Genomic DNA, 72,089 nt, shown 5'->3' with positions numbered 1-72,089 from the left:
GGAGTGAGAGCCAGTAAAGCTAGGTTATTGTTCTCTGCCAGAAATTGGCTGTATGACCTTTGAACATGTACTTTGTCCGTCTGGCTCTGATTTCTTCTAATGTGAGGAGATTTTAGTGATTTTAGATGACCCAATATAATATCATTTTTAGCCATAAACTTTTCTGTATCTATGAAAGTATTATCCTATAAAAATAATCTGTAAAATTAGTTTAGAAACGAGAAGGCTGAAAGGAGCTATGATTAAAGTCAATACAATCACAAATGACATGGATAAATTGAAAATGACATTGTTCTTAAATTCCTGGCATCTTATAAAGAATTCCTGGTATCTTATAAAGACCATGAGATATTCAGAAGCATTAGATGTAGGACCAATGAAAAGAGCAACTTTTATAAATGAAAGAGGCTTTTGGAACTGTCTCTCTCTAAGTTGTCTCAAAGTGATAACAGAAGACAAATATATAAATCTTCAGCTTCAAGAAGGTTTGAAGTCCAGGGGTCATAAATGAGTTTCATTGGTTAGCGTTTTTTTTTTTTTTTTTTTTTTCATATATAAGTTTCTTGTCAACATGAAAAAACAGGACTTTCTTTTGCAACTGTCAAAAATCTGGCAACACAGATCATCTATGAAAGCACGAAAATAATCATTTGAATCTAAGTAGAGCTTTTTTTTTTAAGGTGTTTAAATTTTCTAGTTTACTCCAGTCCCCACCTGACCTGCATCATCTGCCTTGCTTCAAGAGGCTTTGAGTTCGTAGCTATTGAATTTGATAAATCCCAATGACTGATCCTGACTTGATATAAAGGGAGTCTTCACCAGTTGAACTCAAATATGGTTCAACCCTCTATGTTGTGTGAAATTTGACTTTTTCAATATGTTTTAATCAGTTCAGTTTGGGGAGGTCTCTGCTATGAAGTACACTTCAGTTTCCTTGTATTGTCTTCCTGATAGTCATTATAATAGTCTTGCTGGTACACTGTGTCCTCCTGAAGGTCTTAAATGTTTGTTTGCAGCCATCCATTGTTTGTTAAGCAGTGTCACTATGACTAGGACAGCAACAAGGTCAATAATCATTTGACTAATCCACCACTGTGACTTGTGAATTCCATAGTGAGACCAAATGAGCGTATGATGGTAGTGACAGAGTGGTCACAATTCCCAAGGTTTTTGGTCAATCTCTCAAAATTGAGAGGGTGAACAAAAGGGAGAAATTGTTAAAAAAAAAAAAAAAAAAGAAAAGAAAGAAAGAAAGAAAGAAACAGGAAGGCATTGGCCTGACACTGTCTGCATACTTTGAGTTCCTATATAACAGCCTGTGACTGAATTTAGTACACAAGCAAATCAACACCTAAGTTAGGAGTATCATTTTTGAAACAGATAACTGAGTCTCAGCAACTGAGCTTCAGCCATTTCTAGACAGCCAGCTGATTAGACCATGCCCAAATAAGACATGTACCTACCTGTAATCAATCCAGTTATTTCTGTACTTTACCTCTGTGTTTAGGCTATAAAAGCTAATGCCCATGTTAAGCAGGGCTTACCTCTCTAAACTTTTGGTTCTAGGTGCTGTTCAATTCGTGAATCACTTTTTGCTCAAATAAACTCTATTAAATTTAAAAAAAAGTCCAGAAGGGGTCTTGAGTGTGTGAAAATTACCATTAATAGCTCTAAGTTGCTGTCATGAAAGGTAGAGAGATCCTTTCCCAAGGAGCTCTTGGTAGTCTGCCTCTGGGAGAAACTCAGAGATCTGTTTATCTATGTGCTATTTAGAGAGTAAGTTAGTTGAGGGTTTTCCCTTTCAACGGTTGGAAATAGGATGGTTAACTTTACATCCAGAACTAAACCCACCGTTAACTCAAATTAATCGATCAAAAACTCCATTATTCCACATTTTGGCTCATGATACCACCCATTCACTCAGGCTACAAACCTAAAAATCATTTCTGATTTTTAAATTTATTTTCTTCACTGTAGCCATGTTATCAACTTCTCTGAAATCTTCCCTGTGTTAGTCCCACTTTCCTCTATTCACATGGCCACTGCTTTAGCGAGGGTTTACACCTAAATTATTGTAATAACCAACCGGTAGATCTTATTTTTATGCATTCCTCTTACACTCAAAATTCACGTTGTAGCCAGAAAGATTTCTACAACACACATGAATCTGCTCTTGTCACCCTCCTTTTATAAACTTTCACTAGTGACACGCCACGTTGTCCACCAAGTACAAAATTCTCAACATAGCATTTCGTTCCATCTTACCTCGTCAACACTATCTCCTGCTACTCTTCGACACATACCCTATACTATAGCCACTCCGACACAACTCTCAAATCAAACCCTTCATGGATATGACTTTTTTTTTTTTCTGATCTCTTTGCTTAGAATGTTTCATCTTCCATGACTGCTCAGGAAACTTTGATTCATACTTGAAGCCTCTGCTCAGTGATCATCTTTTCTTTGATGTCTTTTCTGGTACCCTTCAACCACAAGTCAGATTTAATGATATCATTCCCTCCTCCTTGCTCCAATAGCAATTTGAAAGTTTATCTTTCTGCAGATTTAGTCTGATGGACATAATTAGTCATTTATATATCTTTTCCTGCCACACTATTGACTTCTGGAAGGCAAGATTAGGTCTCATAAATCATAGCGCTGCTATCCATCACCATGCTGGGCATGTTGTAGGTATGGAGCGAGACAGGTGCGATAGTTTGGGGCTTTTTCTAGAGCCGTAGAGAACATCAGTGTCAGTTTCATCCTAATTAAACAGTATCCTGAATGTCATCTGCACATTGTCACCCTCAATTGTTTTCCCTTTTCCTAAATCTTTAACTTCCTTAGCTTTGTATCACAGTTCACAATACTCACCTTACAATTGCCCACTCAACCTTGGCTGCGCATTGGAATCATTTGGGAAGCTTTAAAAATATTAAGGACTAGATTTCATGCTCAGGAATATTGCTGTCACTGGTCTAGGGACAGCTGGGTCATTGGTGTCATTCTAAGATGCAACCAAGGTTCAGGCTTCCTGTTCTAAGTCTTGAATTGGTACTTTCTTCCAGCTCCATGTGGCAAAGCCACTGACAAAACGTTATCCTCACTGTGTCACTGGCTGTATGTTCTAGGTTGGTCATATCAGTATTAGCCAGCATCCCACTGTGCAAGGGGAATCAGATGTGGGAGTTAAAACATTAAAACTTAAAAATGAGGCCAGGCACCATGGCTCATGCCTGTAATACCAGCACTTTGGGAGGCCGAGGTGGGTGGATCACTTGAGGTGAGGAGTTAAAGACCAGCCTGGCCAACATGGTGAAACCCCGTCTCTACTAAAAATACAATAATTAGCTGGGTATGGTGGTGCACACCTGTAATCCCAGCTACTAGGGAGGTTGAGGCAGGAGAATCGGTTGAACCCAGGAGGCAGAGGTTGCAGTAAGCCAAGATCACACCACTGCAGTCCAGCCTGGAGAAACAAACTTAAAAATAATTTCAGTTATTCACTATCCTTTGAGTATTCCTGTTATTTTTCTTGATTTATAAAATAAGCCTTGTCCATAGGAAAATTTAAGCATCTCTTTGTATTCTGCAGTTTTTCTATCTCTTGAACATTTTGGTTAAGGGATCTGAAAGCTATGGCTCCAGTGTCCTTTCTAGCTTTTTGCTCTACAGAATTGCTGTGTTCCATTGAAAACAAGCATCTTTCACTTAGCATCAAAATCGCACGCTAAGAGACTTTTTAGCATCCAGCTTGTACGCCAGGGTGAATCTGGAAATTGGCTCTCTACTGGAATATAATCAGCGTGATCCAGGGGTCTTTCCAGCTCCAGTCCAGCTGGAAACTCCTTTTAGGACAAGCATTGTGAGTATATGCCATATGTCAGGGAGTGAGGGCAGTCATATGGATGTGGAGGAAGAAAGATGAGTAGTAAGAAGGACTTTCTGGAGGAAGGGAACTCTTTCCAAGCCTAGCTGGCAAATAGGACTTAAAAAGGAGGTCATTTCTCCACATCTGGCCTCAAGCCTTTTTTATAGGGAAGAAAATATGTTGAAATTCTCCTCGAATTTTGTCCTTGAGTTGAACCGATGAAGTTCTCTTCCATAATAGATGCATCTGCATCCTTTGCCTTCAAAATTTCTTGAAGGAATAGAGGAGCTGTGAAAAAGAATAAATTCATAAGGGCATGGAAAACAAGAAGGGTTGCCACTAGTAGATAAGAAAATTTGAGGCATTGCTAATGTACAGAAAGCAGAAATGATCAGATTTATGGAGAGACAAAATTGGAGGCAACAGCTCACAACATATGGGGGAGTAGACTGTGGCCAAGTAGATGCAATTTAAGAAAAATTCGAAAGCTAGAGTCAATAAAATGAAAAGAACCTTAGGAGTACACACTGAGTATCTTCAGTTCATATTTGCATAATACCACATTTCTCTCTCATTTTTATTGGGGATACTTGATAAGGACCCAGAATTCTTCATCACTTGTCTACCTCTGACACAGGTGAAAACATATGTATTGTATATTCCTATAAAGAGAGAGGTTCTCAGTTTCTAAGCTGCACAGTTACTTGTAGACATTTAAAAAATATATAGATACCTGTGCTTCACTCAAAACTTCAGAATCTTTGAGATTCCAAACATCTGCCTTTTCAAAAATTTCTCAAGAAGATTCTGATGCACTGAGAGTCAAAGACCACTTTTATAAGACATTTTCTCCAGACTACAGTTTAGATTTGGGGTCATTAGGCCATACCAAGGTGGTATGGTATGTTTAACATGTGTTTCAGGACAATAGATAGAATGGAGAAATGCAAATAACTAAGTAGATAACATAAGAAAACTTCCCCGAGTTGAATAAAGATATTCTTTTCAGATCAAATGGCTCCCTGGCTACTAAGGAGGATGAATTAAGAAAGGGCCCATAGGTGGATACCTACTTCATAGTAAAATTTGAGGACATGAAGTATAAAGAGGACATTCTGAACACTTTAAGAGACAGCGCCCTTAGCTAGGCATGCTGGTGAACACCTGTAGTCTCAGCTACCTGGGAGACTAAGGCAGGAGGATCACATGAGCCCGGGAGGTCAAGGCTGCAGTGAGCCATGATTGTGCCACTGCACTGCAGCTTGGGCAACAGAGCGAAACCCTGTCTAAAAAAAAGGTTGGGGGGGGGTGGGTATCAACTTACCCTGGGTGTGGCTAAAATTGTGTACTTCAGAAGAAGAGATCTTGCAAAAGCTTCGTGTTTTTTACTTGTGACTATGCCTTAGTTTCCTTTCTACTATAAAGTGAGAAAACCAATAATTCAGAGAGTTAAATGAGTTACCACGTAGAAAATTATTATAATATGAACTGGCATGTAATAAGTGTTCATTAAATGTTTAATTTTATCATTATTATTCCACAATAAGTATGCCTTTTAAGGTTATTCAGTACTTTTCTTATGCAACATGTGGAAGATATTTCAGTAATTCCAGGAAGAGGGGTCCCAGTGGTAACATAATTGTGTTGTTACTGTTACAGCAATGCTTCTACAAGTGAGTTAGACACAGTGGGAGGCTGCGTTGGATGCTCTCCATGGTCCTGCCCAGTGCAGCCACTTTGGAGATTTTAAAGATGCTTCAAGTGTACTCACACAGACAGAATAATATAGTATTATACTATCATTTACTCTAAATATAATGAACTATTTTAGCTTTTAGTTCTGAACAGAAAATACAAATGTGAAAGCTGAAGGCAAGAATGTGACTTATTGTGGTACCCAGTTGACACCCATGGAAGCATCTGAGACCCCAGAGAAACCTGGCTTAGTTTCACGGAATGAGCCAGAGATCCTAGTCTATGGCACAGAGTCTGTAGCCAGATTGAGGCAGCACTGTGGGAGTTTGCGAACAATCCCAGGAACTTGGCAGCCTGAACATACTCAATGACCTTCTTGAAACTGACAGTTCACTCGAGCTACTCATCCTCCTCCATTCAGCCCTGCATCTCTCTTTCACTTGCAAAGCTGAAAAGGACAGCTTGAAAATTTATCATCTGCATCTAAGACCCTCTGTCTTGCATGCTTATGGTCCTCAACATGAATGGAGAAAATGACACAAATACTACTGTGCATCAAAAGAAGGTCATTGGAGAAACAGGGGCTGAAAAATTCTTTAGTCATTCATTTTTCCCAAATATTTTCAAAGGAGTCAGGTTTGATAAAACCAGGGATAGCAGTCAGGGGTCAGAGAAGCATTTGTGTTCTCACAGTGTCCCAGGGCTAAAGTATAGTTATCCTGAGTGATTCTGGAATACTTCAGAGCCAGAGCAGGTAGAGAAGCCAAAAGCCATTCAGCAGTGTCAGTGTCCAAAATGCAAGGTCAAGCGTTAGTTAGTGGGTTGCTGTATTCAGCATGAAGTTCAGAGGCAAGAAGATGGAAGTAAGTACGAACAATTGAGAATCATACTAGATTCTAATCTTCTCAAGAGCAAGATATGTATATTGTTTACCATTGCATTCCCTGACTCTCATGTAGTGCCTGGAAAATATCCGCACATTTGTATAATGACTGATATAGTGATCAAATAGTTTTTTTTTTTTTTTTTTGAGATAGGGTCTCTGTCACCCTGGCTGGAGTACAGTGGAGCAATCATGCAGTCATGGCTCACTGCAGCCTCAACCTCCTGAATTCAAGCAATTCTCCCACCTTAGCTTCCCAAGTAGCTGGGACTACAGATGTGCTCCATATACGCAGCTATTTTTTTTTCTTTTTTTTTTTTTTTGTAGACACAAGGTCTCACTATATTGCCCAGGCTGGCCTTGAACTCCTGAGCTCAAGTGATCCTCCTGCCCTGGCTTCCCAAAACACCGGGATTATAGGTGTGAGCCACTGTGCTTGGCACTCAAATAGTTTTAAAAGGGAAAAGATTGGGAGTTAAGAGAAACATTATCTATTGTTCATGACTTTTTAAATGTGCTCACTGGAGTTTATTCAGTGGTTGAGTTGACTGTGCTTCAAGTACTCAGAGTGAAGCACAAACGTTCAATTTTTCTTTAATCTCCTACTGATTTCCAGGTACCATGCAAGGCACGAGTGATGCAAAAATAAAAAAGACAAGGCCTTTTCCCTTGAGAGGGTCAAAACTTCACAAAATAAATGATGTTCTTGTTCTCCATTTAATATGCAGGAGTTTTCTGGGTAAAGAGAAGGAGAAAATATTCCAAGGATATGGACTTTTATGTTCTAGGACCTAGATGCAAATTTTCTAAGATAGGTTCATGTAGTTAAAGTATAAAGTGTATGATAAGTGGTGGTGATATATTATGTTTGAAGGTACTCAGACTTGAGCCAATTAGTAAAAGGACCTTATCCTTCATCTTTAATCTTACCACATTATGTTGGGGTTGATGAATAGCCATGAAATAATTTTAGATGATCTTAGGGGTGTGTGTGTGTGTGTGTGTGTGTGTGTGTGTGTGTTCCGGACAAGATCTCACTGTCACTCAGGCTGGAGTACAGTGGCTCGATCTTGGCTCACTGCAACCTCTGCTTCTCAGGCCCAAGAGATTCTCCCATCTCAGCCTCTCAAGTAGCTAGAACCACAGGTATGAGCCACCATGCCCAGCTAATTTTTTAAAATATTCTTTGTATAGATGGGGTTTCACTATGTTGCCCAGGCTGGTCTTGAACTCCTGAGCTCAAAGCGATCCTCCCACCTCGGCTTCCCAAAGTGCCCCACTCTATCTTAGGCTTGGTAGCAATCACTCTGGGTACACATATGGAGAATGGAATGAAGAGGTAAGCACTGGGGAAAGAAAGACCAGTTATGGAATCATTCGTTGTCTCTGTAAGAAATGATGAAGTCCAGAACGAATTTCCAGAACTGGTAGTGGGTAGGAAATAAGAAGACACATTTGACAACAATCAGGAGTTGAAATCGAGAATCGGTGAGACATTGAGGATGACTATAAAGTTTGGAAATTAGGTGGTTGGTGATGCTTTCTATTCAAGATCAGAACACAGGAGGTCAGTTATTAAGGTAAGGAATTCATTTTGATATATTGGGCTTGAAGCACCAGTTGACTTCCAAATAGATTTGTCCTGTGCCAGTGGGCAGTGTGAGCCTGGAGCTCAATAGAGAGCAGCAGATGTTGGAGTTCTGCTTTTCCTAAGTGTGCAACTGCATGAAGGAGAAAAGCACTTTTGGGCTGTCTTCAGTCAGGTTTCGGGGAAGCTGAAGTTTGCTCCCCTCCATGAGTATCTTAGTTCTCAAAATTTACATCTGCTTTGTCAAATGAGGTCTGACTGCTAGACCCAAAGCACAAGTGCCCATTGTCATTGGCCAAGGACGAGTCAGGGTCTATTGTCTGTTTCATACCCTTCACCAAGGGGCGGTAGCCATTCATTCCCCAAATTTGCTCTCTCTCCTTCCACTCTTGCTTGCTCTATTGTGACTTCTTCCCCAGCTCCTACACTAAAACCTTCCAAGATCACCAAAGAACCAATTGTTAACTATAAGGGGAAGATACTGATCCTTTTCTTAGTTGACCTCTCTCCAGCATCTGAGTACTCCGTTTCTCACTTCATAACTTTCTTAATTGACATTTTTCCGTTGTTGTTGTTTTTTCTCTCTTAACTCTTGCTGCTTCCTTTTTAGTTCTCTTAGCCAAATCCTTATTCTCTGGAAATTTATTTTTATTGCTTTTAACACAGTGGAATTATTTTTCTGATATTAAAGTTGAAGGATAATTACTAAAAATTTAAAGCAATGCCCAGAATAGTGCAAAGTGGACTGAAAAAATTATCCTAATATTCAGCTCCTGTAGATAACTAACGCTAACATTTCATTTTTTAAAAAAAAGTTATTTTATTTTATTTTTTAAGTTCCTGGGTACATGTGCAGGACGTGCAGGTTTGTTACATAGGTAAGCATGTGCCATGGTGGTTTGCTGCACCCATCAACCCATCACTTAGGTCTTAAGCCCAGCATGCATTTAGCTCTTTTCCCTAAAGCTCTCCCAGCTCTTGCCCTCCCCTGACAGTCCCCAGTGAGTGTTGTTCCCCTCCCTCTGTTCATGTGTTCTCATTGTTCAGCTCCCACTTATAAGTGAGAATATCTGGTGTGTGGTTTTCTGGTCCTGCATTCGTTTGCTGAGGATAATTGGCTTCCAACTCCATCCATGTCCCTGCAAAGGACATGATCTCATTCCTTTTTATGGCTTCATAGTATTCCGTGGTGTACATACCACATTTTCTTTATCCAGTCTATCACTGATGGACATTTGGGTTGATTCCATGTCTTTGCTATTATAAATAGTGCTGCAGTAAACATACGCATGCATGTTTCTTTATAATAGAATGATTTATATTCCTTTGAGTAGATACCCAGTAATGGAATTCCTGGGTCAAATGGCATTTCTGCTTCTAAATCTTTGGGAAGTCGCCACACAGTCTTCCACAATGATTGAACTAATTTACATTCCCACCAACAATGTAAAAGCGCTGGTGAAGTTGCAGAGAAAAGGTTAACATTTTAATAGCCATCTTTTCTCCTCCCAGCCTCTCGCTCCAACGTGGACTCAAAACTGTGTCAAAACAATGATTTGTCCTTGATTTTTTTTGGAACTGCTCCCAATTTGGAGGCAACTCTACCAAACATGATTACCAAAGGAACTGTTATTTTGTATACATCTTGAAAGAAGATAACAAAATCCTCCTTCCACCGAACATCTGTTCACAATTAGCGGTCCCAGTAGTGGGCATCTTGTACAGAAATCTTAGCTAGCCCACAGAAGCAAATTAAGATCAAATATGCCTCGCTGAATGGCAGGGAATGGATTCTTTGCTATGTTGTAAATATAATATACGGATTAAGAAAATGGACTACTTGTACTAGATTGGTGATATTGGGGAAAAGCTCGGAAAGATGGGCAGTTTTATTTTACCTTCACAAAACACTTATTACAGTATAATTTATGTTGGATGAAGGATACTGTGTAAAGCACATTTGATTGGAATAAAAACTCAAGATGGCGCAACGTTGTAGGAAGATCCTGTCCTGCCGTAATGTTGACAAAGAGTGGCCAGGAACATGAGATAAAACACTGGACGGGTGTTCAAAGGGCATTCCTGATAAACTCTCTGTCATAGGCTATCAGGAAAATAAGTTCTTTATTTTTATTTTTATTTTTTAAGGCCGAGTCTCATTCTGTGGCCCAGGCTAGAGTGCAGTGGTGCAATCTCGGCTCACTGCAACCTCTGCCTCCTGGGCTCAAGCAATTCTCCTTCCTCAGCCTCCAGAGTAGCTGGGATTACAGGCTCACGCCACCACGCCTGGCTAATTTTCATATTTTTAGTAGAGACAGGTTTTCACCATGTTGGCCAGGTTCCTCTCGATCCTGAATGATCCACTTGCCTCGGCCTCCCAAAGTATTGGGATTAGAGGAGTGAGCCACCTCTCCCAGCTGGAAAATAAGTTCTTAATAAGGAGACTGATAGGTAGCTTATTGATTCTTTTAGGGAGTTGTATATTCAGAGGAATTCCAAGCTTGGAAAGTAATGACCTGGACTTGCTTCTTCTCAAGGCAGCTCCCCCTGGTCCCAAATACTTATAATAACAGGGAGTATACTGCTTAGCTGACATAATTTCCCTGATAGGAAAATCATCCCCAATTCCCTCCTCACAGAGGTAGTTCCTAACATAACTGGACAATGGAGATGTTTTCCTTAGGAAGACTTTAGGGTAGAAACATTTCAGAACAAGACACTTATTTTCCCATTATGAGATCTGCTGCCCCTATCCCTTAATTGTTACAAACCATCCCCCACCGTTCTAACAGACCAATAGACCTGTTCTAATAGACTGTTCTAACAGACCACCTGGTCATGATTTTGACCCCTGGGATATTTGGCAATGTCCGTAGCCGTTTTTGATTGTCATAACTGGGGAAAGGTGTTCCTGGTGTCTAGTAGGCAAAGGGTAGATGTAACCAAGCTCCCCACAACAAAGGATCATCTGGCTCAAAATGTCAGTAGTGTCAAGGTTGAGAAACCCTATAATAGAGTGTGTGCTCAGCGCCAGTGGCCAAGAAATAGTTGGTACATGGCTGTCATTTTTAAATGATAGTCTTTATTGTAGTTATGCCATTTCCCTGCATTTTTTTTTTTTTTGTATTCAGTTTTGGATTTTTCACATAATAATGGATAGTATGGATCTGTTAGATGTACTGGAGAAAAAAAGATGCATCACCCAGAGAGCTGGATCTTGACAGCACGTAGGAATTAGCTACTGTTTCCTACTGTGTTTCCTACTGTGTTTCCTGCTTGGGTTTGCAATGTTGTAGTTTTAAAATGTATGGTGCGGTGGCTCATGCCTGTAATCCCAGCACTTTGGGAGGCCGAGGTGGGTGGATCACCTGAGGCTAGGAGTTCAAGACCAGCCTGGCCAACATTGCAAAACCTCATCTCTACTAAAAATACAACAATTAGCTTGGTGTGGTGGTACATGCCTGTAGTCCCAGCTACTCTAGAGGCTGAGTCAGGAGAATTGCTTAAACCTGGGAAGTGGAGGTTGCAGTGAGCCCAGATTGTGTCACTGCACTCCAGCCTGGGCGACAGAGCGAGACTTAAAAAAAAAAATTACGGGAAAAAGTGACTATTTGTGTTTTCTAGGCAGTAAATGGTACAATATACTGAATGCTGGCTGCTTTATTTGACTAGTTCTTCCATCTTGGATTTTCTGGGAATTATCCTCATCTTAGAGAAACAAGCTCCCTCATCCCCCTCTCCCACTTAGTTACCACTTGGAACAATGTTTAGACGGTATGACAGTATTATCCAATTAACAGTTATTAAACCAGGGCTGGATTGGGCCAATCAGAGAGGATTCTTGAGGACTGGAAGTTAAGGCCAAAATACTCTAGTCTAGCCTGGTTGCTTGGTTGAACTAAAGAAATGCAAATTTGGCATATGACATTAGTGACCAGTTTTCTACCATATGGACTAGAAAACAGAAAAGATTAGGTAGACCGAGACTTAAGAATATCACCTGTATTCGGGGAAGAAGAGCAGAAAGACTGAGAGATTTGACAATAGGTGCGGCTGGCTCTGGCTGCAGTTCTATTCTGAGAGGCTGTGAGAATCCCCACTGTCTTCATGGAAAATGCCCCTTTTTGCATAAGATGATGATTTGATCTTAAACATAAAGTTGTACATTTGTGATCAGACAATAAAATACTGTAGCCTTATTTTTTATTAAACAATATAATTTAGCCAATTTTACAGGTCAATACATTTACATCTACACAGGCTGTATTTCATTTTTAATGAATATACTATAATTTATTTAACAAGTTCTCCTTACTGATGAGCATTAAAAGTTCCAACAAGCATTTCTACAACAAACATCCTTAAACATACTTTTAATATAAAATAGTTTAACAACTGTCTTCTTCCCATAAAGTCCTTAAAGTCAGATTGGTCAGATGGCTGGCTCAAAGGTATTTTCATTAAATATTGTTAAAATGTTGTCATACTTCCCTCCAGAACAATTATATTAGTTTACACTTTCATTAACAGTGATTAGGAGATATTTTGTTTTCAAAATGATTGTCAATATTAGGTTTTGTAAATATTTTCAGTATTTGTAATCTGATGGAAAAGCCTCATGTCACATTTAAAATTTTGAATTTATTTAATCATTAGTGAAAATAAATGTTACATATTTACTGGTGATTAGTATTTTTTATTTTGCGAGTTGCCTTTTTATGTGTTTTGACCAGTTTTGATTTGGGAGTTCATGTTTTATCATTGATTTGTAACCAATCTTTAGATATTAGGGACATTCACTCTCTATTATCTGTGTTGCAACCTTTATTCCCCACTTGATACTTTGTTTTCCTTCAACTTTTGACCTTGTACACATATACATGGGAAGAATGCAGGCATTTTTAAAACACTCGTGGTCAAATTTCTAAATTTTTATCTTTTTTTTTGGTTTCCTATTTATAAAAAGAAAGGCAATAACTTTTACCCTTATTTTATTTTGGGATTTAAATTTTTCATTTTTAGAATATTGATCCACCATGATTTATTTTGACTTGTGGAGTGTGTTATGATGCAGTTTTTCTCCCTTGATTTCTGACTTTTTGGATTTCCCACCTGCTACCATTTGTTCCTGAAGTTCTTTCAATTCTGTCTCCAGAATATCTTTGGAACACATTCCCTCATTCCACCTCCAACTTCCCCACCCTGGCCAAGAATTCATTATTTTTGGCCCACATTACTGCAACAGCTTCCTATCTGGTCTCCCTGCTTCCAATCTTAGAACTCTAAAATTCAGTCCCAGATGTTGCCAGAATGATTTTTCAAAAAGAAACCCCTGGGGAACTTCCAGGAAAGATTTTGATTTGAGCACAGTCATTTCATTTTTCTTTCCAAGATTTCCATGGAAAATACTAGCTTAAGTAGTTTGAACTACTCTACGATACTCAGAATGCCACTCTGGCCATATTTTAAACATTTCTCAAAAATTAAATAAAAATTCCACCAAGACTCCAGGCTTCAAAAAGACAGGAGATTTGGTAATGCCTTGTCTTGTGTCCTCTGACTTAAGACCCAAGGAATTACTGACCTTTTAAATAGCCCTCAAAGCAAGATGCATTTCTATAAGATTGATAATCTCCCCCCGACACACTGGAGCCTGTTGGGGAGCTAGGGGGAAGGGGAGAAAGAGCATTAGGACAAATTCCTAATGTATGCGGGGTTTAAAACCTAGATGACGAGTTGATAGGTGCAGCAAACCATCATGGCACATGTACGTACACCTATGTAGCAAACCTGGACATTCTGCACATGTATCCCAGAATTTAAAGTAAAAGAAAAGAAATAAATAAGATATAAAGAAATGGGCTTAGTATTCAAGAACTCCCTCACGTGTCCAAGTCTCCTTGCAGTTAGACATAGGCCACATGACTGGTTTTTGTCAATGGATTGTGAGCAGATGTGCAGTGTGACTTGTCCAAGGAGAAGCTCCAGGAGCGCACATATGGTTACTCCATGTCATTGTCTCCCTCTGCCACAAGCCTCATATGGTCCAGATACAAACACTGTATTTATCCTGCTCCCGTAATGAAGAAGATGTGGGCCAGAGTTGCAGTTAACTCAACTTGAAATAGGAGTAAGAAACAAATCATGGAGTTTTGGGGATCATTGCTTCTGCAGCATAACTCAACCAGACCTCCAGGAGTCTAAGGTGGAAACTGCTAGTTTCCGCCCCTTAAAAGCTGGGCTCTGAACTGGCATGGCTTACTTCTACCATACTCTAGAGATCAAAGAAGTTACAGCCTACCCCAAATTCAAAATAGTAGGAAGGCACAGATGGGGTGAGTGTCAGCAAGCCTGTGGTCATCTTTCATCTGCCACAATCTGCCCTCGGCCACAGATATATTCTTCTCTCTTGAAAAACACCTTTGCTATCTTCATCTTCCAAGACTACCAAAGTCTCACATCATCATGGCATTGGCTCAAATTCCAGGATATCATCATTAAAACCAGGTCTTGGCATGGATGCAGGTCTTTGGATGTGGTTCTTTGAGAATGGTTCCTCTTGATCTGAAGACTTGTGGATTAAAGAGCTAAGCTCTTTATTTCCCAAATACATCCAGCATGTCATACAAAGATGGACAGAATAATCACAGTGGAGGAATATGGGGTCCACAGTGATTCTGAAATCCTGTTAAACCATGTTGCTTGTCAAGGAACATGGGCCCTGTTTTACTCCCTGAAAATGATTTTCCATGGCTCTTGGTTCCATGCTCTGAGACCACTTTCTTGCATAAGATAGATCAGGTATGCAACTGAATAGCTGTATCTCCCTTTTTCCTTCCCAGAATAAGCTGGAGATCCATAGGCTTCTTTTTTATATGTATATATACTATTTTTCTCCCTTTCTGTATAAGTTGCTGGTACTTCCACCAATTTAATCATCATACAAAAATAAATAAATAAATAGCCAGTTGTGGTGGCTCATGCCTATAATTCCAGCACTTTGGGAGACCAAGGCAGGAGGATCACTTGAGCCCGGGAGTTCAAGATGAGCCTAGACAGGCTGGGCATGGTGGCTCACGCCTGTAATCCCAGCACTTTGGGAGGCCGAGGTGGGCAGATCACAAGGTCAGGAGATCGAGACCACAGTGAAACCCCGTCTCTACTAAAAATGCAAAACATTAGCCAGGCGCGGTGGCGGGCGCCTGTAGTCCCAGCTACTCAGGAGGCTGAGGCAGGAGAATGGCGTGAACCCGGGAGGCGGAGCTTGCAGTGAGCCGAGATCGCACCGCTGCACTCCAGCCTGGGTGACAGAGCGAGACTCTGTCTCAAAAAAAAAAAAAAAAAAAAAGATAAGCCTAGGCAACTTAGCAAGACCCCATCCTTACAAAAAATAAAATTAGCCAGGCATAGTGGTACATGCCTGTAGTCCCAGTTACTTGGGAGGCTGAGGCAGGAGGATTGCTTGAGCCTGGGAGATCGAGGCTGAAGTGAGTTTTGGCACACTACTGTAACTGTAGCCTGGGAAACAGAGCAAGATTCTGTCTCAAAAAAAATTTTTATTGCCGGGTTGCTCAACTCGTGCCTGTAATCCCAGCACTTTGGAAGGCAAAGGTGGGCAAATCGCTTGAGCTCAGGAGTTCAAGAACAGCCTGGGCAACGTGGTAAAACCCTGTCTCTACAGAAAACACAAAAATTAGCTGGGCGTGGTGGCATGTGCCTGTAGTCCCAGCTACTTGGGAGGCTGAGGTGGAAGGATCACTTGAGCCCAGAGGGTCAGGGCTGCAGTGAGCCCAGATCATGCCCCTGCACTCCAACCTAGGTTACGGAGAGAGACTCTGTCTCAAAAAAAAAAAAAAAATTATCATAAATACATGTGAGTTTTCTGCAAATCTTATTGGGTTTCACCCCATTAGACAAAAACAACACTCACAAATCTTTTTATGACAGTTCCCCTCTCCAGCTTCATTTTAGAGTCAGAATATTGTGAGACAACACCCTTAAGATGCTTAGAAACCTTTTTGTCTCTTTGAGAGGGTCCATGAGGCATGCCCATAAATCTTTCTGAGCTATTAACAAAGGGTCTCAGTATTATCCTTGAGACGATCTGTACCCTGAGACTATTGCTTGTGTTGAGATCATTTTGCTGTCTTGAAAGTCTGGGAATGAGGAATGATTTTATTTTTAAACATATAAGTCTTTGTTCCTTTATATTTCCTCTAAATTCTTACTGAAAGCTAAAGAATTCCTTCTTCTTCTTCTTTTTTTTTTTTTTTTTTAGCTCACTGTCTCTATTTGTACTTTTCTTACATGTAGCTAAATAAAACTAACTGGCACTTTCGACATTCTTCCTGGGAATCTCCTTAGCCAAATCTGTAAGTTCATCATGTATATTTTCTGCTTTCCACATTACCTCAGGCAAAAATGTTGCCAAACATTTTACCATTAAGGACACATATCCCTTTTTCTCCAGTCTTTAATAATAAATTCCTCACTGAACTTCAAGCCTTCACTAAAACTTCTTCAGGCTCCTAAATCTCTGGGCCTCAACTCAGTCCTAAAGACAATGTGACATGTCTTAGTTTATTTTTATTTCTCCTTCTAATGGCAATACCTGACTCCAAGTACCAAATTGTTTTCTGGTCTGTTATTGATGTATTCCACATCCCTCCAAATCTTAGAGGCTGAAAACAACAACCATTTTATTATGGTCATAGTTAGTTGAGTTAGCAAATAACTCAATCTGCAGCAATCCCAGAGGCCAACCAGATCTCTTTTTGACTGTGGGAAGAAGAGTTCATGAAGACCATCATTGGATTTGTAGCAAGAACAGTAAATGAATGGTCACTTTGTTAAGCCTCTGAGATATGAGAATGATGCTTAAAAACACACACACACACACACACACACACCCCTACAACATAAGCCTATTTTGATAAAAACACACCTCTTCTAAGTATCAATCCTATCTTTATTTAAAATTTTGGCATTTGTTCATTGTAGATTTCTCCATTAATTTTGATTTTTTTAAATATTGCATCAAAGGCCAGGCATGGTGGCTCACACCTGTGATCCCAGCACTGTGGGAGACTAAGCGGGAGGATTGCTTGTATCCAGGAGCTCCAGACCAGCCTGAGCAACATGGTGTTTTTAAGTGTTCAGCAGAGTATCTGAAACAAAGAAGACCATCAATTAGTCTGTAAGTTTCATGAATAAGTCACAAGTGAATATAGGTAAGAAAGCTGAGACACAGAGAGGTTAAGCAACTTGCTCAGAGTCACAGAGAGTTATCTGTGGTGCTGGGACTGGAATCAGGACTGCCTGATTTAAGCAAAGCTGTTAATCAGGCAGAAATTGCCCATTCATTCTCCTGAACTAAACTCACAGAAAGCTGACCTTTTATTCCACTTTAGCAATGACTGGTCATATGACAGCCACCTGCAAAAAAATAAAAAATTAGCCTGGCGTGGTGGTGTGCTCCTGTAGTCCCAGCTACTCAGGAAGCTGAAGTGGGAGGATGGCTTGAACCAGGGAGGTCAAGGCTGCAGTGAACCATGATCGCATCATTGCACTCACCCTGGGAGACAGAGTCAGACTGTGTCTCAAAAAAAAAAGTACATCAAAAGATGATTCATCTTGATTACTGAGTTTTTTTGAGGGTGGCCTTACATTTTACATGGATGTTGAGTGTTTTACTTGCTCCACCTTAATCTTGTCCCTGCCCTAAGGTGATGCAGATGAATACAATTTTGTTCTTGAAGGCCACATGATTACTGTATTATCTATTATAACCATAAGGCTTTGAATCCTGGGATGTCCTGGCAAAAATATGATAGTACCACCAGAAGCATAAGGTGATAGAATTTTACAGATAAAAAGGATTTTTGAGATAAAATATCCCAACCCTTTCTGTTAGAGACAAGGAGACAGAAGCACAAAGGGATAAAATAATTTGGCCAAAGTCATACAGCTGATAAATTATAGATCTTGTATCCAAACTCATTATATTTTGCTGGAAGTTTAGCATTCATTTCACCGCAATAAAAAAGCCAAATCTAGAATCCTTTTTTCACAAAAAGAAATCATCTCCTTGTTAAATTTCATTTGGGTATTCTGGGGAAAATGTTGAGAAATAATAAAAATCTGGATTTCTCTTTCTTATAACTCCAGAGCACGATTTTACTTCCATTTAGTCTATAAATTGGCATGGATTATGAGGTTGTGTGGTATTTAGCTTTATGATAATTACCTATTTGAATAGCTGATAAGAGTTAATTTATCCCGAAGACAACTAGAAATAAAAGAATAATTGGGTTATAAAATTAAAGCAATAACATCTGTAGTTTCTACTACATTGAACATATTTGATGTAGAGAATATTTCAATTAGGCTGAAAAACCTGTGGATGCTTTTTCTTCCTCATATTCTCTCTCAAAAGGAAAAAAAAGGCCTACTACCCTAAAAATAAATAAAACTAGGAAGGTTTTTCAGCTTTTGATATTTCACATTGAACTCAAGAGGTTGAGAAAATTATGCAACCTTGACCTTCGCTGCTCTCATATGACCAACCATTGCTAAAGTGGAATAAATGGTCAGCTTTCTGTGAGTTTAGTTCAGGAGAATGAATGGGCAATTTCTGCCTGATTAACAGCTTTACTTAAATCAGGCAGTCCTGATTCCAATCCCAGCACCACAGATAACTCTCTGTGACTCTGAGTAAGCTGCTTAACCTCTCTGTGTCTCAGCTTTCTTACCTATATTCACTCGTGACTTATTCAGGACACTTACAGATTAATTGATGGTCTTCTTTGTTTCAGATACTCTGCTGAACTCTTAGGAAAGTGGAAAAGATTCAGTACCTGATCTCAAATAGCTTGTGATGAAATATGGACACAAATATCCTCCTCACAATATAAAATGTGATAAGTCACATCTAAATGGCATAAAAGAGATCATAGATAAAAAGTCACAGAGTTGGCATCTCCACCTAGACTCAGTGGCACATCTCCACCTAGACTCAGACGCATCTCCTTAGGAGGGTGCGATGGGGACCGAGAAGTCAGCTCTGGAAGCAGGTAATTGGAGATAACTCAAAAACAATAATAAAACCAACTCGAAACCAGCCTGCCCTCTCGTCTTACTGTATGCTGGCATTTCTCAAAGAACTGAAGCTAGAACCATCATTTGATCTAGCAATCCCACTACTGGGTATGTACCCAAAGAAAAAGAAATTATTATATCAAAAAGATACCTGCATTCATGTGTTTAGCACTGCACTGTTCACACTGGCACAGAGATGGACTCAATCTAAGTGTCCATAAGTGGATAACTGGACAAAGGAAATGTGGTATACATATACAATGAAATGCTATTCATCCATAAAAATGAGTAAAATAATGTATTTTGCAGCATCGTGGATGGAACCGGTGGCCATTATCTTAAGTGAAACAACTCAGAATCAGTCATATACTTCCTGTTCCTACTTATAAGTGGGAGGGAAACGATGTGTACTCATGGATATGGACTGTGGAATAATAGACACTGGAAACTCAGATGGTGGGAGAGTGGGAGGGGTGAGGAATGAGAAATTACTTAATGGGTACAATGTACACTATTTTTTTTCTTTTTTGAGATAGATTTTGCTCTGTTGCCCAGGCTGGAGTGCAGTGGCGCTGTCTCTGCTCACTGCAACCTCTGCCTCCCAGGTTCAAGTGATTCTCTTGCCTCAGCCTCCCGAATAGCTGGGATTACAGATGCATGCCACCACTCCTGGCTAATTTTTTTGTACTTTTAGTAGAGACAGAGTTTTACCATGTTGGCCAGGCTGGTTTCGAACTCCTGACCTCAAATGTTCCACCCGCCTTGGCCTCCCAAAGTGCTAGGATTACAGGCATGAACTCCCACACCCGGCCACAATGTATACTATTTGGGTAATGGCAACACTACTGAAATAGTGTACAATAGTCTACAAGCCCAGATATCACCAGTAGGCAATATGTCCATGTAACAAAACTACACTTGTACCCCTTCAATTGATCCAAATAATTTCTTGAAAACGGATTCTAAATAACATTAATGATAAAATATTTCTCTTCACTGGGACTGACCATCCCTACCCTTCTGTTAGGGCACCATCTGGAGGGTTGAGAAAAACATTCACGCAAGAGGCAGAAGACAAGCCTGACTTTGAAGCATTGTGAAGATTTAGGGAAGAAATGTTGGAGAACTTTCAAGGCAAATAAAGCTATGGTTTAAAGTTGAGTGCAGCCCAAATTGTAGAAAAACATATATTCTACCTCATTGTTCTATTTATTTAAGTCTTGCTCTGTAAGAAATAGAATATTTATAAAACAAATAGTTAATATCTAGGAATTTATTGTTAGCTTTTAAACATATGCAAATTTATCTTTCTGGGTAATTACCTGGCTAGAGAAGAAATATGTGTAAGGTATAATGCCAATATAGTGAAATGTCTTCAAGAATTGCTATAATTACTTTGTCTTGGGAGAAAAACTAAAAATTGTAAGAAAGAAGAAAACTTTTAGGTTTGAAAGTGTCCTCTTGAGTGAAGGGGCAAGTCTAAAGCTTGTATTTAAGACATAGGCTTCTTTTGTTTTCTTTAAAAAGATGTTTAATTTTTAACTATTATCGGTATGTGACAGATGTATGTATTTATGGGGTGCATGTGATATTTTGAGATAGGTACACAATGTGTAATAATCATATTAGAGTAATTGGGGTATCCATCACCTCAAGCATTTATCACTTTTTAATGTTAGGAATATTCCAATTCCACTCTTTTAGTTATTTTAAAATATACAATAAATTATTAACTATAGTCACCCTATTGTGCTGTCAAATACCAGATCTTATTCATTCTACCTAACTTTATTTTAACATTCATTAACCATCCCCACTTTACCCTCCCCTCCTAACTACCCTTCCTAGCTTCAGGTCACCATCATTCTCTCTATCTCTATAGTTTCAATTGTTTTCATTTTTAGGAATGATAACATGTGAAATTTGTCTTTCTGTACCTGGCTTTTTTCACTTAACATAATGTCCTCCAGTTCCAGGCATGTTTTTGCAAATGACAGCTCTCATTCTTTTTAATGGCTGAATAATATTTCATTTGGGGTATGTTTTGTTTTCTTGTCACTACAATTTCCTTCATTAATCAAGATAAAAGTGTAGAGCCAATGAGAAATGGAATCCTACCCATGGAGCCTATTTCTTATTTAACATGTTTAACTCAAGAGTTAGCAAGACTGTTAGAAAGTTAGGAAGTAACTTTCGATTCTGATATATTGATTTGGGGCAGTTGGACCAAGGATGGATAACTAAATGGAGAATCAAGAGACGGTAGAAGGCAGAGCTGTGATCTCAGGGATTTTTTGTTAGGGGTGCACATTAAGCTTGTTTAGCTATTACTTCTATTACTTCAGTTCTAACCCTGATTTTTTGGTTTTCCTCTTGAAAAGCTCCTGGAGTCAGTAACCCAGCCATGGCGTAGCTGTGGCCCAAGAGGAATCAGTAGCTAACATCTTTTTTTTTCTGTCACCAGGCTGGAGTGCAGTGGCATGATCTTGGCTCACTGCAATCTCTGCCTCCCAGGTTCAAATGATTCTCCTGCCTCAGCCTCCTGAGTAGCTGGGAGTACAGGCGTGCGCTACACGCCCAGCTAATGCTTTTTTGCATTTTTAGTAGAGATGGGGTTTCACCATGTTGGCCAGGATGGTCTCGATCTCTTGACCTCATGATCTGCCTGCCTCGGCCTCCCAAAGTGCTGGGATTACAGGCATGAGCCACTGCGCCCAGCCGCTAACATCTGTCTAATGTCAGCTACCACCACCTCAATGGGGCACACCTTTGGCATTTAGACAAGAGTTGGGTGGAACTACAACTTTCTTCTTTAATCACCACCACCTTCCATCACCATTTCAAGAGCCTCAAAGTAATGAGCGCTTAATTCATCTGTCTGTGGAAGCGGGTTAGGAAGCATTGGGTAAGTCTCTTCGTACTCCCTTATTCCTTAAGCTAATTTAGGGACCAGCCCGGAATGGAGGTCAAGGAAGAATGGAATATCCTTAAAAGTGGCTCGGTGAGGCTGAAACATAGAATGAATAATCCTAGTGCAGTGGAGAACCAGGGTCCAGTGAGTAAGGAGGGAAGGATGTATGATGTAGGAGAAAGACAAGAGGAGCTCTGTTTGTTACTCCAGAGGCTTTTGTTGGAATGTGAAGATACTAGCGGTCTTTGGAAGATATACTCCAGGTGACGGTGGAGAATCTTAGGAATGTAAACATGTTGAAGACTTTCCCAACAGTGAGCTAGATTCAAAAAGCGGTGGGAGAGTTGACATTTTTGAAAAGTACAGTCGTTCCTCTGATAAGGTTTCATTGTGGTACTCCCTAAGCCAAGGTGGAGGGTTGGGTAACCTCTTCATGTCCCTCAGGAGTGCAAGGAAAGACGTCCTGTTGACAAAGATCGTGGCATCTTGGGAAAGACCATCACAATGGTTGGCATATCTGTCCCCATGTTTGTAGATATAATTAGGATGTGCTTAGATTTCAAGGATTGGATTGGATTACCTGTCAAGTAATCAAATGGTTTTACTTCATAAAAAATATGCTACCATTGGCCAGACACAGTGGCTCACACCTGTAATCCCAACACTTTGGGAGGCCAAGGCTGGAGGATAGCTTGAGGCCAGGAGTTTGAAACCAGCCTGGGTAACATAGCAAGACCTCACCTCTACAAAAAACAAAAAAATTAGCTGGGTGTGGCAGCACGTGCCTGAGGTCCCAGCTACTCAGGAACCTGAGGCAGGAGGGTCACTTGAGCCTGGGAGGTAGAGGTTGAGGCTGCAGTGATCCCTGATCATGCCACTGCACTCCAGCCTGGGCAACAGAGAAAGATCTTGTCTCGAAAAAAACCCTATCATTAAATTTCTTGCCGTTCAACTCTAAAGACTGAATTTATAATTTTCAAAGATATAGAATCCAATAGTTTTGCTGGACAAAAATGAAGCACTTCAATTTTCCAACCATTTCCAATATCAAAACTTCTCTGGCCTTCATGTCTTCCTTCAGAAACCCCTGTGTATCCCTACAAAGCTGCACGTATGGTTGTACTGGTGTGTTTGCTACATTGTGTGCCTTGCCATGTATTTTTTCTCCAGCACGAAATCAAACTGGCAAGACAGTTTTATGTGTTTTGCGATGAAGGATCTCCAGTGTGAGATTCATAACATTGTATTTATCTTCAGAGGAGCTATGTGTGGGCTAACTCCTGAGAGCATGGTACAGCCACCACTAGCATCTTGCCTTCTATGTATACAAAACTTTTGTAAAAGGATCCATAAACACACAAACTATCTCTGTACACAATGCTATCTCCCCCAGCTTTTCCTGCTCCCCAGAGTCTGTGCATAAAGGAGAATACTGCTTTAAAATGCAATAACTTTCTGTGACACTTTATCATTCTAATAGCCATAAAATTACCCACATACTATATCTTCTATTGTTCTACATGGTAGCTCGGGAAACAGATTCATATGCACATTGTTTTTCAGAAAGCAAAACGGACTAAAGGGCAGGGGTTTTCTTTTTTATTTCAGTGTGTTGTATTTTTATTTGGAACTTATCCTGTTTTCACTCTCTCCTTTTCTATCCCATATTGTCAAAATATAAGATGGTCAGTAGCTAGGACTGGAAAAAATTCAAATGAATTTATAGTGTGCAGAAAAGGGTTGACATCTTTTAAACACCTCCACAGAGAGTTAAAACTCTCTTGCTATTTTCCCTGTAAGGAGGTATTGAGGGTTCACACAGTCTACATCTTCATTTTTTCAGAGACAGGGTCTTACTCTGTCGCCCACGCTAGAGTGCAGTGGTGCCCATGCTGGAGTGCAGTGGTGTGATTACAGCTCACTGTAGCCTCAAACTCCTGGGCTCAAGGGATCCTCCTGCCTCAGCCTCCCGAGTAGCTGGGACTACATGTGCATGCCACCATGTCCAACTAATTTTTAAATTACAAAAAAATAAAAATCTTTTTAGAGATAGGGTCTCACTATGTTGCCCAGGCTGGTCTCTATCTCCTGACCTCAAGCAAGCCTCTGCCTTGGCCTCTCAAAGTGCTGAGATTATAGGCATGAGCCATGGTGCTGAGGTGCTGGACCTACATTCTTGTTTTTTTGTTGTTGTTTTTGAGGCAGGGTCTTGCTTTGTCGCTCAGCCTGCTGTGTTGTGATCACAGCTCACTACAGCCTAGACCTCCCAGGCTGAAGCAATCCTCCCCTTTCAGCCTCCCTAGTAGCTAGGACTACAGGTGTATGCCAATAAGCCCGGTTAGTTGATCTGATTAACCAGATCAACTCTGGTTAATCACTCCTAAAAGCCCTTAACGGGATCCCCATTGCCTGGGAAGCACATCTTGGGCTCATTCTTTTCAGTTTCAGCTCCCTTAACCACAAGCTATTTGGCCTAATAACTCACGACTTATTCTTGTAACACCCCACGCACTCACTTGCCCATATATCTTTGTACCCTCAGTTATTTCTGTGTGGGATACTCTTCAATCTAGTTCTTCAGAGCCAGACTATAAACTCCATAGGGGCAAGGATCATGGATCTCCAGTGTCTAGCCCAGTGTCTGACGTACAGTAACCATTCAATAAACATTTGTTTACTGACTGCCTCAGCCAGCTCAGAAGTTGTCTCTTTCAGGCCATGTGCAGTGGCTTATGTCTATAATACCAGCACTGTGGGAGGCCGAGGCAGGCAGATCACTGAGGCAAGGAGTTCAAGACCAGCCTGGCCAACGTGGTGAAACCCCATCTCTACTAAAAATACAAAAATTAGCGGGACATAGTGGCGTGTGCCTGTAGTCCCAGCTACTCGAGAGGCTGAGGCAAGAGAATCACTTGAACCCGGGAGGCAGAGGTTGCAGTGAGCCAAGATTGCGGCGCCTCTGCACTCCACCCTGGCGACAGGGCGAGACTCTGTCTCTCACATACACACACAAAAATTATCTCTTTCTGAATTACGTCTTTGCATGGTGCCTTTAGTGAGTGTCCAGGAGGGGCTTGAGGCAGTATATTCTTTTAATCTTTCTGTATTTGAAAATGCCTTTATTTTACCTTCACATGCGAGGACAATCTAGTCAGGTATGAAATTTCAGGTTGTTCTTATTTTCTCTCTGCACTGTGACGATATGATGTTACTCCATTGCCTTCTGGCATCGATTATTGTTGATGAGAAGTTTGCTGACAGTGTAATTGCCATTCCTTTGTGGATAATCTGCATTCTCTTTGTTAGCTTTTAATATTATCTATTTTTTCTTGATATACTAAAATTTCCATAGGATGTGTATGGATGTGCATTTGTTCTCCTTTATACACCTGCATTTGGTACATCTTTAAAAAATCTGGAACATTCTCAACCATTATCGTTTTAAATATTATTATTCTACCACTTGTGATATTCTCTTTTACATCTCCTATTGGACATATTTTGCAGTCTATCAATTTATTTTCCATGTCTCTTAATTGTTTAATGAAAAGCAATTTTTCTCTCTTTATGCAGCATTATGGTTAAATTCTCAGTATTATCTTCCAATTGACCAATTATTGCTAACAATATCCAGTTTAGTGTTGATATCATCTATTGATTTAAACACTTTTAATGACCATAGTTTTCGTTTCCAATATTTCTAAGTGACATTTTAAAATAGGCATTTTGTCTGGGTGCAGTAGCTCATGCCTGTAATCCCAGCACTTTGGGAGGCCAAGTAGGGAAGCTCATTTGAAGCCATGGGTTGGAGACCATCTTGGTCAACATAGTGAGACCTCATCTCTACAAAAAATTTAAAAAAAAAGTAGCCAGGCATACTGATGCACTATGACTGAATCCCAACTACTCAGGAGGCTGAGGTGGGAGGACTGCTTAAGCCCAGGAGTTTGAAGCTGCAGTGAGCTATGATCATGTCACTGCACTGCAGCCTGGGTGACAGCCTGTCTCCAAAAAAACAAAACAAAACAAAACAAAAACTCAAAAAACAACAACCAAAAACCATCCCCCCCATACACATACACATACACATATACATATACATACACATACACATACACATACACATACGCATACACATACACATACACATATGTTTTATTATTATTAGTGACTGGGCACAGTGGCTCACGCCTTCAATCCCAGCACTTTGGGAGCTCAAAGTGGGCACATCATTTGAGGCCAGGAGTTTGAGACTAGCCTGGCCAACATGGAGGAAACCCATCTCTGTTAAAAACACAAAAATTAAAGAGGTGTGGTGATGGGGACCTGTAATCCCAGCTAGCCAGGAGGCTGAGGTAGGAACATCACTTGAACCTGGGAGGCGGAGGTTGCAGTGAGCCAAGATGACACCACTGCACTCCAGCCTGGGTGACAGAGCGAGACTCCATCTAAAACAAACAAACAAACAAAATAAGTAATATTATCCCTTTATTTCTTTCGAGGATATAAAACATGTTTTAATGTTAACTTCAGATTATTATTTTCATTGTTATTTTCATTTATAATCACCTAATTGTTGATGATACATAATTCCTTACTTAACATTAGATCTTGCATATCTTATTATTTTGTACTCCAGGTTCATCTTCGGTGAAAACATTTTTTTCTCTCCTTTATCCTCTGTGCTCATTCCTCCCTATTGACAATTGTGCAGCTGGCCCTTCAGGGGCCCCCAGTCCAGAGCCCCATTTTCTCTTGTTGGGTGAAGGCTGCTGTTGGTGATGTTGAGTGAACACAGATGCAGCTACTGAGCCATCTATATTGGCTGCTTGGCTGTGTTTAGTGGGGCTCTGTGTCTGATCCCTTCTGCCTGTCTCACTACCCCTTTGATTAACTCTTAGCTTTCCCAGCTTTCTTTCAGAGGTGGGAAAAGCCCGTCTAATTCCTGGGCTCAAGCAGTAATTGAGGCTCTTGGCCCTTTCCCATTGTGGGGAATGTTTGATTTTTATTGTATTGTAGAAGCCAAACTCCTGGCCTCCTTTTGCCCAGTCCAGGAGCCCCATGGCCACCTTGGGTTACTGATGCACAGACCTGTTATCTGTGAATGTTTTGTGGCTGGCGTGACGCAAGACTGGAGGGAGGGACTTCGTGGTTAAAGGGGATGTTAATTTTCCCACTCATTCTCATAGCATGTGAATAAGGAAACCTGTTGCTCTAATTGCCACAGGAAGTTCTCTTTTATCACTATAAGAAAGTTACTATTGGCTGGGCGTGGTGGCTCACGCTTGTAATCCCACCACTTGGGAGGCTGAGGCGGTTAGATCACGAGGCCACGAGATCGAGACCATCCTGGATAACATGGTGAAACCCTGTTTCTACTAAAAATACAAAAAATTAGCCAGGCGTAGTGGTGGGCGCCTGTAGTCCCAGCTGCATGGGAGACTGAGGCAGGATAATCGCTTGAACCCAAGAGGTGGAGGTTGCAGTGAGCCAAGATCTTGCCACTGCCTGAGTGACACAGCGAGACTCCGTCTCAAAAAAAAAAAAAAAAAAAAAGAAAGATCCTTTTAGGGCAATGTGCCAAGTACATGAACACACCTTCCTAATTTTAATTTTTTATATTTTATATGAATGTGCATTTTTGCTCATGACTTTTTATCATTTATCTTTTATTGCCATGTGTTCAGAGTAGCAGTAGGGGCTTCAAAACATACACATCATAATATACCCCTTTTTGAGCAGAAGTCAATCTGATACTTTTTTTCCCATTTCTTTTTGTACTTTTATTGACATATCTAGTTATACATATTTTCATGGTACATGTGATATTTTGATACATGTGTATAATGTGTAAGGATCCAATCACGGTTTTGGGATTTCCATCAACTCAAACATTTATCTTTTCCTCTTGTTGGGAGCATTACAAATCTTCTTTTCTAGCTTTTTTGAAATATACAATAAATTATTGTTAACTATAATTTCCTTGGTGTACCATCAAATACTAGAACACATTCCTTTTATCTAATTTTTTTTTGCTTTTGTTTTTTTTTTTTTAGATGGAGTTTCACTCTTGTTGCCCAGGCTGGAGTGCAATGGTGCAATCTTGGCTTACTGCAACCCCCACCTCCTGGGTTCAAGCGATTCTCCTGCCTCAGCTTCCCAAGTAACTGAGATTACAGGCATGCACCACCAGGCCCAGTTAACTTTGTATTTTTAAGAGAGTAAGGGTTTCAATATGTTGGTCTGGCTGTTCTTGAACTCGTGACCTCAGGTGATCCACCAGCCTCGGCCTCCCGAAGTGCTGGGATTACAGGTGTAAGCCACCGCACTGGACCTATCTAATTGTATTTTGTACCCATTAACTAGTGTCTCTTCATTTCTCCCCTTCCCTTCCCAGCCTCTGGTAACCATTCTGCTCTCTACCTCCATAAAATCCACTTTTTTTGATCCCACATATGAGTAAGAACATGTGATATTCATCTTTCTGTGCCTGGCTTATTTCACTTAACATAATGACCTCCAGTTCTGTCCATGTTGCTGCAAATGACAGGATTTCATTCGTTTTTATGGCTGAGTAATATTCTATTGCGCATATATACCATATTTTCTTTATCCATTCATCCATTGATGGACATTTAGGTCGATTCCGTATCTTGGCTCTTGTGAATAGTGCTGCAATAAACAGGGGAGTACAGATATCTCTTTGAAATACTGATTTCTTTCCTTTGGATATATACCCAGCAGTGGGATTGCTGGATCATATGCTAGTCCTATTTTTAGTTTTTTCAAGGAATCTCCATCTCCACACTGTTTTTCATAGTGGCTATACTAATTTACATTCCCACCAACAGTGTTTTCTCTGCAGCCTCACCAGCATTTGTTATTTTTTGTCCTGATATGTTTTTAAGTCTGCTACCTCTCGTTGATTCTCTGGTGAACTGCCTGGAATCTCTCCAGGACAAAGCACCCATTGTCAGCTGTCACTGCACTGAGAAGGCATTGCTCGCAGCGAGCTTCCATCCAGGAATTTTCTTCAGCTGAAGGGAGCTGCCATGCTTAGGATCATGACCCTTCCTCAGAAGCTGCTGCATTCTAGTGACTGGCCAAGCAGGGGTACCAAGGGCTGACCTCTTTGTGTCAATTCAGGACAGTGATAAAGGGCCAGCCTGCATCTAGCGCTCTCCATGGAGAGGCCTCAGGCCTCTGTTTCAACTGCATTGCAGTTCAACCTCTTACTGTTATGAATCTTGCTTCACTTACTACCTCATAGGCATTAACTCCAAAAGCGCCTCCCATAAGCCTCCTGCTCACAAACTTCCATCTTAGCATCTGCATCCCGAGGAGATGAATTTAAGATACCACCCTATAGGTGGAGAACATCTAGATTTCCCTCAGGGCTTTCTCCAGCTGTTTCCCCATAGTAGATACTCAGAAACATCTGTGGGGCCGGGTATGGTGGCTCACGCTTGTAATTCCAGCACTTTGGGAGGCCAAGACAGGTGGATCGCTTGAGGTCAGGAGTTCGAGATCAGCCTGGCCAACATGGCGAAACCCCGTCTCTATTAAAAACACAAAAGTTAGCCGGGTGTAGTGGTGTGTGCTTGTAGTCCCAGCTACTCAGGAGGCTGAGGCAGGAGAACCACTTGAACCTGGGAGGCAGAGGTTGCAGTGAGCCGAGATTACACCACTGCACTCTAGCCTGGGTGACAGAACCAGACTCCTTCTCAAAAAAAAAAAAAAAAAAAAAAAAAAGAAGAAGAAGAAAGAAACATCTGTGGAATGAATACATGAATGAAAACAAAGCTGCCTGAATTTAACCTGCTCAGATTTCCCAAGCAACATAATTTTTTTTATTTTATTCTTTTTTACGAACAAAACTCGGACTTTCAAAGTCTGAGAAATTAATCTTGGGTCTAGGTAAGATAACACTCCCTCACTTTGAGAGTTTCTATTTTAATTGAACTTTAATGCTGCTTGGATGAACTTAGCATGGTTGTCGCTTCTGTGATGCATCTGAAGATGAATTACTTGAGCACACAGTATTAATGTGGAAGGTGGAGGCAGATAGCAGCATGATCAAGAAGAGAGCTTGGGCTGTAAATTGAAGTTTGGCATCAGAGAGGAATGGCAGTGTTGGAGAATGACAATAAAAGTAATTCCTTTCCAAACACACTGATGGTGAGACAGCATGGTAGCTTTCCCTCCCACAAAGCTGTCTTGAAACCTTTGCTGGGCACTCTTTTCTCAGGATTGACAATTAAGATCTCCCAGACAACTTTCATCTCAGAGGGCACAGTAAACTGAGCCTCCTCTCTGTAGGGAGGGCAGTGAGGTAGGTTGATGGGGAAGCTCACATTTGGAGAAACAGTATAATATGGTCAGGTGCAGTGTTTCATCAATGTGTGGTCAGGTTCTGGACAGTTCTGTATGGGAATATTTAAATGATACATTGCCATGTTTGCATTAATAATAATTAAAACATTAGCATATTCTGTGTCATTGAGATGACCACTATTGGTGCACACTGTGATTTACTTGCCCTGCATCGTGTTTCACATTCATCTTTTTTCAAAGCTCCATATTTTCAGGTATTCCCATCTCTTACACAGCCCATGTTCTGAGGGCAGATTCTGGTTTCTTAATGCAAATCATGACAATCTTTGTTCCTTTGTGTCTTCATCCATTTAGTGTTGCAACAGATTCCCTGAGACTCAGTAATTTATAAAGAAAAGAGGTTTATTTAGCTCATGGGTCTGCAGGCTGGGAAGTGCAAGAAGCATGGCATCAGCATCTGCTGGGTTCCTGGGGAGAGATCCAAAACACAGTGGTGAAGGGAAAGGGATGTGTGCAAAGAGGGGAAAACCTGAGGGGCACCCTGACTTTATAACAACCCAGGCTCGAGGGAACTAATCCATTCCCTTGAGAAATAATCCAGTCTTGAAAGAGCAAGAACTTACTACTTCAAATGGCACCAAGCTGTTTACAAGGGATCCACCCCCATAACCCAACCACCTCCCACTAGACCCACCTCCCAATCCTGCCACAATGGGGATCAAATTTGCACTTGAGTTTTGGTGAGACTAACAAACCGTAGCACCTTGCAAGTAACTGTTTCAGAAACCTAGAACCTAGGCTTAAATAAATGAGACTTCTCTAGTGACTGTTAAAGGTGTGGGGCAGACACAGGCTTGCTAGGATGACCTTTAGTTTTGTGGCTGAGAATTTTTTCCCTTTCTTACAGGATATAAAAATGAAAAACCAGTTGCCCTAGTTGCCTCTAGTGATGACGCAGGAAATTGTCTTGTTACCACGACGAAAGCTAAGGTGAGTCTGCATGCAGAGAAAAGCAGAGTGAACAGAACCTCAGAGAACTTGAGACAGAGCCCTGATTTTACTTACCCTGGATCCTACCTACCTCTGACCTAATGATTTATGAAATAATAAACATCCGTATTGTTTAAACATATTGTATCAAGATTTCCTCTTACTTACAGGTGAAAACATCTTATTTGGCAAATATCCCTATGCTCAAGTACTATCTATGCAAGTGGTTTATCATTATATTGGCATCAGGTAATTATTGGCACCAATTAAAGGCAGAATTTACCTTTAAAGATGTAGGTAAGCAGATCGGCCTGCCAGCAGATTGGCATTTTCAGTGCTAGATTGATAATAATGACTTCAGGTTAGAGTTGACTGGTTGACCACATAAGTTCATTTCCTTTCTGTACCAACACTCTCCATAAAATGATAATAAACAGAAAAAAAAGTCTAAATATTCAATGACAGGGAAATGGGAAGACAGTCTTCAGAAAAGATTTCATCACATTTCTGGAAGATGGATAAAATAGGGGGGATTGAAAACTGGCGAAGCAGAATCAAGGAAGTCACTGTGCAGAGTGTGTGCAGAAGGAGGTTCAGGTGAAAGGCAGTCAGTATACCCTTCGTGCATTGAAGGGCCTCAGCAACTTGAAGTAGCAGCTCCAAGAGAGGGTAAGATTCTGAGATGGAGCAGAAAACCCGGTGATATGGTTTGGCTGTGTCCCCATCCAAATCTCATCTTGAATTGTAGTTCCCATAATCCCCAGGTGTCATGGGAGGGACCCAGTGGGAGGTAATTGAACCATGGGGGCAGTTGCCCCCATGCTGCTGTTCTCATGATAGTGAGTGAGAGCTCATGAGATCTGATGGTGTTATAATGGGCTTTCCCCTCTTTGCTCGGCACTTCTCCTTCCTGCCATCATGTGAAGAAGGATGTGTTTGCTTCCCCTTCTGCCATGATTGTATGTTTCCTCAGGCCATCCAAGCCATGTGGAACTGTGAGTCAATTAAATCTCTTACCTTTATAAATTACCCAGTCTCAAGTAATCTTCATAGCAGCATGAGAACAGAGTAACACCAGGCGATTAATCAAAGTCTATATGCGAAACAGTCAAGCTCACTTTACCAGGAGGACATAATGCCTAGAAGCCAGGCTTCTATTCCCAGACTTTGAACAAAGGAGTACTCTCTTCCAGAGAAACTGGCAGCCTCCGGGGGAATGCTCTTTACCTTCTACCATTTAGAGACTATCTTAGTTTTTTCAGGCTACTATAACAAAATACCACAGATCGGGTAAATGGGAAACCACAGACATTTATTTCTCACAGCTCTGGAGGCTGGGAAGTCCAAGATCAATACGCCACAGATTTTGTTTCTGGCGAGGGCCCACTTCCTGGTTCACAGCGGATACATTATTGTTGTGTCCTTGTATGGTGCAGGGGGAAGGGACCTCTCCGGGACTTCTTTTATAATGGCACTAATCCCACTCATGTTGGATCCACCCTCAAGACCTAATCACCTCCCAATAATTCCACCTCCCAGTACCATCACATTGGTGATTAAGCTTCAACATACTAATTTTGGGAGAACACAAACATTTAAACCATAGCAGTGGTTTGCCAGGTAATGGTTCACTTGCTTCTTGAAACTGGTTTCACTTAGAGCAAATTGGCAAAATCAGCAAGGTCTGTCCAGGCTACAGCGCTCTTACCAGATTTACTAGTCTTGTTCTTGAGCACGAATAAACTTCTCCAAAGGGGGAACCTCCAACATGGAAGAGAGGTGTCAAAACAAACAGGCACAGAAAACAATTCTGGAGGAGGCAGATGTCGTGCCAGGAACAGAAGAGAAGTAAATGAAATCCTAAAATGCATTCTCAGAGAGACTGGAGATGCTGCAATATTAAAACAAGCTATATGTGAAACAGTCAAACTCACTTTACCCAGAGGACATAATGCCTAGAAGCTGGGCTTCTATTCCCAGACTTTGAAAAGAGGCGTATTAATCGCCTGGTGTATTAGTCTTTTCTCAGGCTGCTATGAAGATGTACTCAGGACTGGGTAATTTATAAAGGAAAGCTTGTTTCACTGTCCTATACACAGTGAAAATGTGTCCTAACCCTGTACTAGAAAATACCTTCTAGATAGTAAAGACATATTTGTCAGAATAGAGAATAATTCAATAGAAAACTTGGAAGATTAGACTTAAGAAATCTCTCAGAAGTAGAGCCAGAAGACAAGGAGGTGGTGGCTATGAGAAAGAACCCCAGAAAAATCAATGCAGGAACATCAACATCTGATGAAAAGACAAATAAATGATGGGGAAAGTTATCAAAGAAGTCATGGTGGAATTTTTCCAGAGTGGAAGGACCTAATATTGAGATTGAAAATGTACAACTAGAGCCCAGCATAATGAATACAAAATACAAGTCACTTTGCACACATTATCACCAAATGTCAGAAGGTCGGGGATAAAAAGAAACCTGAAAAGCAAAAAGAGAGAAAAATCCAAAATGAAAACTTTAAGTCAGCATCAGACAATTCACCTACAGCTCTCGATATTGAGAGGCTCTGACTTTATGAGGGAAAATCATACAAATTTAAAATTCTCTACATAAAGTATCAATAAACAGAATGGCAGAATAAAGACATTATCAGATACGTAGGCCCAGGAGGAACTCTCCAGGGAAACCAGAGGATTCGACGGAATACTAAATTTGTGGAAGAGGTTGAACAAAATAAAAAACATGTCCAAAGCAATTAGTTCCAAAAAATTTGAACTCCAGGCAAAAAGTCATACAGGAAAGAACATTTAATCATGGAAAGTAATAGCTGTGTGGTGAACTGCAGTTACACAGTCATAATAATGAAATCACCATTGATTTTCAATTTTTAGAATCAATGTACTGATAAAGCTCAGAAGATTTAATTAACATTACAGAACAAAATATAAATATTGTAAATTTGACATTGTGAAGGTAAAAATTCAGAAGACGCTGGAAAGTGGAAACAGGGATAGAACTGAAGAGGGTACTTACATTGTCATGTTAGAAAGTAGGGAGTGCAAAAATACAGTTTTAATGAAAGAAAAAATAAAGGCTTATTATTAATTGAAATCAACAAACAAAATGGCACAATTTTACATCTTCTGACTCTTATATTCATTTAGAATTCTGTTGGCAAGAATGAAAACAAAGATTGTCTTTTGCAATTGAAAGATATTTTTATGAAAGAAGATGTCAGCTTATGTTGTTACTAAATAAAGATTTTGATTTGATGTTACCAAACAGTAACATATGACTTCAATTTTGACAGGTGGATGCAAAAATAAGAGAGGTGGCCATAATAGATCAGGGATGCTTTTGAATAAAGCAAGGGCCAAATCACATCATAGTGCTCTGTATAAAAATAGGTTTTGCAGGCTGGGCACAGAGGCTCACGCCTGTAATCCTAGCACTTTGGGAGGCCAAGGTGGGTGGATCACGAGGTCAGGAGTTCGAGACCAGCCTGGCCAACATGGTGAAATCCCGTCTGTACTAAAAATAAGAATACAAAAAATTAGCTGGGCATGGTGGAGCATGCCTGTAGTCCCAGCTACTCAAGAGGCTGAGGCAGGAGAATCACTTGAACCCAGGAGGCAGAGGTTGCAGTGAGCTGAGATTGCGCCACTGCATTCCAGCCTGGTGACAGAGTGAGATACCATCTAAAAAAAAAAATGGTTTTGCAGTAATTTATGCTAGGAATAGTTCACTTGCTAAAATGAAAAGAACCCTGTCTATAGTAATTTATATCACACTCATTTAATGCATGTTGTTTTACCAGGATATTAAATATATTACCATCATATTAAATTAATGTTACACATTTAATTTAATTTGGTGACTTTCATGGTTTTGCTTACATTTAATTTGCATTTTTTTTTAGTTATATGATAGCTAAATGCACTTTAAAGTCTTATGGTGAAGCCAGGTGCAGTGGTTCATGCCTGTAATTTTAGCACTTTGGAAGGCTGAGATGGGAGGATTGCTGGAGCTTAGGAGTTCGAGACAAACCTGGGTAACAAAGCAAGACCCTGTCTCTATAACAAAAAAAAATGTAGGTGAGTGGGTTAGTGCGTGCCTGTAGTCCTGGCTGCTCAGAAGGCTGAGGTAGGAGGATGGCTTGAGCCCAGGAGGTCGAGGCTGCAGTGAGCCATGACTGTACCACTGCACTGCAGCCTGGTGACAGAGTAAGACCCTGCCTCAAAAAAAAAAAAAAAAAAAATCAGATGGAGAACTAAGGAGAGACCCAAGTGGACAGCACTGGTTGCTCATTTTCTCTCTACTTTCCCTGTTGCGGATCTAGCAGTAAGTTGGCTCAGCAGATTTGAGTAAGCTCAGTGGTCGGACAAGCCGAGACCAGAGCTGAACTGCTCCTCCCGACACTTCGACAAGCACCATTGTTGTGCAATGGCCTAGGTCCTTGCTACTCATAGTGTGATCTGTGATCTGTGGGCCAGCAGCCTTGGCATCCCCTGGAGAAGTTTTGTTTTGTTTTGTTTTTTTTTTTTGAGACGGAGTGTCGCTCTGTCTCCCAGGCTGGAGTGCAGTGGCCGGATCTCAGCTCACTGCAAGCTCCGCCTCCCAGGTTCACGCCATTCTCCTGCCTCAGCCTCCCGAGTAGCTGGGACTACAGGCGCCCGCCACCTCGCCCGGCTAGTTTTTTTGTATTTTTTAGTAGAGACGGGGTTTCATCGTGTTAGCCAGGATGGTCTCGATCTCCTGACCTCGTGATCCGCCCGTGTCGGCCTCCCAAAGTGCAGGGATTACAGGCCTGAGCCACCGCGCCTGGCCCCCCTGGAGAATTTTAAGAAATGCTGGCTCTTGGACCTCACCCCAGTCCTACTGAATCAGAATCTGCATCTTTAACAAGGTCCCCAAGTGATTTCCCATGCAAATTAAACTCTGAGAGACTGGCCCTCCTCTTTCACTATAACTGTGGACCCCACGCAGGGAAAAGCACCTGTCTTGATAGACTTCTCATTCATGGTACCTCCAGCCTGGCCCAGCTCAGACTATGCACTCCTCCGGGAATCGCATGTGTTCTGTCACTTCTCTACTTGTGTTTCTTGATAAACTCTCTCATGGCGAGTGTCCGCTGAGTCCCCTTTCTCCAATATGTGGTGGATGTTTGTTTTCTTCTGTCCAGATTCCTTATCGGTAAATCAGAAGAATCATATTGCTTTACTCCTAGAGCTCTTGTGAAACTTACACATAATCATCTCTCGAAAGCACTCAGCGTAGAGTAACATCTCAATAAACGCGCTTGTAATGATTGGCCGTTATCAAAGAGTCCCAAGTGAGAACATTCAGCAGGAAAAGCCTCAGATGTTAATGGTCTCCAGCCCCCGCTGTCATTAGCTTCATTTCCCTCGTCAATAGCTCATTACTTGATTGTCAAGTCACAGACGTGATGAGCTCCACACCATCACACCGAATAATAACAATTATCGCAGGTCTCATGTGTAAAGCATTGCAAAGCTGATATCTCTTTAATCCTGAGAGGGTTCTGTCTGTTGGAGATGGTGGTGGTAGGGAACAAGCCTGTGTTAGAGGGAAGATGGTCCTTCTTACCCTCATAGTACAGTACAGTTTGTCTCATGAGCATCTAAGCCATCTTGCCCTGTGTCCTGATGTTTTATAAAGCTCAAACAGCTCGTTTCCTTTTGTTTTTCCTCAACCCATTTATTTTTTTTTTTTAATTTTAAATTTTTTTTGCAGAGATGGGGTCTATGTTACCCAGGCTGGTCTCGAACTCCCAGCATCAAGTGATCTTCCTGCCTCGGCTTCCCAAAGCACTGGGATTATATATAGGCTTGAGCCACTGCACCTGGTCCTTTCCCCCATTTCTTAATGCACTGCCTTTCTCCTTAGAGACTCAGGCATGTAACCATATGAGCTGTAGCACAAATCTCATATGCTGCACTAGGAAAGACCCTTTTCCTGATGCCCCCCTCCCACCCACAAATTGAAGCATTGTAAATGAACAAAACCCTTTTCCCTTGGGACCATCTTCCTCAGATGGCCACTCACTTGGGTGGATCCATAGTTCCTCGAACGGACTTCCAGAAGCCCGTCTCTATCAAAACTGCAAACAGAACTTACCGTGCCTGGCATCCTGGGAGTGGCAGGGCTTAATGTCCATACAGGACCCATTTACACTTGAAACGACTAGTTCTATTGAATCTGGGAAAGAGAAGAGGTGGGAGGATATGAGTGTGATCTCTTAATCTTGAAAGACCATAACGTGAAAGAGAGACTCAACATATTCTGGATGGCTTTGGAAGGCGTTCCCAGGAAAAATGGACAGGGAAGTAATAAAAAGAAGGGAAACTACCACTGTGACCCTCTTACTTACCCTGTGGCAGGTAAAATACACAGACCCATGTCATCACATTTAGTTCTCTAAACAAGAATTTGTTTAACAGATGAGAAAACCGTGGCTTACACAGGCAGAGTGACCAAGCTGGAATCTAAACTCATTTGTTTTACTTTGAAATCCCCATCGTTTTCACTATGTTATATGGCTCCTTATTATGAAGGCATCTGATGAGTGGTAGTAAATTCCCTGTCATGGAAAGCATTCAAGCAGAGGTTGGAGGCTGGGAGATCTGCAGTGAGGTCAAGGGCACATGAGGATTGGAACCTGGGGTAGTTCCCAGAGCAATACCATAAAGCAGTGCTACCCAACCTTTTGGGCACCAGGGACCAGTTCCGTGGAAGACAATTTTTTTCATGGATCAAGTCATTGGGGGATGGTTTCAAGATGATTCAAGTGCATTACATTTATTGTGTGCTTTATTTCTATTATTATTACATTGTAATATATAATGAAATAATTACACAACTCACAAGAGTGTAGAATCAGCGGGATCCCTGAGCTTGTTTTCCTGCAGCTAGATGGTCCCATTTGGGGGTGATGAGAGACAGTGACAGATCATCAGGCATTAGAGTCTCATAAGGAGCGCACAACCTAGATCCCTTGTGTGTGCAGTTCACAATAGGGCTCACATTCATTTAAGAATCTAATGATGCCTCTGTTCTGACAGGAGGTGGATTTCAGGAGGTAATGTGAGCAATGGGGAATGGCTGTAAATACAGATGAAGCTTTGCTTGCTCACCAGCCACTCACCTCCTGCTGTGCAGACTGGTTCCTAACAGGCCACGGACCAGTCCTGGTACTGTGGCTCCAGGGATGGGGATCCCTTCCATAAAGCAAGTGGACTGGGAGGTTATCAATTCCCAACAAGGCAAGAGAATAAGGACAAACCGGCCGGGAGCAGTGGCTCAGGCCTGTAATCCCAGCACTTTGGGAGGCTGAGGCGGATGGATCCCTTGAGGTCAGGAGTTCAAGACTGGCCTGGCCAACATGGTAAAACTCCATCTCCACTAAAAATACAAAAAATTAGCTGGGCGTGGTGGTGGGCACCTGTAATCCCAGCTACTCAGGAGACTGAGGCAGGAGAATTGCTTGAACCTGGGAGTCAGAGGTTTCAGGGAGCCAAGATCATGCCATTGCACTCCAACCTGGGCAACAGGAGCGAAACTCTGTCTCCAAAATAAATAAATAAATAAAAAATAAACAAAAACAATAAACGAGCCAAAACATAAAGCTCAAAAAATGCAGGGGCACAGCAGGCTGATCCGTAGTGAGATGCATTGGAAAACAGGTGAAGGAAGAAGACCCAGAGCTGAAAACCGACAGTCCATAGGCCAAAACCTTCCCACAAACATGTTTTGTTCAGTTCTCAAAGCATTGATTCCTTTCTAGTTAGTTGCCAACATCTAAAAAGTGGTAGCTTTCACCTACAAATCCAGATTTCAAAACTTGTCTTAAAAAAACAGAAAGATGTGGCAGTCGTGAGTCGGCATTCTGCATGGAACAGCTGATTGGTGGCTGGGTCTACGGGAAGCGTACAGAGGCTCATGGTCAGAGGCTCCCGACACCTTAGACATCTTACATCAAGCCATCTTTCCTTGTTTGCATTATCTACCTGGACTCTAAAAATAACCAAAACAATTTATGTTTTCTGCTGCCATGTAGGAGCTTAGCTTAGAAAGAGCCAATTGCTTTTGAGGTGCATCTAACATTCCCTATAGGAGAATAGAACTGGAAGCTACAACACACAGAGAGTCTGAAAGACAGGTTGTTAGGATATTTGCACAGCTATAAAGCAATTACTAAATAGAATGTAGGAGCTTGTTCCCAACCGTGGGCTATGTTTGCACAATGGGTGAGTTTAAACAAGGAAGAAACCAAAATAAGTGAGAACTAGGGCCACAACTGCCTATTTTCCTAGCCACTGCTGCCTGAGAACTCCAACAATATTATCCTAATGAGAAGACATCGATAGTTATCGTTAAAATTGTACTTTAGATATTACTGATTTTAGGGGGAAGCATCAAGAGAGAAGAGAGAGAGAAAGAGGCAAACCGCATGAAATGTATTCTACAGCATGGGTTTAGTTATTTCCACCTAGTTGTTTTTGTAAAACTCTGATTTTAAAAAAGGCACTCCAGATTTTGATAAGATGAGTGGTAAAGTTTGGGTGTTTGTCCCCTCCAAATCTCCTGTTGAGATGTGATCCCCAGTGTTGGAGCTGGGGCCTAGTGGGAGGTCTTTTGGTCATGAGGTGAATCCCTCATGAATGTCTTGGTGTCGTCATCCTCGTGGCGATTTGTGAGTTCTTACTCTGAGTTCAGCGAGATCAGGTTATTTAAAAGAGTGTGGCACTTCCCACCTCTCATTTTTCCTTCCGCTCTTGCCATGTGACACACCAACTCCCCTTCCTTTCCACCATGAGTGGGAGAGGCCTGAGGCCTTCACCAGAAGCAGATGCTGGTGCCATGCTTCCTGCACAGCCTGCAGAACTGTGAGCCAAATACATTTCTTTTCTTTATAAATTACTCAGATTGGGGTATTTCTTTAGAGTAACACAAGAATGGACTAACATGGAAAATTGATATCAAGGAGTGGGGCCCTGCTATAAAGATACTTTAAATGTGGCAGCAGCTTTCGAATTGGGTAGTGGGTAGAGGTTGGAAGAGTTTGGAGGGCTAGAAGGAAACAGAAAGATAAAGGAAAGTTTGGAACTTCTTACAGACTTAAGGACTCAAGTAACTGTGACCAAAATGCTGAAAGGAATATGGACAGCGAAGGCCAGGGCAATGAGGTCTCAGATGGAAATGAGGAACTTATTGGGAACTGGAGCAAATGTCACCCTAGCAAAGAGCTTGGCTGCATTGTGTTCATGTCCTAGCGATCTGTGGAAGTTTGAACTTAAGAGTGATGACCTGAAGTATCTGGCAGAAGAATTTCTAAGCAGCAAAGTTTCCAAGGGATGGCCTGGCTGCTTCTAACAGCCTACGATCAGTGCCCAGACAGGCAAGCTGGAAGCATCTCTTCACTTCCAAAAACAGTAAGGGCTCTTCGCTTCCAAGCAATAAAAACGGACACCAGCAAACAAAAACTAAAAGGTTTATTGGAAGTATATTGAGGACTCATGGATGGATGGGAAGGCTGGAAAATGAGAAATAGAATTGTGGGTAAGCACCCAGGGATCCCTGTGGATAAAAATGTAAGCAGTTCTGAGGGGTCCAACATTCAGGGACTTCCACAAAGTTCCCCAAAGCGTGCCAAGCTGGAATAGATGAGTTCAAACATTTTGAGCTATTGTGTTCTCCTAATTCCAGAGAGGGAGTTTACCAATTAGCCTAGCTTAGGTCAAGGGAAACTGGATTGTACATGCACATGTAAGCTTTATGAAGTCAGAAGTGAGAAGACAATAACTATTATCAATCCATGTTTTCAACAGCAAGGTCAGTGTCTGAAACAAAGATGTTCAAGAGATTTTGTGGAATGAACCAATGAAGGAATGACAACACGTTTTCACCCTGTGACTAGGGTGAAATAAAGCATCTGGAAAAATAATCCCCCAAATTGAAAGCCTAAAGGAAATCAGGGTGATATTATCACAAGAGTATTGAATTGAATGGGCAACCAATAGAGGGGGGACATAGAGAAGTACTTTTGATTTCCCAGCAAGGTTTAGATGACAAATGTGGAAAACTTCAAACCTCTTCCAGTGTTTTTCACATTTCAACTTAGCAACAAGGAATCAAGGTCAAATGGCATCTAAATCCATCCTTGCTTTCTTGCCCACACAATGGTAGCCAGATTTGGGGTGCTATTGACTGTTAACCCAAGGACCCATATCTATCCGCCTGCTCTTGTTCTGATGAAAAAGGTCATATGCTGGTGGCAACTGTGCCCTGAGCGAGTTCCCTGAGATGCAAGCACATCTCCTCCAATAACATGCCATATGTACAAGAGGCTGTTCCAAGGAGAAGCAAATTTGCACATCCCACTCAAAGGGGGGATGGCAAGGATGGGTGTGAGAAGCCCCCAGATTTTCTGCTTCTCCTCTGAGGTGCTTTAGGAAGGAGCACATGTCTCATTTCAAAGGATCAAGGAAAGAACATCACCTGGGAAATGGGAAATGGTCAGGAAGGCTAGATTATGAAGCAGCTTCAGTGTTGATAATGAAGCAACGTAGCTTTCCTAAGGGGATCCAACTGCTCGTTGCTTTTACAGTGCAAGCCATTCATTTTGCCAGTTGGTCTTCACCATGGTAGCTCTTAAATGTCTTGTGAAGTCCTCGACACACTTCGTGTGTGAGTTTCATACCCTCAGTTGGAGCACAGGCTAGGACTGGCGTTTCAAACATTCCTTACAACAAAAGCAGGTCTAACGTTTCTGCTCTATGTTAGCTGTAAGTTGGAGCCCTCTGTAGTGTTTCTATTACCTGGGGTTGGAAGCATCAGTGCTGAATGTTTGGGATGAACCTGTCTGGAGAGGAAAGGGGAACAAAATGTCTAGAATAGACCTAGAGCAGAGGGTCAGAGGGCCCTTGGACCTAATCTGACTATATGCATTTTTTTCCATTCCACATAGAATTAACTTTATTTATTTATTTATTTTGAGACAGAGTCTCACTCTGTTGCCCAGGCTGGAGTGCAGTGGCGTGATCTCGGCTCCCTGCAACCTCCGCCTCCCAGGTTCAAGCAAGTCTCCTGCCTCAGCCTCCCAAGTAGGTGGGATTATAGGCATGTGACACCACGCCTGGCTAATTTTTTGTATTTTTAGTAGAGACGGGGTTTCATCGTGTTAGCCAAGATGGTCTCGATCTCCTGACCTCGTGATTTGTCCGCCTCGGCTTCCCAAAGTGCTGGGATTACAGGCGTGAGCCACCGCGCCCAGCCAGGATTAACTTTTTAAAATGTTATTTTTGGAGTCTTCAAAATTGGGAGGCTTTACATACAAATATGGATTTCCAATTTGTCTTGAAGCCGTGCAAAGTCTTGTGATACTAGGCTTTCCCATAAGACAGTAGAGCTGAGCTGAGCTGAGCAGTGGCTGCCCCTTTTGGGCAGGGCCTGAGCTGCCCAGTGTAGGCTCCACACAGCTTTGATCACAACGTAAAGTTTGTATTTGTGGGCAGCATCCTGTAGGCACATGAGTTTGCAACTCTGAGTCTACCTTTATTTCACATCGGGTATGCCTGAGGTCTTAAATCTCTAAAGATTTTTCTCTGCCCTTTTGGATGTGGCTAGAGACTATTATGGGATATGCATGGGAGGCCGTTAGTGACTTGGGGGCAGACTAGGAAGATGTAACATGGGGCTTGGTGTCTGCATGCTTTGGGGAAAATTAATCATAATTTGAGTTCATCTTGGTGACTCTTATTGTCTGCTCTCAAGTTTTTGAGCAGAGGTTTGGTTTGTAGATAGAGCCTAAATCACCTTATTATGTGATAGGTCAGATTGTAAAAGGCCTTGAATGCTACACTAAGGGTTTGTATATAGACAATAGGTTTGAAAACAGTAAAATATCCCAAGCTCTGCTGCCCTGCATGCAGTGCCGGGCTGTGCGATGCCAGTCCTTGTGTTGGGAGCCGGCTGCTCCCCACTGGAGCCCAACAGGGCCATGGAGAATGAATCACAACTCCAGGGATCAACCATCCACAGAAAGACCTTAAAAAAAAAAAGACCATTTTTTTTTTTTAAGTTTGTACTTTCCTAACATTTTGTAGAGACAGAAACCCACTCTGTCTCTCAGGCTGGAGTGCAGTGGGTCAATCATAGCTCACTGCAGCCATGAACTCCTGGGTTCAAGTGATCCTCCGGCCTCAGGCTCCAGAGTAGCTGGGACTACAGGTGTGTACCATCATGCCTGGCTAATTTTTTATTTCTTATTTTTTGTGTAGATGGGGTCTCTCTACGTTTCCCAGGTTGATCTCAAACTCCTGGCCTCATGCAATCCTCCTGCCACAGCCACCCAAATCACTGGGATTACAGGAGTGAGTCATCACACCTGGCCTCTTTCAGAAATTTTGACCCAGAGTCTTTTTTCTTTTGGGAACATGTGTCACAGATACTGGTATATGTGCACAGTGACGCATGTGTGACCTGTTTGTAGCAACAATTTTAGTACTGAAGACCGAAAACAAAATAAGCCCCTATTGATAGGGAAGCTGATCTAATCATGACACAGCCACACAACTGAATACTATATCGTTATGAAGAACTAAGATGTCTATGGGCTTATATGGAACGATCTTCAAAGTATATCTCAAGTATAATTTAAAAATTGCAAGGCTTTGGCTGGGCACGGTGGCTCACACCTATAATCCCAGCACTTTGGGAGGCCGACAAGGGCGGATCACTTGAGGTCAGGAGTTCGAGACCAGCCTAGACAATATGGTGAAACCCTGTCTCTACTAGAAATACAAAAATCAGCCGGGCATGGTGGCGGGTGCCTGTAATCCCAGTAACTCGGGAGGCTGAGGCAGGAGAATTGCTTGAACCCGGGAGGCGGAGATTGCAGTGAGCTGAAATCGTGCCACTGTACTCCACCCTGGGCGTTGCAGCGAGACTCTGTCTAAAAAAGAAAAAAAAAATTGCAAGGTGTTGATTAGCATTTTTACTGTGTTTCCATTTATTTAAAAAAACGTGCAGATGCTTATTTTTGTATAAGGTAAACACTCACTTTGTATATTTGTATCTTTAGGAGGTTCACAGCAAGTGCTAGGGCACTGGAGTTGAGAGACAGACTTTTTTTCATCGTACATCTTTATGTATTGTTTGCTTATTAGACCGTGTTGATACATGTTATTCTTTTTCGATGATAAGAATCGAGTTCTGTGCATGTAATTTTGAGCTTCATTTCTCCTGGAGGCTGCTAAGTTCTTTTTTCTACGAGCTGCAGTACAATTTTGAAGGAAGAATCCCTAGTCCTGTTTTCCTAGCAAGACAGAGCAGGTTGTCCTGGGCCCCTGATGAGAACTGGGATTCATTTCCTGGAACTCTGGGTGAGAACAGTGGCCAGGTGCTACGTGGGGCTTTGGGGAGCTGCTTCTCAATGGGCAGGAAGGATACAGGGCCAGAAAGCAATTCTGCATCTCACCTTGTATAATACTTTCAGCCTGACATGTCCCCTTTCACTACTTCACACACTGAATGCACATGGCGTTGTTTGTCCTTTCCTCTCTGGGGATCTTTCAAAAAATAAATAGCAGAGATAAAACTCTGTCTTGGAGGACTGCGTCCTCTCTTGCAGCTCCCAAAACACAGGTGATGATGGATCTCTTGCCTCAGTACTGAGGACATAGATGGGGTGAGTTAGGGCAAGGGGGACCCAGTTCGAGACCCACGAAGGGCTGTCAAGGGGGTCAGAGGAGATAAATTGTTCTGTCAAAAAGAGGGAAAAGGATTCTGGAAAAACGGAGGCAAGAGCACAAAAGCATCTTGGGAGCCTGATGCATTCATTCTGAGACCGGTGAGATGCTCAGTGTGGCTGGGATGTCAGTTAAAAATGAGAGAAGAAGGCCGGGCGCAGTGGCTCATGCCTGTAATCCCAGCACTTTGGGAAGCTAAGGCGGGCGGATCATGAAGTCAGGAGATCCACACCATCCTGACTAACACTGTAAAACCTTGTCTCTACTAAAAATACAAAAGAAAAAAAAATTAGCCGGGCGTGATGGCGGGTGCCTGTAGTCCCAGCTACTCAGGAGGCTGAGGCAGGAGAACGGTGTGAACCCGGGAGGCGGAGCTTGCACCGAGCCAAGATTGCACCACTGTACTCTAGCCTGGGTGACAGAGCAAGACTCCGTCTCAAAAAAAAAAGGAGAAGTAGAAGTTGATGAGACTGGAAAATTCTGTAAGGAGTTTAAAATTTATTTTGGAAAAAATTATTTTCCTAGGAGGTTTCTTAAAAATAAGAGAGTAATGACTCACTTTATTTGACAAAGGTAACTAGTAGTATAGAATAGGGTTACCGGAACAAATCCCTCCTGGCTAAAACGAGAAGAGAGACAGTTATCCTTCCTAGCCCAAGGTGATAAACCCTAAAAGAAGGCAGTGACAGTGGCAATATAAGGTTCAGGGCAGATCTAGAAGAGATTTGTGAAGTAAAATCAAATAGCTTGTTTTAGGGACTAAACAAAGAAGCAGAAGGAATGTCAACAATGACCGAGTGTCTGGCTTGGAGTGAATGGTGACTAGGTTGGGGAGGTAATTTTTTATTTTTATTTTTTTGTAAGGCAGAGTCTTGCTCTGTCACCCAGGCTGGAGTGCAGCGGTGTGATCATAGCTCACTGCAGCCTTGAACTCCTGGGCTTAAGTGATCCTCCTGCCTCAGCCTCCCAAGTAGCTGGGACTGCAGGTACACACTATCATGCCCGGCTAATTTTTTAACGTTTTGTACAAATGGGGTCTTGTTGCGTTCCTCAGGATAGTCTTGATCTTCTGGGCTCAAGCAATCCTCCTGCCTTGGCCTCCCAAAGTGCAGAATTGCTGGAGTGAGCCACTGTGTCCTGCCCCAGGTAGTAACTTTACCTCTTACAGCTGGAAGATAGTTTTTGACCTTGAAGTTTTTATCTTTCTGTTTCATCCGCAATCATAAGAGTTGTTTGTCAGCGAATGTCCTCTAATTGCATGAATTTACTTGACCAAATATTTATGAAGTCCTCACGCTGGGGCTAGCACAAGGGACTTCGTAAGGTGCAAACGTCACATTAATTTGTGGAGTAGAATATTTTAGATCTCTCTCTCTCTCCTCCAAGAGAACCATCAAAGGTGCTTCCTCCTATCTAAAGAACAATGAAAGCATCAACAAAAATGAAAAATAAATAACACTATTGTCTTTTGAAGATCAATTTCAAGTCCTGCCACTTCAGTAATTTTTCCTGTACACCAGTACAATGTTTTTCTCTACATAAACGGCAATAACTTGAGGGTTACTCAGGGAAGACAGTAAGGAGATGACTAAATTATGAACAAAATCATTAATCAAAGACTGCGCAAGACTAGCAAGTATCGTAGCTGCTGAGTGTGACAGTGTTTTTGTTTTGTTGTGAGCAGCTCAGACCCAAGGGGAATGGATGAGTCTCTGGAATTGCTTGGAGGGAAGAACAATGGAGGATCAATACTCATTGGCAGTCTGGCTCCTCTGGCCACGGCAAAGCCTGCTCAATGACACCCTGGCTAGGTCTCTTGGCCCTGTTGGGATGAGGCTGTTGTGCTGTCTTAGGGAGGGCAATCCTTCCTCTTGACAGTTTCCTGGAATTTGCTGGGCTTGGAGGCTGCCTTCCTTTGCCTCAAGCAGGATTTAACAAGCTGAGGAGGTTTTCGGTTCTGCTGCTTTTTCTGCAACTCTTTTCTTGTTCAGGTGCCAGCAGGCCCTCGTCCTTCTAGGATTCCAAGCTGTGGCTTCTCTGAAGGCTGATGTAATGGTTCTAAGCCTCAGAATAGAAGACCCACTTTCTTATGTTCACCTCACTGACTCCTCTTTTCCCTCTTAGCAGCCCTTCCAAATGTTCTACCAGCATCTTTAAATGTCTGTCCCCATGAGGATCTCTCCTGGGTTCTCCTTTGATCTCTATTTACTCTCTTCTTAGGCTACTCCATTAAATTGCATGCTTTCAGCTAATGAATCTATATGAAAAGACTCCAAAGCATTCATCTTTAGGTTCAACTTCTTGCTTGAATTCTGGTCCAGCATTCATTCATTTAGTCATTGATCGAGTCATTCAGAAAACATTTATTGCCCATCTTTGCTATGCCAGACCCTGCCCTAAGCAGTGGGCCTAGAAACAAGACAGACACAATCCCGGCCCTCATGAAATCTCCATTCTCGGTCTTCCAGTTATGTGTTAGACATTCAGACATACCTGTGTCTCAAACCTGCCCCAGTTCGGATATATTATCTGTGCCATCCAACCTGCTCCCTCAGCCTGGCAGACTTCTGTTAAGGGCCTCACAGTCTCTGGGGCCACCCAGTTACACGCATCTCCTCTCTGTCTTATCCCCAACACTCACTCCCCACTGTGTCTCGACCACCAAGGCTCTGTGCCATTCATGTTTGTTTCCAGGTCCCCTTAAAGGCAGGAAATGAAGAGTAGAGAGAAGACACAGCAAGTTTCAAAACCTCTTATTTTATTCCGGATGCAAGCAATGATTCTTCATTTTTCTTTTCTTTTTCTTAGAGTTGGAGATGAGGTCTGGAGATGTTTCCCAGGCTGGATTCGAACTTCTGGGCTCACTGTCTTAGACTCCAGAGTAGCTGGGACCAGAGGCACATGCCACCATGCCTGGCTGGTTAATCTCCAGGCTTACAGATTAAAAAAAAAAATAATAAATCAAGGGTGTTTGAAAAAAAAAAATACTACCCCGTCTGTGTGGTCATTTACATACCCCTATAGGCACTGGAGTTTATGATATCTAGAAAGATCAACAAACAAAAAGGCTCCTTTCTCACCTTTCTCACCTACCCCAAAGCCCAGATCAACAAAGAGTACAAAAAAAAAAAAAAAAGAAAGAAAAAGAAAAAACCTCAGCTGTGCAGACAAACACGGAAACTGAGGGTGGGGAAGAGAAGGAAGTTGTGGATTCTATTCTAGATGCAATTTTCAATATCCCATGCACAGTAACAGGCAGCTCCTTCCTACCATCAATTGGCAGCCATCAAGTGTTCCTAGGTGGTATTTGAATTTAAGTAAAATGACTCCTTGGGCAACCACCTGACGGCCAACAGCTTTTACAACATGTTTTCTGATATAAACTGTTTTACAAAGAGCTTGTATCTTTTTACTACCAAGCATTACATTCCGAAAAGAAGCTTAATAAGATTTTCAGCAGAGATTTTAAGAGTTTCCATCATAGGACCTAACAACAACTGCGATCTATTATTTTTAGTGCAAGAGTAAAGACCTGAGAGAAAGAGCATTTTCATTTTTACTTTATGGCCCCCCGAGTTGTGCTCAAGTTAAATGAAAGTTAAAAACTGGTACTGGGAAAAGAGCAAAGACTTTCGACTCCAACTTGGGTTTGAAATCCACTGTTACTTATGAGCTGTTGCACTTTGGGCAAGTTGCTTAAGCCACTTGTGTCTCAGTGTTCTCATCTATTAACAAAGGTAATTCTACTCTACAGAATTGATGCAGCAAAGATTTGTAGTATGGAGTCTCATACATAGCAGGGCATCCCAAATGCTTTAGGTTCTATGTAACTCAACTCAAACCAACTTAAGAAAAAATGAAAATTTCTTGGCCTGCCTAACTGAAAAGTTCAGGGTAATGTGGCTTCAGGCATAGCTGGATCCAGGAGCTCAAACAATGTCATCAGGATGCAATCACCCCCAACTATAGGCTTCATTCTTCATGGAGCCCAGTGGACTAGCTAGCTTATTTCTGGAGCAAGCAAAACAGAAAACTCTGAAAGAACATAGACTGAGATGTAGGAGGCCTGGATGATCCCTTTTTGGGCAGGAAAAAATAGGTTTGAACACCATAGCCCATGTGATGTGTCCTAGTGGGAGTGGCATTCAGGCCAGCGTAAGGACGCATTTCATCTTTGAGGACAGCAAAGATCACCTGGTGGCCATCAAGCAGTCCACCCAGAGGCAAAACTCCTTAGCTGAGGAATTCAGAAGTAATTGGACTTTTCTATTCTCTGAAGCAGGCATCTGGTACAGGCTTCTTTTCTAAAAATGTGTAAGAAACTAGAATTCCTATACATCTCTGCATAGCATGCTTGTCAAAACTCATTCTGCAACCCTTGCTGACATCAAGGCACTAAAATGTCTACAAATGTAATCACTTATCATGACCAACATGGATTATATGTTCCAAATTACCCTTAAGCTCTGTATTAGTCCATGCTCATGCTGCTAATAAAGACATACCTGAGACTGGGTAACTTATAAAGGCTAGAGGTTTAATGGACTCACAGTTCCATATGCTTGGGGAGGCCTCACAATCATGGCTGAAGGCGAAGGAGGAGCAAAGTCACATCTTACCTGGTGGCAGCCAAGAGAGCATGTGCATGGGAACTCCCCTTTATAAAACCATCAGGTCTTGTGAGACTTACTCACTACCATGAGAACGCATGGGAAAGACACGCCCCCATGATTCAATTACCTCCTACCCAATCCCTCCCATGACATGTGGGAATTATGGGAGCTACAATAAAAGATGAGATTTGGGTGGGGACATAGCCAAAGCCTATTAAGCTCCCCCTTTAAGGTCCATAAATACCCCTAAGTAAAAATCCACCATGGCACGCTCAGTCCTGTCTTCCTGGGGCACTTTGATGCCCTCTTCTGCAGGGTTCTTTCTTTTTAACAAAACTCTCCTTTTCAGACCTATACTGTTGTTGGGAAATTCTTCTTACTACCGGTGAGCCAACCACTTTCCATTGCCAGGGCTCTGACAACTCTCCTGGTAATCGTCATCAACGCCCCATAGAACAAGCAGGTCCAAGATTATAATTTCCATTTGACAGATTAGGAAACTGAGGCTCCATCTGAGTTTTCTCTTGCTGCTATAACACATTGCCATAAACTCAGTGGGTTGAAACAAAACAGGTTTACTACCTTGCAGTTCTAGAGGGCAGGAGTCTGGAATAAACCTTACTGGGCTAAAATCAAGGTGTCACAGGCCTGTGTTTCCACTGGAGGCTCTGGAAGTGGATCTGTTTCCATGCCATTTCCAGCTTCCAAAGGCCACCTGTATTCTTTGGCTGATGGCCCCCTTCCATTTTTTTTTTTTTTTTTGAGACAGAGTCTCGCTCTGACACCCAGGCTGGATTGCAGTGGTGTGATCTCAGCTCACTGCAACCTCCACCTCCTGGGCTCAAGCAATCCTCCCACCTTAGCCTCCCAAGTAGCTGGGACTACAGGCATATGCCACCATGCCTGTTTTGTTTGTTTGTTTGTTTGTTTTTGTATTTTTTTTTTATAAAGTTGGGGGTCTCACTATATTGCCCAGGCTGGTCTTGAACTCCTGAGCTTATGTGATCCTCCTGCCTGGGCCTCCCAAAAGTCTGGGATTATAGGTATAAGCCACCGTGACTGGCCTCCCCTTCCATCTTTAAAGCCAGAAGCATAGCATCGTCAACTTTCTCTCTGACTCTGACCCTCCTGCCTACTTCTTTCCTTCATAAGGACACTGGTGATTGTATTAGGTGCACCCTGATAAACCAGGATAATCTCCCATCTCACATGTGAAAAGTACCTTTTGCCGTGTAAAGTAATATGTTTACAGGTTCCAAAGAACATGGGCGTGTTCGTTCACTATGCAGCCAATCACAGGTTTATAAGGTAGAAGCCCTGCAACCACTCCTTAACAGCTCAGCGGGGATTTGAACTGAGGTTGATGGTTCGGAATTAAGAGCCTTCAGATAAGAATCCTGGCTCTCCTGCAGAGTTGCTGTGTAACCTCAGTTAGGCCTCTCTGACCTTCTCTCCTTTTCTGTAAAACGGAGGTATTGTTTTTTGTTTTTGTTTTTTTACAAACAGGGTGTTACTCTGTTGCCCAGGCTGGAGTGCAGTGGCACGATCATGGCTCACTGGAACCTTGAACTCCTGGCTTCAAGAAGTCCTCCGACCTCAGCATCTCCAGTAGCTGAGACAACAGGCGTGTGCCACAACGCCTGGCTAATTTTTAATTTTTTTGTAGAGTTGGGGGGTCTCACTATGTTGCCCAACCGTTCTCGAACTCCTGGCGTCAAGCGATTCTCCTGCCTCAGCCTCCCAAAGTGCTGGGGATATTGCTTTAATGATTCAGTGAGACACCGGCTTTAAGTGTCTAACACAGCGGCTGGCATGGAAAATGAGTGAGGACAGGCATTTCCGGTGTTTTTAACAGCCTTGAACTTGCCCTTTTGAACATTTGGCTCAGGATAAACAGGGGAAGAGCCAGTGGCATATTGGAGTAGAACGAGCTTTGGCCTTTGACTCAGCCATATGATCAGAAAGAACTTGAACTTTCTCTGAGTTTCAGTTTCTTCCTTCATAAATGAACGCAGGAGGCCCTTCTGTCACAGAATTGAGCAGAAAATGTCTGCCTCGTAGCTGGTACCCTCAAGAAACAGAAACTTTTTCTCTCACTGCCTTCCATTCTTCCTCCTTCCTAATTGATTTCCTTCACTTTTTCTTTTCTCCTTCTCTTCCTTTCTTCCTCCCTCCATCTGGCCCTTCTTTCCTTCCTTCCTCTCTACTTCCCCTCCTTTCCTCTCTCCCTCTCTTCCATTTCCCACATGTGAGCCCCCTATTTAAGAGCAATTGGCCAATCTCAGGGACTTCCAGTGTCTGCTCTTGGTCTCCCCTCTTATGTGTCACGGCAACCAGCACTTTGCATTCATCAGTTTCTTAGTCATGCAATCTAAATGCTAATGACCCCGCCCAACCTTCCCTTTTATCCCTCCCCACTAATGCAAGCCAGCACACCCTAGAATAACTGTACAGATGCAAACAGGACCCAAACTCCCCACCCCATTCCCTGTGTAGGAAGTGGACTCAAAACTGTGCCATCCTTGGAAACCTCTAATGGTCCAGAAAGGGGAGGGAGAGTCTTTTGTAAGAAGCCCCCAGAGCTCTTTCCTCCCTAGCAGGGCCCTATCTATTGAGCCGGCTGATGCCCACGCTGATGCCCTCATTCCCTTTCATGCACTGGTGGTTTTCAGTCTGATATTGAAAGTGCAATATGCTTGCCAGTAATGATGTCTTATTGGAGTGTAAAGATTTTCCCATTTTGCTGCTTTATCCTGAATTTAAAGTATTTTGAAATTCACTTACATCAGAGAGGACCAGAGGCCCGAGGTTTGCTGTAAATAAACTCATACCTTCTAAGGTGTTATCTATGAAATGGGAGATGGGATAGGTTACTGTTTTCGTGGCTCGTGCGCCAGCGAGGCAAAATTGGTCACAGAGCTTTTCCATCATGAGGACTGGGCAGCCTCTTTTCTTCCAAGTGTTGGTCATGGGTGTGAGGACACTCTGACCTTGTGTTGTGAATCTATTCAGTTGAAGTTTGTCCAACATGTGGAGGTGGGAGATCATTTAGCTCTTCAGTCTCTGCTTGGAAAATCTGAAAACCCTGAAGCTAAAGCAGAGACTAACAATATAAGGGTTTAAGCAGGGTTTGGTGGGGTGCCTGTTCTTAGTGAATATTTGTGAGTGGCTCCTGTGCACAAAGCACTCTGCCGAGGGCTTTTTGCCAGTTATCTTAATTAAACCTCTCAACAACCCTACGAGATTGTTGTAAGACCACCCAGACAGTTAGATGTTCTTGAAACTTTCTTGCCAGCTATTATCATGATATTCACAAAAAATAAATCAGGAAAACTTCTCATGTAAGTTGCAGTAGGTGTCTAGATTTACTGATGTGTTACAGTGAGCCAGTCATGACCAGAGATTCCCTGGACCCAAAGGCAGTGTTCTCTATAGTCATAGTTGTTAAGAGCCTGCACAGGCCGGGTGCGGTGGCACACACCTGTAATCCCAGGACTTTGGGAGGCCAAGGCGAGTGGATCACCGAGGTCAGGAGTTCGAGACCAGCCTGGCCAACAGGGTGAAATCCCATCTCCACTAAAAATTTAAAAAAATTAGCTGGGCATGGTGGCATGCACCTGTAGTCCCAGCAACTTGGAAGCCTGAGGCACGAGAATTGTTTGAACCCAGGAGCAGAGGTTGCAGTGACCTGAGATCACGCCATTGCACTCCAGCCTGGGTGACAAAGCGAGAGTCCATCTCATTAAAAAAAAAAAAGACCGCACACTGGGTTGCATCTTGGCACAGTTACTTCCTAGCTGTGTGACACTGGACCCGTCATTTAATCTCTCCGGGCCTTAGTCCCCCCATTTGTAAAATGTGGATAATAATGGTACCCTTCTCATAGGGTTGTGTGAGAATTACATGAGTTCTTGTATGTGAAGCACTTAGAAGAGTAGCCACCATGTGGTAAATGCTGTATAAATATCCACCAACTAAAACCTTTAAAAACGGCTTCACCTTCCCTGTGACGATGTTCTGAGCTGTCTCCCACAGGTCTGGGTCACTGGTTTGCTTCAGACGACAAGCACTAGAAAATGGAACTCAGGTTCAGAAGGATGGGAGGGTGCAAAAAGAAGAGAGATTCCTTAATGGGTAATGTACTTATTCTGAGAATGAATACGCTGAAAACTCTAATTTCACCACTACACAATATATCCATGTAGCAAAATTTCACTTCTACTACATACATTTGCACACACACACACAATCATGTTTAAACCTAATCCTTATTGTGGCAGTAGCAAGGGGTGGGGCTTTAGGAGGTGATTATTTCATGGAACTCCACCCTCATGGATGGGATTAGTGCTCTTTGTCTTTTTTTTTTTTTTTTTTTTTGAGACAGAGTCTCGCCCTGTCACCTAGGCTGGAGTACAATGGCGTGATCTCAGCTCACTACAACCTCCGCTCCCCTAGTTTAAATTATTCTCCTGCCTCAGCCTCCCGAGTAGCTGGGATTACAGGTGTGTGCCACCACTCCCAGCTTTTTTTTTTGTATTTTTAGTAGAGATGGAGTTTCACCATGTTGGCCAGGCTAGTCTTGAACTCCTGACCTTATGATCCGCCTGTCTCAACCTCCCAAAGTGTTGGGATTACAGGCGTGAGCCACCACACCTGGTGGGATTAGTGCTTTTATAAAAGAAGCCAGAGGGAGCCGGCTCACCCCTTCTATCTTGTTGGAATGTGTCAGGAAGGCACCATCTTTGAGGCAGAGAGAGAGAGACCTCACCAGACAACAGATCTGTTGGCATCCTCATCTTGGACTTCCCAGCCTCTACAGCCATGAGCAATAAATTTCTGTTGCTTATAAATTACCCAGTCTAGGGTATTTTGTTATAGAAGCCTGAACAGACTAAGACAGAAATCTACCCCTCAACATCATTTCATGGCTGTCTCATTATTCAGAACTTGAACCAAATGCCACTTCCTCACTTCCTCAGAGAGGCCTTCCCTAATGTCCTGGTCACCTCACACACTCATCACATTAAACTTCTGCCACTTTTAGGGAGTGGGAGAGATTAGATGGGTCAACCTGTCTGTTAATTATTTATTGATATATTCAGTGTGTACTAGGCAATGGGGATTCAATGATAGGTTCCCTTCTTCCCAAAGGAATTTATGTTTTGGAGTAGAGAGGCAGGAAATAAACAGATAAATGTAAACATCTGAATACAGTCATTTCTGGTTTAGTGGAATACTTTAAAAAGGAACCTTGTAACATATGAAAAAAAGCTCAACATCACTGATCATTAGAGAAATGTAAATCAAAACCACAATGAGATACCATCTCACACCAGTCAAAATAGCAATTGTTAAAAAGCCAAGAAACAACAGATGCTGGTGAGGTTATGGAGAAATAGCAATGCTTCTACACTGTTGGTGGGAATGTAAATTAGTTCAACCAATGTGGAAGACAGTGTGGCAATTCCTCAAAGGTCTAGAACCAGAAATATCATTTGAGTCAGCAATTCCATTACTGGGTATATACCCAAAGGAATATAAATTATCCTATTACAAAGATACAAGCACGCATATGCTCATTGCAGGACTATTCACAATAACAGAGACATGTAACCAACCCAAATGCCCATCAATGGTAGACTGGATAAAGAAAATGTGGTACGTATACACCATGGAATACTACGCAGCCGTAAAAAAGAATGAGATCATATCCTTTGCAGGGACATGGATGGAGCTGGGAGCTATTATCCTCAGCAAAGTAACACAGGAACAGAAAACCAAACACCACATGTTCTCACTTTTAAGTGAGAGCTGAACAATGAGAACACATGGACACAGGGAGGGGAACATCACACACTGAGGCCTGTCAGGGTTGCCAGAAGGAGAGCATTAGAAAAAATAGCTAACGCATGCTGGGCTTTACACCTAGGTGATGGGTTGATACATGCAGCAAACCACCAGAGCACACATTTACCTGTGTAACAAACCTGAGCATCCTGCATATGTACCCTGGAACTTAAAACAAAAATAAAAATTTGAGTTTAAAAAAAGAGGCTTGTACAACTATTAGTCCTTCTGGGAAATTTCTGGTCTTTTTTTTTTTTTTTTTTTTTTTTTTGAGGTGAAGTCTCACTCTTGTCCCCCAGGGTGGAGTGCAATGGTGGGATCTCAGCTCACTGCAACCTCCACCTCCCAGGTTCAAGCGATTCTCCTGCCTCAGCCTCCCCAGTAGCTGGGATTACAGGCACCTGCCACCATGCCTGGCTAATTTTTGTATTTTTAGTACAGACAGGGTTTCACCATGTTGGCCAGGCTTGTCTCAAACTCCTAACCTCAGATGATCTACCCGCCTCGGCCTCCCAAAGTGCTGGGATTACAGGTGTGAGCCATCGTGCCTGGCCTGGCTTATATGGCCTCAATATCTATTTCTAAAATCTCACTGGAGTGCATAAGTAGTATGTTATTCTTGAGTTGGTTTTTAAACGGGAGTCATTGGGCAGAATACTTTCTTTCTTGTCAGAAGTCTTGAGCTAATTTCATTTAGAAGGGGTGTTGGGCTGTCAGGCCATTTCTTGATCTAATAGTCAAGCACAGTGTTACTGGTGGTGGAGGGAGGAGGAGGATGGCCTAACAAGTCTCTCTCTATGTAGCTTTCCTGGATTCAAGGCACGGAGCGTACCTCAATAACCATCAGAAGGAGAGAGATCTGATTTCAGCAAGGGGAAATAAATAAATAAATAAATAATGTATTAGGTTCTTGCAAGTGTAACTGTGGTTTTTGTCATTAAAAGTAATGGCAAAAAATAAGCAATGTTATTACTTTTAATGACAAAAATCACAATTACCGTTGCACCAACCTAACATTTTTGCAGAGAAATAGTGCCCATCTCAGAGTCCAGCAGTATGGGAACAGGCTTATATTCATGATGGCTTGCATCATTGATAAGAATCTCTTGAGTTTACACAGAACTTTTCACATATGCACCTGACTCCGGCTTAGGTTTGTGCACTTGTTTCTTTTGAGCTTGTGTAGTTATATTTTATAGTGCTCTGGAGAAGGCAGAAGAGTTTGTACGTACACAAGAGGAAAGAACAGTGTTATTGATAATAATGGTCTGCTCAGCCTGTATCTTCCCCCCACTTTGGAGACAGGGTCTCACTCTGTCATCCAGGCTAGAGTGCAGTGGTGCAATCACAGTTCACTGCAACCTCCACCTCCCAGATTCAAGCCATCCTCCTGCCTCCTACTCAGGAGGTTTAATAACCTCCTAAGTAGCTGGAACTACAAGCATGCCATCACCACACCAAGCTAATTTTTGTATTTTTGGTAGAGACAGGATTTCACTACGTTGCACAGGCTGGTCTCAAACTCCTGGGCTCAAGCAATCCACCTGCCTTGGTCTCCCAAAGTGTTGGGATTACAGGTGGGAGCCATCGCGCCCACTCAGCCTGTATCTTAGTGATGAGGATGGATCCCTTGACACATGGAGCCCATTTTCTAACAGGTGTCAGGGGACTCCTTTCCACAAGACTCCTGGCTCTCAATTGGATATGAGCTTGCTATGGACTGAATTATGTCCCTTAGAATCTGTATGTTGAAGCTCTAACCCCCAGTGTAATGGTACATAGAGATGAGATGGGGCCTTTGGGAGATAATTAGGTATAGACGAGGTCGTAAGGCTGGGATCCTCATGATGGGATTAGTGCCCTTATAAGAAGAGATACCAGAGAGCCATCTCTTTTTCCCTGTCTGCAAGCCAAGAGGAGAACCTTTGCCAGATCCTGATCGTGCTGGTTCCCTGATCTCAGACTCTAGCCACCAGAACTGTGAGAAGATAAATTTCTGTTGTCTAAGCCACCCAGTTTATGGGATTTTGTTATGGCAGCTGGAGCTAAGAATTCAAGCCAGGTGTGTTGGCTCACGCCTGTCATCCCAACACTTTGGGAGGCTGAGGTGGAGGTTGCTTGAGCCCAGGAGTTCAAGACCAGCCTGGGCAACATAACGAGACCCTGTCTCCACAAAAAGTAAAAAATTAGCTGTGTGTCATAGTGTGTGCCTGTAGTACCAGCTACTTGGGAAGCTGAGGTGGGAGGATAACTTGAGCCTGGAAGTTCTAGGCTATAATGAGCCATGTTTGAGCCACTACTTCTCTGGAGCAGGACCCCGTATAAAAAAAAAAAGGCAGAACTCAAGTCGGCTAACATTTACAGTGTGTCTTTCATGCACCAGGCAATATGCTAAGCCCTGGAGACACGAAGAAAAAGAAGATTTAATCTTTGCCTTTAGGGAAATCATAGTTTAATAGGAAAGACTGCAAATTAGATTACGTTATCACATAGAGTTGTTATTCGAGTACTTAATTCCAATAGCGACTGAATCCAAAAGCCTCTTTGTATAAAGCCCACGTGGTAAATTTCCAGATTTTTTCCATATAAGCAAGAGTTATTCCTTGACAGCGCATACAGAAGGCAGTCCCCATGAACCCCCAGATTTTTTTTTCTCACAAATAGACCTAAGATAGCAAATACGGCAAAAGTTTCTTAAGAATGAGACCCTTTTAAGACAACGTTCCCCTTAAAGGTTGACATGTTCAGAATGACAAGTGTGCTGCTTAAAAATCTTACCTCTCAGATTTCCAATCTTTTCCGACTGGCCACCTGATGTTGTTACAGTCTTGCCAGTGCACCACAATGAAGCAGTCTCTCCTTGTGAAGTATCACTCAGAGTTAATTGTCTCAGGACCAAGAGAATTAAGGAGCATAGACACAAAAGGCGAGGTTGAAGCGAAAGTTTAATAAGTGAAAGAAGAAAGTTCCTTGCCACAGAGAGGGGACCTGGAAGAAGGCTGCCATTTTTACAGTTGAATGCAAAGGCTTTTATAAGAAACCAATGAGGGTTAGGTGTCTCATTTGCATAATGCATGAATTTCTGGTAGCTCCACCCCATCCTCCTAGTGCACATGTGGGCCCTTAGCTCGAATTACTCCATATTGTTTTGCTCCCCTTACTGCATATGTGTCAGGGAATGGAATTTTCCACTGCAGGGCATGTCTGGGGAAGTCATCTGTGTAGCCTTTCTTATCTGTGCAGCTGTGGGCATGTCTTAGGCAAGGCCCGCTGTGCAAGTTTCTTTATCTGTGTCTGCAGGTAGCTCTTTTGTTTGAACTGAGGACCCTCCCTAACTGCACCCTGACCTGTTTCTTCCTTTCTCCTCTCGCAATGTAACCCCAAAAATCATGCCCTCCAGATAGCAGAGATTAAGAGGGAGTATCTGCACTTAGTTACAAGTCAAGATCTCAAGGACATAAAACAAGAAGAGTGGAAAATCTCGTCTGGTTTTCATTTCAGGGACCCATAGCAAAGTTTATCTTAACAGACACAGGTCTAGTCAGAACTACAAAGCTAACTGGTCTGCAGGGCCAGCTCAAACTGCAGGCTTATAGGCTTTCCAGGTTCATGCTCTACTTCATGCCCCTCTTTACAACAGAACAACACAGAAGGACAAGGACAAAGAAAAATGGCAACAACAAAAGGCTGTTTCTGAGGGGAAAGGGATCAAATGACATGAATATTCACACTACCAAGTAGCAAAAGTATACCAGAGACATCACACCCCAAGACTAGTCACACAGATCCTTTTTTTTTTTTTTTTTTTTTTTTGCCATTAATCAAACCTTGCAGAGGAGACAGATAGTGATTTTTACTGTTCGCTCAACTGGATTGCACAGAGGACCAGGCCAGGAGCCTGGCTGGTAAGAAATTATCACACTTTTGCCAGTGTGTCAGTTTCCTGGGTTCCGTTTATTGTGGCTTCCTGAAAAAAAGAACAATTTTGATGATCTTGCTCACAGCACCATAACTGTGGGGTCCACGGCCCTTTGCTCCCCGAAGTTTCACTGAAAGTTACTGAGGTAGATTGATTAATAGAAGAATGGCATACAAATTTATTTAACATGTATATACAGAAGCCTTCAGAATGAAGACTCAACTTCCCAAATAGACTGTAAAAGGAAGATACATCTCGACACCCCAAATTCACTAAGCTAAAAGGAAAAGCCAAGCTGGGAACTGGGTGACACAAACCTGCTTCCCATTTGGTTCCTAAATAAGATGGCGACAAAGATAAAAAGCTACATACCTCCCTCACATTTTGCCCATAATGAAATTCCTTGTAGACCCCAAGATCTTTACCCTAAATCATTTCTGTTGAATTTCACCTTGGCAATGTAAATTAATAGTTTATCTGCCCAAGTGAGGACCATAAGATAGAGCTCAAAGTCATCCCTCCACTCACCTGAGACAAATGCATATCTGATTACTTCCCCTGACCTACTGTCTATGTTATCTTATGTAAAACTACAGATTCACTGAGCCAGAGGAAGGCAGGAATGACTATTTCCTTTACCCACCTCTCACGTGAAAATTGTGGATTCCCTCAATATCTGCCCTTTCTCCTTGAAGCCCTCAAAATAATTTTTGGAGAAAGACATAGACCCGTCTCCTGGTGTGCATCGGGAGCAACTTTGGCAAATCTGAAAGGATTGAGACTTGCCTCGATCATTTTCTTGAGATTATAGAAAGGATGGGGGCGTGGATCCTGGTAAAATAGGTTATGGGAGTGGGGAGAAGAGGAATTCTACTGAGGGGCAAAAGATGATGACCAGGGAACAGAAATTAACATGTAAATAATTCTCTTTGGAATTCACATGATCCTTGGAGACAGTCCTTATCTTCAAAGGGGGTCTGTTCATATGTGGTTACATTTTTGGTCTTCTTTGGTGCAATGGAGAATAAGAGGTGGGGGAACTAGAACACTTGTCCTCGGCAGGTCAGTCCTATCTCTGCATAGATAAGGAAAAGTCTCTTCCAGTACTTGATGGTCTCTGAGGGTTTTTAATTTAAAATACTCATTATACCAGGGAGCCATATTTTGGGGTAAAATATTTTGATGTCCTTCCGTGTGACTGGCAAGATGGCCAAATAGGAACAGCTTTGGTCAGCAGTTCCCAGTGAGATCAACGCAGAAAGTGGGTGATTTCTGCATTTCCAACTGAGGTACCCGGCTCATCTCATTGGGACTGGTTAGACAGTGGGTGTAGCCCATGCAGGGCGAGCCGAAGCGGGGTAGGGTGTCGTCTCACCTGGGAAGCACAAGGGGTTGGGGAATTCCCTCCTCTAGCCAACGGAAACCCTGAGGTACTGTGCCATGAGGAATGGTGCTATTCAGCCCGGATTCTATGCTTTCCCCGCGGTCTTTGCAACCTGCAGACCAGGAGATTCCTTCAGGTGCCTATACCACCAGGGCTCTGGGTTTCAAGCACAAATCTGGGTGGCTGTTTGGGCAGACACTGAGCTAGCTGTAGAAGTTTTTTTCTTTTAATACTCCAGTGGCACCTGAAATGCCAATGAGACAGAACCATTCACTCCCCTGGAAAGCAGGCTGAAGCCAAGTAGCTTAGTGGTCTAGCTCAGCAGATGCCACCTCCACAGAACCCAGCAAGCTGAGATCTACGGGCTTGAAATTCTCGCTGCCAGCACAGCAGTCTAAAGTTGACCTGGGGTGTCCGAGCTTGGTGGTGGGAGGGGCGTCTGCCATTGCTGAGGCTTGAGTAGGCGGTTTTCCCATCACAGTGTAAACAAAGCCCCCTGGAAGTTCGAATTGGGTGGAACCCACCACAGCTCAGCAAAGCTGCTGTAGCCAGACTTTCTCTCTAGATTCCTCCTCTCTGGGCAGGGCATTTCTGAAAGAAAGGCAGCAGCCCCAGTCAGGGGCTTATAGATAAAACTCCCATCTCCCTGGGACAGAGCACCTGGGGGATGGGGCAGCTGTGGATGCAGCTTCAGCAGACTTAAACGTTCCTGCCTGCTGGCTCTGAAGAGAGCAGGGGATCTCCCAGCATAACGCTCAAACTCTGCTAAGGGACAGACTGCCTCCTCAAGTGGGTCCCTGACCCTTGTGCCTCCTGAAAGGGAGACAGCTCCCAGCAGGGGTTGACAGACACCCCATACAGGAGAGCTCCAGCTGGCATCAGGTGGGTGCCCTTCTGGGATGAAGCTTCCAGAGGAAGGAACAGGCAGCAATCTTTGCTATTCTGTAGACTCCATTGGTGATATCCAGGGACACAGGGTCTGGAGTGGACCTCCAGCAAACTCCAGCATATCTGCAGCAGAGGGGCCTGTTAGAAGGAAAACTAACAAACAGAAAGGAATAGCATTGACTTCAACAAAAAGGACGTCCACACAAAACCCCTACCAAAGGTCACCAACATTAAAGACCGAAGGTAGATAAATGTATGAAGATGAGGAAAAACCAGCACAAAAGACTGAAAATTCCAAAAACCAGAACACCTCTTCTCCTCCAAAAGATCACAACTCCTAACCAGCAAGGGAACAAAACTGGACAGAGAATAAGTTTGACAAATTGACAGAAGTAGGCTTCAGAAGGTGGGTAATAACAAACTCTTCTGAGCTAAAGGAGCATGTTCTAACCCAAAGCAAGGAAGCTAAGAACCTTGAAAAAAGGTTAGAGGAATTGCTACCTAGAATTACCAGTTTAGAGAAGAACATAAATGACCTGATGGAGCTGAAAAACACAGCACGAGAAATTTGAGAAGCATACACACGTATCAATAGCTGAATCGATCAAGCAGAAGAAGAAAAGATATAAGAGATTGAAGATCAACTTAATGAAATAAAGTGTGAAAACAAGATTAGAGAAAAAAGAATGAAAAGGAACGAACAAAGTCTCCAAGAAATATGGGACTATATGAAAAGATCAAAGCTACATTTGATTGTTGTACCTGAAAGTGAGGGGGAGAATGAGACCATGTTGGAAAATACTCTTCAGGATATTATCCAGGAGAACTTCCCCAACCTAGCAAGACAGGCCAACATTCAAATTTAGGAAATGCAGAGAACACCACAAAGTTAATCCTTGAAAAGAGCAACCCCAAGACACATAATTGTCAGATTCACCAACGTTGAAATGAAGGAAAAATGTTAAGGGTAGCCAGAGAGAAAGGTCAGGATACCCACAAAGGGAGGCCCATCAGACTAACAGTAGATCTCTTTGCAGAAACCCTCCAAGCCAGAAGAGAGTGGGGGCCAATATTCAACATTCTTAAAGAAAAGAATTTTCAACCCAGAATTTCATATCCAGCCAAACCAACCTTCATAAGCAAAAAAGAAAATCCTTTACAGACAAGCAAATGCTGAGATTTTGTCACCACCAGGCCTGCCTTACAAGAGCTCCTGAAGGAAGCACTAAATATGGAAAGGAAAAATGAGTACCAGTCACTGCAAAAACATACCAAATTGCAAAGACTATCGACACTATGAAGAAACTGGATCAACTAACAGGCAAAATAACCTGCTAGCATCATAATGACAGCATCAAATTCACACATAACAATATCAACCTTAAATGTAAATGGGCTAAATGCCCCAATTAAAATACACAGACTGGCAAATTGGATAAAGAATCAAGACCCATTGGTGTGCTGTATTCAGGAGACCCATCTCACGTGCAAAGACACACATAGGCTCAAAATAAAGGGAAGGAGGAATATTTACCAAGCAAATGGAAAGCAAAAAAAAAAAAAAAAAAAAAAAAAAAAAAAGCAGGGGTTGCAATCATAGTCTCTGCTAAAATACACTTTAAACAAACAAAGATCAAAAAAGACAAAGAAGGGCATTACATAATGGTAAAGGGATCAGTGAAACAAGAAGAGCTATCCTAAATATATATGCACCCAATACAGGAGCACCCAGATTCATAAAGCAAATTCTTAGAAACCTACAAAGAGACTTTGACTCCCATACAATAATAGTGGGAGACTTTAACAGCCCACTGTCAATATTAGCCAGATCAACAAGACAGAAAATTAATAAGGATATTCAGGACTTGAACTCAGCACTGGACCAAGCAGACCTGATAGACATCTACAGAACTCTCCACCCCAAATTAACAGAATATACATTCTTCTCAGGACCACATTGCACTTATTCTAAAATTGACCACATAATTGGAAGTAAAACACTCCTCAGCAAATGCAAAAGAATGGAAATCATAATAAATAGTCATTCAGACCACAGTGCAATCAAATTAGAATTCAGGATTAAGAAACTCACTCAAAACTGCACAACTACATGGAAACTGCACAATCTGCTCCTGAGTGACTACTGGGTAAATAACGAAATTAAGGCAGAAATAAATAAGTTGTTTGAAACCAATGAGAACAAAGACACAATGTACCAGAATCTCTGGGACACAGCTAAAGCAGTGTTTAGATGGAAATTTATAGCACTAAATGCCCACAGGAGAAAGTGGGAAAGATCTAAAATCAACACCCTAACATCACAATTAAAAGAACTAGAGAAACAAGAGCAAACAAATTCAAAAGCTAGTAGAAGACAAGAAATAACTAAGATCAGAGCAGAACAGAAGGAGATAGAGACACACAAAATCCTTCAAAAAATCAATGAATCCAGGAGCTGTTCATTTTAAAAAGACTAACAAAGTAGATAGACTGCTAGCCAGACTAATAAAGAAGAAAAGAGAGAAGAATCATACAAACATAATGAAAACGATAAAGCGATAAACCGCTGATCCCACAGAAATACAAACTACCATCAGAGAGTACTATAAATACCTCTACCCAAATAAACTAGAAAATCTAGAAGAAATAGATAAATTTCTGGACACATATACCCTCCTAAGACTAAACTAGGAAGAAGTCGAGTCACTGAATAGACCAATAACAGGTTCTGAAATTGACATGGTAATTAATAGCCTACCAAGCAAAAAAAGCCCAGGACCAAACAGATTCACAGCCAAATTCTACCAGAGGTACAAAAAGGAGCTGGTACCATTTCTCCAGAAACTATTGCAAACAATAGAAAAAGAGGGACTCCTCTGTAACTTATTTTATGAGGCCAGCATCATCCTGACACCAAAATCTGGCAGAGATGCAACAAAAAAAAAAGAAAATTTCAGGCCAATATCCTTGATGAACATCAATGTGAAAATCCTCAATAAAATACTGGCAAACTGAATCCAGCAGCACATCAAAAAGCTTATCCACTGTGATCAAGTCAGCTTCATCCCTGGGATGCAAGGCTGGCTCAACATATGCAAATCAATAATCATAATCCATCACATAAAGAGAACCAATGACAAAAACAACATGATTACCTCAATAGATGGAGAAAAGGCCTTCGATAAAATTCAACACCCCTTCATGCTAAAAACTCTCAATATACTAGGTATTGATGGAACTTTATCTCAAAATAATAAGAACTATTTGTGACAAACCCACAGCCAATATCATAGTGAATGGGAAAAAGCTGGAAGCGTTCCATTTGAAAACTGGCATAAGGCAAGGATGCCCTCTCTCACCACTCCTATTCAACATAGTATTGGAATATCTGGCCAGGGCAATCAGACAAGAGAGAGAAATAAACAGTATTCGAATAGGAAGAGAGGAAGTCAAATTATCTCTGTTTGCAGATGACATAATTGTATATTTAGAAAACCCCATCGTCTCAGCCCAAAATCTCCTTAAGCTGATAAGCAGCTTCAGCAAAGTCTCAGGATACAAAATCAACATGCAAAAATCACAAGCATTTCTATACACCAATAATAGACAAATGGAGAGTCAAATCATGAGTGAATTCCTATTTACAATTGCTACAAAGAGAATAAAATACCTAGGAATACAACTTACAAGGGATGTGAAGGACCTCTTCAAGGAGAGCTACAAACCACTGCTCAAGGAAATAAGAAAGGGCACAAACAAATGGAAGAACATTCCATGCTCATGGATAGGAAGAATCAATATCATGAAAATGGCCATACTGCCCAAAGTAGTTTATAGATTCAATGCTATCCCCATTAAGCTACCATTGACTTTCTTCACAGAATTGGAAAAAACTACTTTAAAGTTCATTCATATGGAACCAAAAAAGAGCCCATATAACCAAGACAATCCTAAGCAAAAAGAACAAAGCTGGAGGCATCATGCTACCTGACTTCAAACTATGCTACAAGGCTACAGTAACCAAAACAGCATGGTACTGGTACCAAAACAGACATACAGACCAATGGAACAGAACAGAGGCATCAGAAATAATGCCACACATCTACAATCATTTGATCTTTGACAAATCTGATGAAAACAAGCAATGGGAAAAGGATTCCCTATTTAACAAATGGTTTTGAGAAGACTGGCTAGCCATATGCAGAAAACTGAAACTGGACCCCTTCCTTACAACTTACACAAAAATTAGCACAAGATGGATTAGAGACTTAAATGTTAGACCTAAAACCATAAAAACCCTAGAAGAAAATCTAGGCAATACCATTCAGGACACAGACATGGGCAAAGACTTCATGACTAAAACACCAAAAGCAAGGACAGCAAAAACCAAAATTGATAAATGGGATCTAATTAAGAAACTATCAGCAGAGTTAACAGGCAACCTACAGAATGGGAGAACATTTTTGCAATCTATCCATCTGACAAAGGGCTAATATCCAGAACCAACAAGGAACTTTAACAAATTTACAAGAAAAAAAAATAAGCCATAAAAAGTGGGCAAAAGATATGAACAGACACTTCTCAAAATAAGACATTTATGTGGCCAAGAAACATATTTTAAAAAGCTCATCATCACTGGTCATTAGAGAAATGCAAATCAAAACCACAGTGAGATACCATCTCACGCAGGTGGAATGGCAATCATTAAAAGTCAGGAAACAACAGATGCTGGAGAGGATGTGGAGAAATAGGAACACTTTTGGTGGGATTGTAAATTAGTTTAACCATTGTGGAAGACAGTGTGGTAATTCCTCAAGGATCTAGAACCAGAAATACCATTTGACCCAGCAATGCCATTACTGGGTATATACCCAAAGGATTATAAATCAGTCTACTGTAAAGACACATGCACATGTATGTTTATTGCAGCACTGTTCACAATAGCAAAGACTTGGAACCAACACAAATGTGCATCAGTGACAGACTGGATAAAGAAAATGTGGCACATATACACCATGGAATACTATGCAGCCATAAAAAAGGGATGAGTTCACATCCTTTGCAGGGACATGGATGAAGCTGGAAATCATCATTCTCAGCAAACTAACACAGGAACAGAAAACCAAACACTACATGTTCTCACTCATAAGTGGAATTGAACAGTGAGAACACATGGACACAGGGAGGGGAACATCACACACTGGGGCCTGTTGTGGGGTGGGTGGCTAGGGGAGGGGTAGCATTAGGAGAAATACCTAATGTAGATGATGGGTTGATGGGTGCAGCAAACCACCATACCACGTGTATACCTATGTAACAAACCAGCACTTTCTGCACATGTATCCCAGAACCTAAAAAAAGTATAATTAAAAAATATATATATTTTGATATCCTTCCACTACATTCCAAAGTCTTCCCTAGGTGACCTCTAACTGAAGCAAAATTTTGACATTCATAATGACTCAAGGTATCAAAAAGAATAGAAATATTTTTAAAAATTAAAAATTAAACATTTGTAAAGACATTTATTATATTTTCGGAAAAAATAGAAAATTCCTGAAAAGCAGAAAGAAAAATTTAAAAATAATCCATAATTTTACCATCTACGGATAATGACTATTTACATTTTAATGTAATGTAAATGTACATTTTCTTCAGGACATTATTTTATGCACAGTGTTTTTACATAATTATATCCATTGTCTATATGTAATTTTTATGTTTTTTTCTAGTTACTATTATATCATAAGCATTTTCTGCGTTATACAGTCATTGTGAACACTGCAGTTTATGACTTCATAATGTTCCACACAAGGACTGTGGCATGGATTGTGTAACCAAACATTCAAATTTTAAAATGCTTATCTCACTGTTACTTATACTGTTATAATGCTGATCTTGTTGAATAAACTCCCATGTCCCCTCCCCCACCCACCACCAAAATTTTGGGTTATTTCATTAAGTGATACATTTCAGTGTGTCATTACTGCTCAATGGTTGTGACCATTTTAAGGCATTCAATGCACATTTACAAATTACTCTCTTAAAAAAAGCCTATGCCAATTTACACTGAGCTGCAGTTTAAGAAAATTACTACATTTTGCTACAGTTTTGCTAATATGCCTATTATCATTTAGAAAGACTAGCTAATTTGAAAGGCACGAAATGTTGTTTTTATTTGCATGGCTTTGATCAGTAGATATTTTGAAAAGAAAACTGTCCATGTTTGTTAAACAGTGGCATTTCCCCTTTGGGAGAAATATCTGTGGTGTCTGTTCTTTACTCATTTGTTGGCTTATTATTATTATTTTTTACAGATTTGTATTAATTGAAAATTATAAATACATGGTTCTTTTTGGTATCATTTCAAATGTATTTCCTGGCTGTTGTTCTCCTTTTAAGTTTGATTAAGCTTTTTATGTACAGAAGATTAAAATTTTTTGTAATCACATCTGTCCATCTTTTCCTTTGTGAATTTTGAATCTCTTAATTCTAGACACTCCCTCTCTTTCCAGAAGCTTGACAATATTCATTTCTTTTTTTTATAGTTTGTTTACTCTTTGATTAAAAAAATAAGTCTTTGATCTGTTTGGAAATTGTTTCAGTATATAACGTTGAAGGGAGTTTTCACATGGCTAGTCAAAGATTCCAGTATAATTTATTCAACAATTTTGTTTTTTTTCTTATCATATGATAAATTTTCACATGTAATGAAGTATAATCTAGGCTATCTGTTATGTTTGGTTGGATCAATATACCACACTGTTTCAATCACTATATTTTCAAAGTCTGTTTAATCATCTGTTCATGTGAGTTTTGGGGTGTGTACGGTTTGGCTCTGTGTCCCCACTCAAATCTCATCTTGAATTGTAATTTCCATATGTTGAGGGAGGGACTTTGTGAGAGGTGATCGGTTCATGGGGGTGGTTTCCGCCATGCTGTTCTCATGACGGTGAATGAATTTTCATCAGAGCTAATGGTTTTAAAGTGTGGCACTTCCTTATTCTCTTGCTCTATTTCCTGTCACCTTATAAAGAAAGTACTTGCTTCTCTTTTGCTTATGCCGTGATTGTAAGTTTCCTGAGGCTTCCCAAGCCATGTGGCACTGTGAGTCAAGCAAACCTATTTCCTTTCTAAATTACCTAGTCTAGGGTGTTTCTTTACAGCAGTGTGAAAATGGAATAATACAGCACGGTTCAAGTTCAAGGAGAGAAAACTGTTTTTGAATGAGCTACGCTTTGTTTTATTCTTTTTGCTTGGCTCAAGGTAAGAAACTGTTCAAAAACAGCACCCATGACAATGAGATCCTTAACTGAGTGTCCTGTTCTTATTTTTGTTTATTTACTTATTTATTTTTCAGACAGGGTCTCACTGTATCACCCAGGCTAGAGGGCAGTGGTGCAATCATAGCTCACTGCAGCCTCTACATCCAGGACTCAAGCAATCCTCCCACCTCAGCCTCCCATGTAGCTGGGACCACAGGTGTGTGCCACTATGCCCGGCTAGACCTTTGATTTTTTTGTAGAGATGGGGCCTTGCTATGTTGGCCAGGCTGGTCAAAATTACCAGACCCCAGGTTCTACAAAATCTCCTGGGCTCAAGTGATCCTCCTGCCTTGGCCTCCTGAAGTGCTGAGATTATAGGTGTGAGCCACTGTCCCAAGCCTGAATTTTTACATATACATTTTCTCTTTTCTCCCTTTTTCTCTTTGCTTACTTTATGTTTAGCTTCTTGAAAATGAAATGGTAACTTTGCTCTCTTTCCTTCCATGAGGCGCCCCCTTGCACAATGTCCTTTCATCTAATTATATGTTTGTTTAGAAGTTCCAGGGACTGAGTCTTAAAACAATACAGGCCCCTATGGAATTCTTCCCCACTCGGAGATTACCTCAAGGCTGCAGTTAATTTACAACCTGATTGTGCCTAAGATGGTGCCAGCCCATTCACCAGATGGGGCAATAGCTCAAGTTAAGTCATCGGAGCAAGCCATGTAGACCAGCAACTCCTCAGGCCTCTTGCATGCCTCCCATACCCAGCTCCCCTTTTTTTAAGCTCTTGCATTCTGTCCGAAATTCTAAATGATTTCTTCAAGGCATGAAGACTTGGCCATTTCCCTACTGCTAGTTCTGTATTAAAGTTACTTTCCTCTCACCACATTGCATCTTTGTTATTTGACTTTGCGAGAGGTGAGCAGCCAAACCTGTGTTTGGTTACACTCAGCACAAAGATAAAGAAGGAAGCCAATGTCAACGAGCCTCATATCCTTCCAATCTGATCTCTGACTCTTGAAGAGGATTTTGAGTCTAGATTTTCTTCTGCAGGCCACCCTGACTTGTGGGAGCTTAGTAGAAAGGATGACCTTCCTAGAGGTATGTTTTATTCCTACCTCTGTGACGGGCAGTCATTGTAGATCTCTTAGGCAACCAGAAGTTGTCCCTTTACTAACTATCCTTCTACTTACCGCTACCTGAATGTTCTGCTTTCCTCTCCAGCCTGCAAACACTTCACCATTGGGGTACTCATTGATCTGCTTTATTTTCCAGAGGATTTCATTTCTTCTCCATTTGAGGCTGAGGCCCCTCCCAAGGTCAAAACCTTATACTAGAATCCTTTGAATACATTCTTATCTACTTCCTTCCAGACCTGATGATTTTCAGCTTTTTGTTACTTCTAATCTTGCTCATGCAATCTCAGGCCCTTTGCTACATACAGTGGGCCTTGGAAGGGCTATATTGGGAGGATACAGAATCGTGATAGGGAGAGGGACCAAGGAGGTATTACAAAAGAATTTCCCCCTCCCCAGGCCATCTGAATGCAACTCTAGGTGTCCCGGAAGTTAAAGGAGCAATGTTCAATATGTACACTGTCCACAATGCTCAGGCAGGAGCTTCCTGTCGACAGGGCAAACAAACTGTGGGAAATTAATCCTCCACACTATCTGCAGGCCAGCTCAGACATGTCATCCTCTCATTTAGCTATAGAACCTGCCCTTCTCTGTTTATTGTTTTGAAAGTTTAGGGTTCAGATTCTCAGAAGGTATGCCTTTAAAAATCCTTCAGAACAAGTCCACGAAAAATCTGAGTAGATCATATCACTGAGGATGAGGGTCAGCAAAGATACCATGTGCAGGAAATGTCCTGGGTAGGATTCATTCATTCACTTCTTCACTCGTTCATTGGTTTGTTCGTTTATGTGGCAAATACTCCCCAAGTCCCTGCTGTATGGCAGGCATCATTCTCATTCTAGGAACTTGTGATCTAGTGGTGAAATTATTACCTGGTGTAATGCCTACATGACATAGCTGAATTTCTACCCTGCCCTAACTCTGTTTATCTTTAAGAAACAGGATACCTGTGATTAAAAATTTCCCTTTGTAACCAGACCAATTGAGACTGATTAGTTGACTGAATGACCTGAAGAAGACCTCAGACTTCATTATAATCTCATTTCCATGCTAAATGACACTCCCACCAGCGCCATGACAGTGGATAATTGCCATGATGATTGGAAGAAGCCATAAAAGGAGAAAAAAGAAGGCAGCATCCCAGTTTCAGGAAGTTCACCACCCATTTCCAGAAAACACACGAATATTCCTTCCCTCACTTTTAAGTCCAACCCCTTCATCAGAAAAAACGCATACTCTTAGTTCCTCACTCCTCACTAGTCAAGAAGTTGATTTGTGAGCCAAGCTCCTGCTTCTTTTATTTTTATTTTCTATTTTTGAGACACAGTCTTGCTCAGTCACCAGGCTGGAGTGCAGTGGCGCAATCTTGGCTCACTGCAAGCTCTGCCTCCTGAGTTCAAGTGATTCTCCTGCCTCAGCCTCCCGAGTAGCTCGGACTACAGGCACCCGCCACCACACCTGGCTAATTTTTGTATTTTTAGTAGAGACCGGGTTTCACCGTGTTAGCCAGGATGGTCTCAATCTCTTGACCTCGTGACCCACCCACCCATGTTGGCCTCCCAAAGTGCTTGGATTACAGGTGTAAGCCACTGCACCCGACCCCAAGCTCCTGCGTCTTAATTCCACAGCCATTGAATAAAGCCTGCACTGCTTGATGCTCATTTTCAGTTCTGCATATCGTCTTCATGGCGCCAAACAGGGAAAGACCCAATTTTGGGGGAAAGAATGGCTTTGTCAGTAACAGAATCAGGCTAGTCTAGTCTCTAGTCAAACCAAATGGAGGAGAGAGGTAATACAATATGCTGTTTCTCCTTTTATTTTTTACTTTTCAAATACTTTATAAGTATTTTCTGCATAAATACTTATAAAAATATGGAAATAAATTCTTGTGGTTTA

The sequence above is a fragment of the Theropithecus gelada genome, chromosome 20 (assembly GCF_003255815.1).
Source record: "Theropithecus gelada isolate Dixy chromosome 20, Tgel_1.0, whole genome shotgun sequence".
NCBI classification, from domain to species: Eukaryota; Metazoa; Chordata; class Mammalia; order Primates; family Cercopithecidae; genus Theropithecus; species Theropithecus gelada.
The sequence above is the reverse complement of the archived record's forward strand: the minus strand, read 5'-3'. Positions refer to the sequence as shown.